Source organism: Macaca nemestrina, unplaced genomic scaffold (assembly GCF_043159975.1).
Source record: "Macaca nemestrina isolate mMacNem1 unplaced genomic scaffold, mMacNem.hap1 Scaffold_101, whole genome shotgun sequence".
NCBI classification, from domain to species: domain Eukaryota; kingdom Metazoa; phylum Chordata; class Mammalia; order Primates; family Cercopithecidae; genus Macaca; species Macaca nemestrina.
In genome coordinates this window covers 1-62,281 of record NW_027257584.1, presented here as the reverse complement: position 1 = coordinate 62,281, position 62,281 = coordinate 1, and the positions used below count along the sequence as shown (strand labels likewise).

The following is a 62,281-nucleotide window of genomic DNA, read 5'->3' as shown; positions in this document are numbered from 1 at the left end:
TAAATAAAGCAAGAAATATGTATTTATGTCTAAATATATAACTACAATACATGTGTATATAAACATACATTTATTATAAATTTATTAATATATGAAATATGTTTATTTCTGAGATAGGGTCTGGCTCTGTCACCCAGGCTGGAGTGCAGTGGCACTATCATAGCTCATTGGAGCCTTGAACAGATGGCTCAAGGGGTCCTCCCACGTCAGCCTCCTGAGTGGCTAGGATTGGATGCACAAACCACCATGCGTAGCTAATTTTATTATTTTTTGTGGAGGCAGGGTCTTCCTTTTTTGCCTAAGCTGGTCTTGAACTCCTGGGCTCAAGTGATCTTCCTGCCTCAGGCTTCCAATATGTTAGACGTGGGCCACTGCATCTGGTCTAATGCATTTTTTAATTTGCGAGTTCATATTATTTGATATTTTTAAGTACTGAATGTGTTGAACAATCAACTTGCAGAATTCCTGAACAATGGATGGTCAGCTTTCATGTCCTGGTTCAAATCACCCCAGCACACCACGGCTAGAAACCTTTCAGCCAACTTCCAATTATGTCTCCCGGGGCAAGACAATGTCACTTGGCCGATCCCCACTAAGAGGGACTCTGGAAAGACAGGAAACTATTCTGTTCTCTATAATGGAACAGACTAGGGAGAAGGCAGCTGGGAGGGCCAGCTGGGTCCTCCAACCAGCAGTGTCCACCATCGACCCACTGCCCTAGAACTACACCGTGCTGGGCATTTGGGACACTGTTATGAGCAAGAGTTTCCATTTTTCTTCTCATGGGACCTTCATGCTAGTGGCAAGAGACAATTTTTTTTTTTTTGAGACAGAGTTTTGTTCTTGTCACTCAGGCTGGAGTGCAATGGTGTCATCTCGGCTCACTGCAACCTCTGCCTCCTGGATTCAAGCAATTCTCCTGCCTCAGCCTTCAGAATAGCTGGGATTACAGGATTACACCACCACGTCTAGCTAATTTTTGTATTTTTAGTAGAGATGGGGTTTCACCATGTTGGCCAGGCTGGTCTGGAACTCCTGAGCCACTGCACCCAGTCAAGAGGGAGATTTTAAATCAATAAGTAGAATTGTGATGAATGCCAAAAAGAAGAATATGTGTGATGGGGAGGGGACCTAAGTTATTGTCTCACATTTTAACACTTTTGTAGGCAATAACTAAAAACTGAGAAGCTTAAAACAACACACACCTTTAAGCCAATTTTGGCAAGCTAGTAGTTGAGCACATTTTAGCGGATCCTGTGTTTGGGATCTCACGCCAAGCAGCTGGGAGGCATCCTCATCTGAGGCTCCACCAGGGCAGAATCCATTTCCAGGTCCACTGAGGTTACTGACAGAATTCATTTCCTCAGACCCGCTTGGCAAGGGCCCAGCTTTTTGCTTCCTTGCCTACGGGGGCCCCTCCAAAGGTCCTTTCTCAGCACAGCATCTCCTTCCTAGAGCGCCTGCAGGCGGAACCTTTCTCTCTAGTGTGCGAAGGTGATGCACCGTGACAGTGACATCGCATTGCTTTTGCCAGGCTCTATGGGTTAGAAGCCAGTCACCGGTTTTGCTCGTACCCAAGGTCAGGAAGAGTATGCAAGGGCATAGGTTATTGGGTAGTCAGTCACTTTAGGGTGTGGCTGCCACCACTGAACTTGGTGAGAATTTAAGGGTTGGTAGGAGCTGGCCAGGTACAGGGGTGAGGGTGTGTCAGGCAGGGGTGAGGGCATGGAGGGGGATGCAGAGGCCTGCATCCTGGAATGTCCTTTCACTCCCTGAGGTTTTGTTCTCCTGATCCCTGAGTACATCCCAGAACACGGTGGGGCCCTAGCAGGGGAGAGGTAGGGAAGCATGTGTTGTTCATCTGGGGAGCTTGTTAGGCAAATCAGATTAGGGGCCAGGCTTTCAGTGGTGGGTGCGAGTGTGGGAGTGATGAGTGTACAGGTGTCTGTGGGAAAAGCGATGGGGATGGGGTCAGCCCCAGCCACCATGAAGACCTTAACTGTGCATCCACCCATCCCAGCAGCCTCCCTGAGTGAGTGCCTTCAGGGTGCAGGTCCTGTTTTGCACATGGAAGTGAATCAGAGTGGGACACTGCCTTGCCTTAGAGAGGTCACACTTCTCCTTCTTCTTCGTTTTTTGTTTTTTGTTTTTTTGTTTTTTTGTGTGTGTGTTTTTTGGGTTTTTTTTTTTTTTTTTTTTTAACTTGCGACAGAGTCTCACTTGTTGCCCAGCCTGGAATGCAGTGGTGTGATGTTGGCTCACTGCAACCACTGCCTCCCAGGTTCAAGCAATTTTCCTGCCTCAGCCTCCTGGGTAGGGTAGCTGGGACGATGGGCACGCATTACCATGCCTGGCTAATTGTTGTATTTTAGTTTCACTGTATTGACCAGGCTGGTCCCAGTCTCCTGGCCTCAACCGATCTGCCCGCCACAACCTCCCAAAGTGCTGTGACTACAGGCGTAAGTCACCACACCGGGCGAGAGGTCACACTTCATGCCAAGTGGGTGGCAGCGACTCAGACAGCACCCCAGCTGGTGCTGGGAGTGAGGGGTGCTCAGTGTCCTAGGAAGGCAGAGGGCTGCATGAGAGGTTCGGGGAGGAAGGACTGGAGGAGGATTTGAGATTTTCACCTGAGCAGCTGGGTGGATGGAGGGGCTGTTTACAGAGAATCACAAGAATGTGGATGAGCAGGTTAGGGCACTAATAAAGCACTCTGTTTTGGCCCGCGGAAAATTGGAGATGCTTCCCTGTGTCCAACTGGGGCTTTGGGAAAGGTCAGGGCTCGGCATCTGACTGGGATGGATGTCTCTGGCTGGCAGCAGAGCATGTGGATGGTTTGTGAAGCCCGGAAGGGCATGAGATTTCCTGTGGCAGTGCCCACTGCAAATGGAAGGGCATTTGGCCTGAGCCCAGACATATACAAGTTGGGCAGAGCAGCTACGGAGGTACAGAAAAACCAAGGGTGTGGGGGCACATGAAGCAGGAATCTCAAATAAGATGAGGAAAGAGGTTTTAAAGACGATCAGGGCTGGGGACAGTGGTGCATGACTGTAATCCCAACACTTTGGGAGGCTGAGACGAGAGGATAGCTTGAGGCCAGGAGTTTGAGACCACCCTGGGCAACATAGGGAGACCCCATTTCTATAAATAAATAAATACCATTGGTACTTGGCATTTCGGGTGGGGAACAGCAAACACATGAAAGCTCTGAGGCAGGAAAGGGAAGTGATTAGTGCTTGCTCCTGGTTCCTTTATCAGACCTTCAAGAGATGCAGAGACATTTCAGGTACTCCTTGGCCGAGCTCCTTCAGGGAAGGCCTAAGTTCGCTTCTACTTCCCATCTATTAATTTTTTTTTTTTTTGGAGACAGAGTCTCACTCTGTCGCCCAGGCTGGAGCACATGCAGTGGCACGATCTAAGCTCACTGCAACCTCCACCTCCCGGGTTCAAACGATTCTCCTGCCTCAGCTTTCCCAGTAGCGGGACCACAGGTACACGCCACGACGATAGGCTAAGTTTTTGTATTTTTAGCAGAGATGGGGTTTCATCTTGTTGGCCAGGCTGGTTTCGAACTCCTGGCCTCAAGTGATCCACCTGCCTCGGCCCCACAAAGTACTGGGATTACAGGCGCGAGCCACCGCGCCCGGCCCTTCTTCAGTCCTAACGCCCACCATACGTGCTTCCAAATGTTTGCTGAATGACAAGGTGAACGAGTGAATGGGACTACGTGACTTCCGGTAGCAGGCAATCCTATTCCTTGGACCTCAGTTTCCCTTTTTGTAAAGCAAGCCTGTCTCTCGCTCTCTGCCCTAAAAGCCTGAGTTCTGGGCTTGAGATGAGCGCGTCCTGTAGACCAGACTGCAGGTGGACGTTGAGCTGGGTCTTCTAGAAGGCCAGGATCCGGTCAGCTCTTGGGTCCAGTCCTCCCGCGGGACCCGGTACGCCCAGTCCCAGCGCCTTCCCGCCCAACCTCCATTTGTTCCCCCAGGCCCCGCCCTCACCGTGCAGCTCGCTCTCCGTTGGCCGGGGGGCGGGCCCTGGGCGCCCGCCTCCGCTGGGGGCGGGGTGGCGGGCGGCGGGCGGGGCCGTGTGCACCTGCAGGGTGTGTGTCCCGGCCGCAGCCCCGCGCCAGCTGCAGCTCCTTGCTCCCAGCCGGATCCTGAGCGGGGAACACGCGCTGAAGCGGCGGCGGCGGCCCCGCCCCGGGACTCCATTGTTGAGGCTGCCTCCGCTCTGTAGGCTGCTCAGCCGCGCTCCAGTCGTCCCAGACGCCGCGGCGAGGAGCGGGCCCTGTGAGCGGGCGGCCTGAGGTGAGACCGGGTGACGGGGTCTGCGGACCGGGCGGGGTTCTCTACGCCGGGCGTGGCGGCTCCGAGTTGGATTCCGCAGGGTCCGAAGTCGGGATCCGAGGTCCTTGCGCCTGGGCGTTGTCTCGGCCTCGGGTGGCACCGGGGGCTTCGCGCCTGCTGCGATACCGCGTGGGCCTGCGCGGGGGTCCCGGTCGCCCTGCGGGTGGGGGCCGGTCCCCACTGCTCCCCGGCTCCCCGCGTCTGCCGCGGAGGGGACTGCATGGACCCGGGCGCTGGCTTCTGAGCCGAGATGACGTCACTGCACTCCAGCGTGGGCGACCGAGTGAAACTCCGTCTCGAAAAAAAAAAACTTGGTAAAGTGTTTTACCCAGCCTAGGTACGTGTGGTAGAGCCGAATGAAAGCTTAGAAAAAGATGACTTGAGAACTAGTCCAGCAGAGGAATCAGGTGGGATGTGTTGTTACTGAGTAAGTGAAATTTGCACCTGCTTTCTCCCAGGCCTCGTTGAGTTGTGTACAACAGAGAGCTCAGGTGTTGGGGGCAGTTGACCGGTTGAAGAATGCATTGCTATTATGGGAGGAACATTGGGCTTTGAAAAAGCAGAACTGGATCCACGTTCTTGCCTGGTAACTCTAACTATCATCTAGTTTGTAAAGGGGAATGCAGTTCACTGAAAAATTCTTATGATAGTGGGGAAAGGATTGGGGTGTCTGCATTGTTTTGTGTAATATAGGTCATATGAACGAGCATTTAGGCTGGAGGCAGGCTTTTCATCTCTATAACTTTACTTTCACAGGACAATTCCATCATGATTTGAAGATTTTTGAGTCAAAACTACATTATTCTGCTATGTGTTTCGGGGCAAATTTATACATACAATTTGCTTAAATATTTCAGATGATACAAGAATATATATGTGGGGTAAAAAGCTGAAATTTGCATTCCGCCTTCTCTAGAAGTAACCATTGTGAATAGTTAACTCTGTATTCCAGCCATTTTGTATACTATAAATACACTGTGAACATTTGAGTGTATATAGACATGTATGTTACACACAGTTTTAGAGATGGAATATTGCTGTGTTGCCCATGCTAGTCTCAAACTCCTGGGCTCAAGTGACCGTCTCGCCTCAACCTCGCAAAGTTTTGGAATTACAGGCATAAGCCACCGCGTCTGGCCTGCATGAGTATATTTACTAATTGCTAAGTTACTCTGTTCAATACGTGTCTATTGAACTCCCCCATGTGCCAAGCATTGTTCTGAATACCTTATATGCACCAATTCACTTAATTTTTAGAGCAGCTCTATTATTGTGGCCCTTTTACAGTGAGGAAACTGAACCACAGAGAGGCTGGGGACGTTGTCTAACATCACACAGCCGGTGCTGTTGGAATTGAGGTTTGAACCCAGACAGCTGGCTTCAGATCTCTTATCTGTTATCATAGATGGCACACCCAAACCTTAGGGCCGCCTCCCAAGCCTTGCCTCCGATACGGGCTCGCCTGAGCTCTGCGAGAGCCGTGTATGTGAGGTTTCTTTCCTCTTTAAGAACACAAGTCTTGGAATTGTCCCAGACCCTGGTAGGACCTCTTGAGGACCCAAAACAGGGATTCTTCAAGCCTGCTCCAAGGGCCAGATCTCTGATTTAGCTACTTGGAAGGTAGACGTGGAATACAGTAATTTTACCAGAACAAAAAGTCAGGATGGCTGGGCTGACTCGGCCTGATGCAGTGGCTCATGCCTGTAATCCCAGTACTTTGAGAGGCCGAGGCAGGTGGATCACCTGAGGTCTTGAGTTCGACAGCAGCCTGACCAACAAGTTGAAACTCCGTCTCTACTAAAAATATAAAAATTAGCTGGGCGTGGTTGCAGGTGCCTGTAATCCCAGGTACTTGGGAATTGCTTGAACACGGTTGGTAGAGGTGGCAGTGAGCTAAGATTACGCCACTGTACTCCAGCTTGGGTGACAGAGTGAGACTCCGTCTCAAAAAAAAAAAAAAAAAAAGAAGAAGAACAATGGCTAGGCTGACTCAAAGGGAAGAGGCCCCACAGCAGCCGTAGGACCTTGGCCACTTGGGTGGAAAAGAAAGAAGGAAGAGCTTCACCCATGGCGGTGACCTGGACTGCAGAAACCACACTAAACAGTCCACATCCTGGAGCCTGGCCACCCCATTTGCTTCTCTTCTCCTTGGGTAGAGGGCGTGGGGAGCTTTCTAGCCCGGAGGCTGAGCAGCGCAGCTTCTAACCAGGGTAGGTGTTTGTCTGTCCCTGGGAATACAGACAGCGTTCTCATAAACAGCCCAAATACTCCTGAACAGCTTTTTGTAGGGCGGGGCGGGGCAGAGGGTCATTTTGACTCGTAGGTACCTTTTCCACTTTCACTGCTGATAACTGTTTTACAGATTAAAGTTTTGTTTTTGATACTGAAGAGGGCTTAAGAGAGTGAGCTATTATGGCACATCTAAGTCTGTTAAAATAGAACCACGGGGTAGTGTAGGAAAATCTCTTCTAAATTATGGATCATATATGGTGAACGTTAGAAGTCATGTGTACCTAAGTTGAAAAATCAAAACATGTCTTGTATTTGGGTGACCCCGGTAAGTCTGGGTGCCACTGCGCCTTGTGTGAACACAGGATGCTGAGGTGTAGGGATCAACAGGCTTTTTCTGGACATCTTCCGTTTCTCTCTTGGAGTAAAGTGGGGCGACAGTAGGAGTGCACAGCTGTTGGGCCCCTAAATTTGTCAGCTGTTTTTCCTGTGGGATTCCATTTAATGCAATCTTGGAGGTAAAATTATTTTATTGAAGATGAAGATAGAGGCTTAAAGAAGTTAAGAAAATTGTTCAAGGTCACGTCAATTTTTTATTTTTATTTTTATTTTTATTTTTATTTTTTTGAGACTCAGTTTTGCTCTTGCCCAGGCTGGAGTGCAATGGCGTGATCTCGGTTCACCACAACCTCTACTTCCCAGGTTCAAGTGGTTCTCCTGCCTCAGTCTCCCGAGTAGCTGGGATGACAGGCATGCACCACCATGCCAGGCTGATTTTGTATTTCTAGTAGGGATGGAGTTTTTCCATGTTGGTTAGGCTGGTCTTGAACTCCCAACCTCGGTTGAACCACCCGACTCAGCCTCCCCAAGTGCTGGGATTACAGGTGTGAGCCACCACGCCTGGCCGAGGCCATGTAATTTCTTAAGTGGAAAGATGAAGTACTTGATGAACCCAGAAGTTTCACGTCAAGGCCCTTGATCTTTCCATAACACGTGGTTCCTTCCCTGGTTGGTGGGAGTGACTGAAGAACTCAAGGAAGCTGTGTTTTGTGGAAAGAGGACCTGAGGGGTGTATGGTCTTTCCAGGCTTGGAATCTGCCATGCTGGGCTTCTGAATTGTATAGCGTGGCCACATAGAGAGAAGCCCCTCATTTAAGACTTGTTTTTTGGGGGAAATAAAGGAAGGCTGCCCACATGAGACAGGCAGAGGCGACTTTCTCAGAAGTGCTGTGGCAAGGGAGTTGGCACCATCACTTGCGTGTGGCACAGACTGATATGCAAGTGAATGGCGGATGAGGAGTGGGGAAGCTTCAGGATGGAAAAGAACGGCTCCCAGTGGAGGCTGTTGTGAGGGCTGGAGGCGGCTGTGCAGAAGCGGAGTGTCCTTGGTTGATTAGGGGTATATTTGGCTTTCTCTGAATGATCCTAACTGGAAATAGGGGCCAAAATTAGGGTGGCTGTTAGTTTTGAGTCAAGTCCTGGCCACCTAGGACAGAGTCGTTTCTTAGTTTCTGGGTTGTGGAGAGAGAGCAGTCTGGCTTCCTGTCTGAAGTGCTAGCCTGGCTGGCCTCCTGGCTGTTGACTGTAGATAGGGGATTGGTTTCCTGGGTGGGCAGCTACAGGTTGTGGTCTGAGTTCTGTCTTTCTACATATGATCAGGCATGATCTGTTTGTATATTCAGTCCCTCATTTTTCTTGTCAGTAAAAATATCAAATGACAAATTGGATACATTGGGAACTTTTTAGATGTCTGTGTCCCCTGGAGGAAGTTTTCACGTTCACATTTAATCAGAATGAATATAAACAATTGGGCCATTTATCTTGAAGGTTTAAAATAGGAAATCTTCAACAATACTACCTCGGCGCCCTTGCTTGTCTGTCCATCGATAGGAAATGTGTTTTTATCCACCGCCGGCTCATCGTCCACCAGTTTGTGGTTGATCCACTTCTCTATACGTCTTGTCTTGTGTGCATCTCATTGTTTGCTAGTGTTAGCTTTCCCCTTCGTCACTGTGGTTTATTTGTGTAGTATCTGTTGGTAGGAAGTTATTTGTGGAATTTGTGAATGGAAGGGACCTTGGAGGTCTGCTAGGTCAGCCCAGTGATTTTCAAGATAAATGGAAATACAGGGAAATGTTCCAGCTTTTTTTGGTGACAAAACCAGGAATAGAAAGCAGTGTTCCTTGTACCACAATGTCATTGAAAGACAGCTCAATGTGCGCCTAAAATGCAGAGTAACTAACTTTCATTTATCTCTGCTTCTGACTCTTGTTATCAGACATTTTAAATTGACCTTAATGTGTTAGCAGAAATATGAAAAGTCCCGACTTGTTTACATATAAGGTACTTTGTCGCCTACTCATTTGGTTGTTTTTTTCAACAGGATTGAAAAGACATTGTTATAAACTGAATGTTTATGTCTCCCCCAGATTCTTGTACTGGAGCCCTAACTGCCAGTGTGATGGTATTAGGGGGTAGGACCTTTGGGAGGTGATTAGGGTTAGATGAGGTCATGAGCATGGGCCCTGGTCTGACAGGATTAGTGCCCTTAGAAGAAGAGAAACCAGGCCAGGTGTGGTGGCTCACACCTGTAATCCCAGCACTTTGGGAAGCCGAAGTGGGCAGATCACGAGGTCAGGAGATTGAGACCATCCTGAAACCGTGTTTCTACTAAAAATACAAAAATTAGTTGGGTGTGGTGGCACGTGCCTGTAATCCCAGCTACTCGGGAGGCTGAGGCAGAGAGTTGCTTGAACCAGAGGGTCGGAGGTTGCAGTGAGCTGAGATTGTGCCACAGCACTCTAGCCTGGTGACAGAGCAAGACTCTGTCTCAAAAAAAAAAAAAAAAAAAAATAGAGGAGAAAGCAGAGAGCTCCCACTGCCCTGGTGTGAGGAAACAAGAAGAAAGGTGGCTGTCTGAAAGCCAGGAAGAGGTCCCTGTCCAGGAACTGAGTTGGCCGACACTTTGATCTTGGACTTCCAGCCTCCAGAGCTGTGAGAAATAAACTAATGTTTAAACCACATAGCCTATGATGTTTTTGATGGTATTTGCCTACGGTATTATGGCCATCTGATTTGACTGATACAGAGATGGTTCCAGAATACTGTAGCCTGTATCAGAGTTGGTGATGCCATGAAAATAAACGTGGTAGTTCATTCCTTTATATAAAGATAGCGCCGTGAGCCCAGGGCCCTTGCTTGTGTCTTAGTTGTGTCTTGTTTTCTTATAATAGCTTCCTAATTTCTCTTCTCCCTCTCTAATTTATATTATATATCTGGATTAAATCATATAGGGTATGATTTTATACTTTATGTCTATACAAACTTGTAGTGATTTTATTTCATTTTATTTGATTTTTGAGACATGCCCTTGCTCTGTTGCTCAGGCTGGAATGCAGGTGTGCCCTGACAGCTCACTGTAACCCTAAATTCCTGGGCTCAAGTGATCCTCCCGCCTCAGCCTCCTGAGTAGCTGGGACTACAGGTGTGCTATCCTGCCTAGCTAATTTTTAAATTTTTTGTAAGGATAGAGTCTTGCCGTGTTGTCCAGAGTGGTTTCAAACTCCTGGCCTGAAGCAGTCCTCTCGCCTCAGCCTCTCAAAGCACCGGATTACAGGCTTGAGCCGCCACACCCGGCCAAGTGATTTTTCATTGTTAAGATCAAGGACAGGTTCCCTGGCTTGGCATTCAAGGCTCATGATCAGGTCGTGATATGCAAGTTTGGGTTTCAGTGTTTCCATTCCCGCCATGAGCCTTGCGCTCCAGCTTGTTTCCTAAGCCCTGTTCTGAAGCCCAGCCTCAGAGCTGCACTTAGAATTTATACCTTCTCATCTCTTCATCGTCTTCGCCTATGTTCTTATCTCCATCTGGGCCATCGTCTTCACCTATGTTCTTATCTCCATCTGGGACATCGTCTCCACACTTCTGCCTCTTTAAATCTTCTCCATCCTTCAAGACTTGAAATACTCGCTTCCTTTACATGATCCCCGCTCTGACATCCAAGCTAGAATTAATCCTTCTTCCTTTGAACTCTGATAGTGCTTAATGTTTTTCATCCTTTAATTATACAGCAGTCCTGTGTGTTAGATATTATTATTCTCCCAGTTTTTCATAGTTACTTTGAAAATATTTGCTATAGTCATATATTTTGAATACGTAATATGAGCGACATTCAAAAGGTCCTGGAGAGTGAAAGGCAGTCCTACTCCCATCACTGCTCTGTGACCACTATTGCCAGTTTTTGTTTGTTTGTTTTTCCAAGGCAGAGGCTTGCTCTGTCACCAGGCTGGCGTGATCTCAGCTCTCTACAACCTCCGCCTCCCAGCTTCAAGCGATTCTCCTGCGTCAACCTCCTGAGTAGCTGGGACTACAGGTGTGCTCCACCACGCCCAGATAATGTTTGTATTTTGAGTAGAGACGGTGTTTCACCATGTTGACCAGGATGGTCTGGATATCTTGGCCTAGTGATCCACCTGCCTCAGCCTCTCAAAGTGCTGGGATTACACGAGTGAGCCACTGTGCCCAGCCTGTGTGTCTTGTTTTTAAAAACACAGATGTTGGCATAAGATAAACACCGTTGTCCACCGGTAAGTATTTAGGTTGTTCCCAACCGTTTGGATTAATCAATGCTGAGTTGTACATAATTCTTGCGTATTTGCGTGAATATGTTCATAGGATGCATTGCTAGAAATGGAATTGTGGGATCCAGTGTTCTGAGAATTTTAAATGTTGATGGGTGTTGCTGGATTCCCTTCTGTTAGGGCCATACCGTTATCTCACTGTCAATGTGTAAGGGCGCCTATTTCTATTTCCTTGCCAACAGTTTCTTCTCAGCTGTTTTCTTTGACATCACACACACACAAATAGCCCCCTTGTCCCATAAAACATGGACATTTTACATTTCTACTTAAAGTGTGCTCACACTGACTGAAGCCCTGTGTTGCAGTGATGTGTGCTGCTAGGATTGTGGCTCTGTTTCGAATTTGCTAGCCAGGCTATGGCTTTCCAGGCAGGTATTTTTTGTTCATGTTGTTGCTGCCATTGGGCTGTGTGAATTTCCCTCCACTGCCCAGCCAGATTTCCTTTCCAGTGGACGGGCTTAGTGTCTCATCCAGCAGCCCTGTTTCCTGGTGACCTGGGCCGAGTGTCTCTTACAGCAGCCCTGTTTCCTGGTGACCTGGGCCGAGTGTCTCATCGGGTAGCCCTGTTTCCTAATGACCTGGACCGAGTGTCTCATCCGGCAGCCCTGTTTCCTGGTGATCTGGACCCAGTGTCTCATCCGGCAGCCCTCTTTCTTGGTGGTCTGGGCCGAGTGTCTCATCCGGCAGCTCTGTTTCCTGGTGATCTGGGCTGAATGCCTCCATGAGAAGTTGCACCCATCTTCTCCAGTAGTGCATCTTTTCACAGCAAGCAAAACATTTTTACCGCGTTTCTAGTGGGACAGGCACTAGCTCTTTTCTGGGCATCAGGAGACCTGGCTTTGTTCTGGTTCAAGCCACAGCTGGTGAGTTACCAAAGACAAGTCGCATCTGGTCCCTGGTCCTTTGCTTTATAAGTGGAATCACAGTCCGAGTGGACATCACTGCCCTGGTCTCTATGCGGTGCTGAGTGTTGTGGGGATGATGGCTAAGTGTCAGGGTGCATTTCCACCACTAGGGGATTACAGTCCAGCAAAGACACAGGAGAAAAACTAACAGCCCCGGGCAGGTACACAGAACCAGAGGAGTTTGGAAGGGTGGTTCCAAGCTCCTTGGTGTGATTGATGTGATCACAATAAACATTTTATCTCTAAGTCTTGGGCCATTGGACCAAGAGAAGAGAGAGCTGGTGTTGAGTTGTAGTGAGAGGTGCGTGGTTCGTGTGCCTGCTGAGCCTGGCTTGGACTCAATTCCATTAAGTCCCATTCCATTTTACCTTCTGTTTCCATCTTTTTCATGCTCCTGCTTGTTTCTCCAGAAAAAATTGCAATAAATTCCTTTCAAAAACTTTACAAAAGTCATAGATGCTTATTGAAAATAGTTCAAATGATATGGAAGGCAGAAAGATAGTGAGTGTTTTTCTGTTGTGTGTTTGGATGAATGTGTCTTTGGGGTAGTCACTATTAACACTGGGTGTATTTCCTTCCAGATCTTTTCCAGTGTACCTACAAATATATATGTACACTTTGTAAAAAACAAAATAGTACCTGATAAACACTGAGTCCCCCTACTCCCACTGCACAGTCTACATGGACATCTTTTCATGGTGATACGATGAGACCTGATCGACTCCTTTCGTTCGCTGGAGTGGCGGGTAATAATAGCTACAGATAACTCACCTTCAGTGGGCATTTACCATGTGACAGTGTCTGTGCTCCAGGCAGGCTACATGAAGTGGGTCTTAAGGCTTTTTACAACAATGCTATGGGTGAACACAGTAATTGTTAACATTTTGCAAATGATAGAATTGCAGTAAGGAGAAGCAAAGCTGCTTGCTCAAACTCATGACAGAATTCCCGAGAGAGAGAGAGAGAACACTTTTAAAACAATTGTTGTTATAGTCAGATGATTTATGATCATTTGAAGAAATAGTGCATTCAGTGAATACATTTCAGGGTCTGGTACAGTCTGGGAGCTGTTCCTGAAAATGCACTGGGCTAGAGATAAGGGAGAGGTCCATTGGCCCTGGGCCCCTAGTGCAAGGAGGGAGGTCCCGGGGAAAGGGGGCATGGAAAGGAGGTCTCTGAACAAACCTTGCAACATCCATTTCAGCTGAGTCCGGTCCGAGGTCTGGTTCTTGACATGTACACTTTTCAGAGATACTTGGTTTCGATTTTTATCATGGCTCACCTGAGCAGCCATGGTTTCGAACTGCCTGGAGATGTGGTCTGGCAGGCCAGTGCTATGGCCATCCTTCCCGCTCCTGCAGGAGGGGAGTCATCCTGGGACTAGAGGGCTTCGCCTGTAATCAGCTATCTCATAATAAGTGGATTTGATGCTGGTTTCGCTAAGTCAGGAAACTTCTCATTTGGAAGGAAAACTGATATTTGTTTTTGGGTTTTGCTGAGGAGCCACAGGGTTTAGAGCAGGGACTGGAAGTTTGTTGACACACACGTGAGCGCACTCAAACATCTTCCATGAAACGTGGAAATAAACACAGTGTTTCAGAGAGGTCCCTGGCTTTGGGATATAAATATTTCTGTAACAGAATGGCACTGGATGTCTCCTGTATTTTTTTCTCTGCTATTTTGGCAAGTTTTATTTGGGTGTGTGTCTCCTGTACAGCAGATATGACATCAGTTTTTGCCACCAAGTATTTACAGCCTTGGTACCTCCTATGTGGGTCACTTTGATGCCCTGGTTTCTTTGGGGAAATTGTAGGTCTCCTACCCAAAGCCCGTTGCCCATTTCAAGGTGCTCCTGGTTTCTGAACACCTGTGGCAGTGCCTTCCATGTGGGTGAAGCCAGCCGAGAAAGTACCCCTCCCCAGGGAGTGGGGACTGGTGATTGCCTGAGTGAGGAGGCCAGGTATGAGCCCTGGACTAAAACTTGTGACCGACTGCTTTTCCTTCCCCTCCTCTCCCTCCTATTTCTCCACCACCTCAACTTTTTAAAAATTTCTTATTAAAAATTAAGCAATTATTTCTGTTTCCTTTATTCTCTATTCCTTGCTAATCGTATGCAGAGTGAGCCTGGGACAGTGGAAAGGAAAGTTGTACTTAGCTTCAGATGATCCTACCAGCCCCGCATTGAGGGGCTTCCGCCAGGCGGCATTGTCATGTGGCGTTGTGGAGGTTCTCCTTTCAGTCCTCAGCGTTAACCAGCAGAGGCAGGTGCTACTTATTCCTGGCTAATGTTGAGAAAATTGAATTCAAAGTGGCTAAGGGAACTTCCCAAAGTCACATAAGAAGTAGCAGAGTAGAACCAAACACAGATTGTCTCTGAATCAGGCAGGTTGTTAGATTCCAAAATGGGCTCTTAGTTTTTGGAGGTCAAATAGCTGAACAGACACAGATATTTCTTTTTTCTTCTTCCTTTTTTTTTTTTTTTTTTTTTTTGAGCTAGGGTTTTGCTATGCTGCCCAGGCTGGTCAAGGCTCAAGTTGTCCTCCTGCCTTAGCGTTCTAAGTGCTGGGCTTACAGGTTTGTGTCACCACACCCAATCGAACAGACATTTCTTTAAAGAAGACATACAAATGGCCAAAAAATACGTGAAAAAAATGCTCAGCATCACTTATAATCAGAGAAATGCAAATCAAAACCGCAGTGAGGTATCATCTCACCTGTTAGGATGAGTATTATCAAAAAGACAAAAAGTAACAAGTGCTGGCGAGGATATGGAGACAAAGGAGCTCTTACACACTGTAGGGGGGTGTACACTAGAGCAGCTGGCTGGGCGTGGGGCACACGCTGACATCCCAGCACTTTGGGAGGCCGAGGCGGGCAGATCACCTGATATCAGGAGTTGGAAACCAGCCTGGCCAACATGGTGAAACCCCGTCTCTACTAAAAACACAAAAATTAGCTGGGAGCGGTGGATCATACCTGTAATCCCAGCACTGTTGGGCGGCTGAGGTGGGTGGGTCACTTGAGCCCAGGAGTTCAAGACCAGCCTGGCCAACGTGGTGAAACCCCATCTCTACTAAAAAATACAAAACTTCGCCAGGTGTAGTGGCGGGTGCCCGTAATCCCAGCTACTCAGGAGGCTGAGGCATGAGAACCACTGGAACCCGGGAGGCGGATGCTACAGTAAGCAAGCCGAGATTGCACCACTGTATTCCAGCCTGGGCCACAGTGAGACTGTCTCGAAGAGAAAAAAGAAAAAGAGTAAGAGTAAGTTAGGGCACCCACTATGGCAAACAGTATGGAGGTTCCTCAGAAAACTGCAAATGAAATTACAGTGTGATCCAGCAGTCCCACTACAGTGTAGATACCCAAAGAAAAGGAAATCAGTGTCGGAGGGGCATCTGCACCTCTATGCTTCCTCCAGCACTGTTCACCATAGCCAAGATATGGAATCAGCCTCGGTGTCCAACAGCAGATGATGGATAGAGAAAATGTGGTGTTTATACACAATGGAGTACTATTCAGCCATAACACGGGATGAAGTCCTGTTATTCTCAGCAACGTGGATGGAACTGGAAGATATTATGAAATAAGCCAGGGACAGGAAGTTACACAGCACATGTTCTCTTATGTGGAAGGCAAAAAAGAGTGGATCTCATTGAAGTTGAAAGTAGACAGAGGATCCTAGAGGGTGAGAAGGGTGGGGGAAGAGGAAGATAGGGAGAAATTTGTTAAAGGATACAAAATTATAGCTGGATAGGAATAAGTTCTAGTGTTCTATAACATAGGATGACTCTAGTCAACAAGAACATGTAGTTTCAGGCTGGGCGCGGTGGCTCATGCCTGTAATCCTAGCACTTTGGGAGGCTGAGGTGGGTGGATCACCTGAGGTCAGGAGTTTGAGACCAGTCTGGCCAACGTGGTGAAACCCCGTCTCTACTAAAAATACAAAAATTAGCTGGGCATAGTGGTGTGTGCCTGTAATCCCAGCTACCAGGGAGGCCGAGGCAGGAGAATAGCTTGAACCTGGGAAGGAGATGTTGCAGTGAGCTGAGATCACACCACTGCCCTCTAGCCTGGGCAACAGAGCAAGACTTTGTCTCAAAAAAAAAAAAAAAAAAAAAAAAAAAAAAAAAAAGAATATATAGTTCCAGATAATTGGAGGAAGGGTATTGAAAGTTACCAACACAAAGAAATGATAAATGTTTAAGATGGTGGATATGCTAATTATGCTGATCACATGCATTACATGTATTATAACATCACTCTGTGTACTCCATACATATGTACAGTACACAATTATGTGTCAATTAAAAAAAGCTGAACTTAGATTGGAATGGCTATGAAGTAGCTAGCTTTTTCATATTTTTGATATAGACCCTAGGCATTTATTTTAAGTAAACTACCCTTGGCTTCAGGAAATGTTTAGTATTCGAGTTTTAACCTTGCATTTTATAATATAGAGAAGTAAAACTGTAGGTTTACTTTCGATACGGTCATAGGGATTTGCAGTGATGACTTTTTTATGTAATAAGGGGGAAAATACCTCAATTACTAGGCATACATGCTCATTATTCTTACTCTTACACATTTTTAGTTGTTGTCCAGGCATTGTGATACTTATGTAAACATTATGCAATATCTTAGGTAGGAATCAGAATTTTAAGGTAAGAATACTTAGAGTTATATATTTTCAAACTTTCAAACTGGACATTTTACATTTCCATTATATAACAGTAATTAAATTTGAAAAAGACAATACCTGTCTTTAATATGGGTGATGCTCTAGGATTTTTTTTTTTTTTTTTTTTTTTTTTTTTTTTTTTTTTTGGAGAGAGCGTCTGACTTTCTCTCAGGCTGGAGTGTAGTGGTCCGATCATGGCTCACTGCAGCCTCAGCCTCATAGGCTCGAGAGATCCTCCCACCTCAGCCTCCCAAGTAGCTGGGACCACAGGTGTACAACACCATGCCCAGCTAATGTTTAAAATGTTTGCAGAGACAGGGCCTTCCTCTGTTGCTCAGGCTGGTCTGGAATCCTGGGTTCAAGTGATTCTCCTGCTTCATCCTCCCAAAGTGCTGTGATTACAGGCATGTGCCACTGCCTGGCCCCATATAAGTGGGATGATGACTTGAGCCTAGGAGTTCCAGACCAGCCTGGGTAACATGGCTCAAGACCCTGTCTCTACAAAAACTAAAAAAATGAACTGGTCACCGTGGCACCTGCCTGTGGTGCCAGCTACTCCAGGAGACTGAGGCAGGAGGATAACTTGAGCCCAGGAGTCGAGGCTGCAGTGAGCTCTGATCTTGTCATTGCATTCCAGCCTGGGTGACAGAGTGAGACCTTGTCTCTTAAAAAAAGTTACTGACTACCTGATTATTCATACGAAAAAAAACCTGAACTCTGATCTAAACCTCATACCTCGTACAAAAATTAACTCAAAATAGATCATGGATTAAAACGTGAAATACAAAATAAAGATGAAAGGAGGAGATAGAGACTGGGAGAAACTATTTGCAAACCACATGTCTGATAAAGGACTCATATCTATAATATATAAAGAACTATCCAAATTCAGCAGTGAAACCAAATCATCTAGTTTGAAAATGAATAGCAGACCTGAAGAGACATTTCAGATAACATATAAGCACATGAAAAGATGTGCAACATCATGAGCCATCAGAAAAATGCACACTAAAGCCACGTCACTATACACCTATCAGAATGCCTAAAATAAAAAGTAGTAACAAGACCAATGCTGGTGAGGATGCAGGGAAACCGGATCACTCACACTTGGCTGGTGGGAATGGAAGATGGTAGGGCCATTCTGGAAAACAGCTTGACAGTTTCTTAAAAAGCTAAATGTGCAATTGCCGTAGGAGGCAGCATTCACATTCATGGGCTGCTATCCCAGAGAAATGAGGACTTATGTTCACACAAAAGCCTGTATGTATCTTCATAGCAGCAGCATTTATAAAGGCTAGAAGCTGGAAACAGCCCGAAGACTGCTCAGCAGGTGAATGGTTAAACAAACTGGTGCACCCAGGCCCCAGATACCACTCTGCAGTAGTTAATGACATCCTTGTTCATCAGTCTTTCAAACTAGAAACCACCATCATGCTTAATCCCCTTTTTTCCATCCTGGGTCTGAGTGGACTTCATTTTGCATTTCTTTCCAATACATTTTCCCTCTGTCCTTTCTGGTTGTGCCTCATGCCGGATTTGAACTGTTGTAAGAGCCACCGAATTGTTTCTCTGTCTCATCATGGAATCCTTTCTACACTTCATGCCCCACATTGCCATTGGAACAATCTTTCCAAAACATGAACAAACTAACTTAAAAGAAATATCCCAGGTAGCCTTCCAAATAAGTATAAGCTTTCTGTTAGAAGTTTGACTTCTTGTCTATAGGGAACCCCAGGACTGTAGAGAGACGGATTTGCTGTCTGCATTTTCAGATCAGGCAGAAATCCCTGGAGGGGCCCATGTGGAATAGTGGCACAAATACCGGTTCTAGAATCAGAAGCCCTCATATCCTGGTTCTAACACTAGCTGGATGTTCTTGGGAAAATTTTGGTTTCAAACCTCAGTATGAGGAAGCATACCCAAGGGATCACACAAGGCTGCTGGGAGAAGCGGATGAGGGGCATGGTGAACATGCTGTGTAATCCGTGAAGCACGTCGTATGTGTGAGAAGTGGAGCTGTGTGGATAACGGTTCTGGAATCATTGTATGAAAGCACGATGGAAAGCACATTCGTAGTTCTGCCTGATGATAGCACTGGGCACCTGTGGTGTACATGCCTGCAACATGGGTGAGGCCCGGGTCAGTACCGCTCACAGTTTGGTTTTCATGCAGTTAGAAAGGCCTGAGAGGACCCTTCCCCCTCCAGCTGTAGGAAGGAGGCGGCTGTCTCCTGCCTCTATTTGGTGGGATTGTCTGTGGCTCCTTGGGGACAGGAATGCAGGGAGTGGGGGAAGAAAGCCGGCCTGACTGCTCACTAGTCAGCCTTCCCCCAGGGAGGAGTGGAGGGGCCATTTCGTGGTAACTTGCCAAGTCTTTTTTAACCCCTCTGCTCTTAGAAATGATCAGCGTGACCAAGTAAAAGCCCCGTTAGAGACAGATGGGCTGTGTGTCCCGTGCCTTTGTGGCTTTGTGGCCTCAGAGCTGCCAGAACTCGATAGCTTTCTGGGGAATGCTGGGTCAGCCAAGGGGCTGAAAAGAGTGAGAGGAAGAAAATTCCCCCTCGCTGCTCTGGTCTGGGAGTGATTACTGAGGAGAGCGGCATGGAGGGCCCAGCCGTGGGGTCCCTCTCAAGCACGCCCTCACCGCAGTGGGAATGCGGATCTCAACTTCCCTAGGCCTCCGTGATTTTCATCTGTCACATACTCACGTCCAGCAGGGATGTCTATGGTGATGAGATGAGGGAGCATCCTAGCACATGTGGCACTTAGTAGGCTTGCGGTGAGTGGACTCTGGCGCCAGTGGGACAGGAGACTGGGCGCTGCGTGTGGACGCGCTCACATGCTGGTGTCATGGGTGGACAGAGGAGAGAGGGACGCTCTGCAGTTCTCCTTTTGGTCTGTCACCCCTCCTTTTGTGAACAGAATCCGTGAGTGTATTCTGTTGCCGCAGTCAACTTAGTAGGCTGATTGCTCAATTTTCTGCTTCCACTTTTGATTTCTTAAGAATGGGAAAAGGAATATTTCCGTTACTTTTCTGGTTGATGGCATACATTCCTTGATATCACCTTAATGCTTTTTAATTTCGATGTATTTTGGATGCTGGAGCTTGCCTGACATCTGTGTTTTTATGCCTCACCCTGTCGCGTAACTGTTGGCCACACCAGGACCAGAGACAAGTGACCAGACCGATTGGTAGCAGGGCTAGGACTGGAATTCTCCAGCCTTTTGATGCCCAGCAGGCTCTGTTTTCTGTATTGCACTGCTCTTCCCTGTTTCAACCCCTGTTAGGACAGTGGATGTGAAATGTAGCTGGGCGCTTTTGGGGGTGTGATAGAAGTATGGCAGATGCCTCAGACTGGCATTTTTCTCTGACTCTGAATTCTCATGGCTCAGAGTCAGTCTCTAGGCTACTGACTGGGAAGATACAGGAAGCTGTTCTGTGTGGCAAACTATGCCAGGGCATTTTTTTCACCCGGCAATTTGTTTGGTTTGGACTGGAATAAATCTCTGATGTTGGTTTCTTTGCCAATATTATTAGGGAGTGGAGCCTGACTTGTTAACTTAGCCCAATTCATAGTGCTTAGAATCTCAGTGAGTGTGTGTTGAACTGAGTGGAAGTGTGAGAGCATCTTGGACAGTGGTTTGCAAACGTAGCTGCATCTGGATGGCTGTGAAAAAAGCATGCTTGCTTACTCCCGACCAGTTGAAATAGAATCTGCAGGAATGGAGCCTGGGCAGCTCTAGTGCTGTTAAAAACCCCCAGGTGGTTCTGATATACCGTAAAGGTTGAGATCCACTGATCCACAGTGAATTGGAGGCCTGGATCATAGACATGCCTTACGCTTTCACCAGCTTAGAATGGCTCTTGTGCTTTAGAACTGTGAAAAAAAAAAAATTGTTACCCAGACAAATGTGGAAACAGCCTAAATGCCACATCCTCTTACTACCTGTCATGAAGTATATTTAGCAGTTATTCACTCTATTCTGATCTCTACCCATTCCACCTTTTCTTCATGGAACAATAATTTGACAGTTGGTTATGCAGAACCAGAGTAAGTCTAGTTTGATTGGCGGGAAACGATTTTGGGTATGAAGTACCCTTTAGGCATTTATTGAACTCTTGTTTGTACCACCGCTGTGCTGGACAGTTTATAAATATTACTTCTTTAAACAAGGCCTATTGAGTCAGGCTGCCTGGGTTTTGCTAAGTAGTTGTGTCATTTGGGGTAAGTTTTTAAGCTTATATAAACCTGACTTTCATCTATGAAATGGGATGACAAGGGGTCATTATCATCTCACAGGATCGTGCAAATGTGTGTGTAAAGTGCTTAGTTTCGTGCCTAACACATAATAACTAGTTAATAAAGTTATTACACCATCGTCGTCATATTTAAATGTAAATATTAAGAGCTAATAAATTTGTAAAAGGTACTATACCTTTACCCCTTGACTACTTTAGTTTTAAGTGGTTGGGTTAATTTATCCCTTAAATATTGGCCTCTTGAATACCTTGAATTTCAATTGAACGTAGCCAGAGGATTTCATAATTGGACCATTGCCTCTGGAAGTTGAAGCTTTGTTTGTTCGTTTGGTTTCACTTCCTACACTAAGCATGTGGCTGTGCACACCTTTACGGTAACTTCTGGTACTGGGGAATCAAAGCTTCATTCGCTTCTTTGGAGGAGATGATCTTATGCTGTATGAAGCACTCAGACTTTGTTAACTGTGTACCATCCAGACAAGACCAGGTGCTTCCCATGGCAGCCTGTCCTTTTCTTAGCTCTCTCATCAATCTAGCCTGTTCCTTCTATTCCTCTTTATACTAGAACTTCTCTTTGAACAAGGAATGTTGTTTTGTCACTGCTAGGTCTCCAGCAATTAGTAATGCCTAGCACACACTAGGTGCCTCCTGAATGTTAATAGGTGATAATCTAGCAGAACACAAGATAAATCCACAGGTTGAGATTTAAGTTGTGTGGTATGAACGCTGCATTGTCAAACTTATTAAATCAATTTTGTTAATACAAGTTTAACATATTTTAGTAAGTGACTTAATTCAGGAATCATTTACTGAGTGTCTTCTAGGCCAGACACTGGGGACAGAAAGGTAATAATATATGATCCCTGCCTCATGCACAGGAAGTCTAGTGCGATGGACAGACACGTGCCAATGGCTGCCATGGAATATGGTGAACATTAAGATAAAGGGGCACCCTGTGTGCTCTTGGAGCACAGAGCAGGGTTTGTGTTCTGGGAACATGGGCTCCATGTGAAAACACAATTTAAATTTTCTTTTTTCTTATTCCTTTTTTTTTTTTTTTTTTTTTTTTTTTTTTTTGAGACAGAGTCTTGCTCTGTGGTCCAGGCTGGAGTACAGTGATGTGATCTCGGCTCACTGCAACGTGCTTCCCCCAGGTTCAAGCGATTCTCGTGCCTCAGCCTCCCGAGTAGCTGGGATAACAGGTGTGCGCCACCACGCCCGGCTAATTTTTGCATTTATAGTAGGAATGGAGTTTCACCATGCTGGCCAGGCTGGTCTTGGACTCCTGACATCAGGTGATCCTCCCACCTCAGCCTTCCAAAGTTCTGGAATTATAGGCATGTATGTATTCATCCTTTTAAATATCTGCGGGTAGAACTTAACTTTAAATGGGTACTAATTAAACTATTGAATGACTTTAGTATGGATTGAATGACTTTGCTTGGGCCTCGTTTTTAATTTCCTGCATTAGAGAAAAAAAAAATGCACGTTGAATATCCCTCGTCCAAACTGCTTGGAACCAGAAGTGTCTCAGATTTCTTTATATTTTTGGATTTTTGAATATTTGTATTATACTTGCTGGTTGAGCCTCCTGAATTCAAAAATCCAGAGTCTGAGCTGTTCCAATGAACATTTCGTTGAGCGTCACGTCGGCACTCAAAAGTTGTGGATTTCAGAGTTTCTGGTTAGGGAGACTCATCCTGTATGGGTGCTGGGTTGTTGCAGGAGTTCCGGACCAGAGGTTGGGGGACTAGGCTTTGGTTTTCGCTTTGTTACTAAACAGGCTGTTTTCTTCCATAAGCTCAGCTTTAGATCCCCCGGTTGTCAAAGAACGGAATGGGCCATCTGATGTTTAAGGCCTCTGTTAGTTCTGACTTGGAGACACCTGGCTTCAGTTCATCTTCCTTAGGAGTGGACAAAGAATATGGGAATTTTGAAATTGTTAGTCAACATCTACAGGGTCGTTGCAGCCTGGTTTTGGGTAAAGGTCATCTTTAGTGAGCCCAGGGAGAAACAGTGGTTTAGCTGTCAGCTGAGAGGGGTAAGCGGTCCTATTAATTTTCCTCTGTGTTAGTGAAAGCATTGTGTTAAGGGTCACAGCGTTAGTGGAGCAGGCTGGAAAGAGGAGGGGAACTCACTGTTACAGGTTATATTGAATGTCTTTAGTCACTAAATGCTTTTTATGATATGTTTTTCGGGATTTCAGTGTGGTATGATTTCTCTGTGTTAAGCACAGGAAATTTAACATCAGCAAAAAAGAATGCTCTTTCTTTTTTTTTTTTTTCTTTGAGATGGACTTTCGTTCTTGTCACCCAGGCTGGAGTGCAGTGGCGTGATCTCAGCTCACTGCAACCTCGACCTCCTGAGTTCAAGGGATTTTCCTGCCTCAGCCTCCTGAGTAGCTGGAATTACAGGTGCCTGCCAGCATGCCCGGCTAATTTTTGTATTTTTAGTACAGATGGGGCTTTGCCATATTGGCCAGGCTGTTCTTGAACTTCTGACCTCAGGTGATCTTCCTGCCTCGGCTTCCCAAATTGCTGGGATTACAGGCATGCGCCGCCATGTCTTGCCTTGAATGTTCTTTCTATGGGAATCTACGAAAGCCAGCTTTTGAGTCTAGTGGCAGAAAACCTCTTCTCCATTGTTGAGCTGTGCTGTGAGCTTGTAGGGCTTCAAGTCCAGCTGAAAAAGCTGTAGTTTTTTAGGTCAGTTGGCTGTCTTGGAGAACTTAATGAGCACTGGGCTGGAGTGATACTGTCAGAGTTCATGAGCTGTTTGAGACTCTCAAAGCCTAGATACTGGGGTTGCCCAAATACGTCAGCTGGACTCACTATTTGTCTCGGGAGTCGGGGAATGGAAAATGCTGTGGTCTTAACTCTTCTCTTAATTTGACAGTGCTGTTATTAATGCTAAGAATGATTTCATACGTTTGCATTTTGCTTTGTAATTCACAGAGAATTTTAAAATCCGTTATCTGATTTTATTCCCTCAGCAGTTCTGTGAAAAAGGTAGAACACTTTCATATCTTCTGTTTTCCCGTGATTCTCTTGTGGCTCACAGAGGCTAAGAGCCTTCACCAAGGTCATAGGGTGAATGAGTTGCAGAGCTGGGAGTAGAGGCTCAGGCTTCTAGTGACCCTGTTTCTTCCTTGATAGCTCGCTCTGGTGGCGCTATGTTCAGGTAACTGCGCATGCTCGGTTTGGTCTTTCGTAAATCCCTGATCCATTTCGGGGGAGGTTCTTGGGAGGCTTCTATTCATTTTGGAGCATTTAAGTATCTTGTCCTCTCTCCCTCTTCCCAGATGCATGGGCATTTCTGCAGGCCCCCAGGCTGGCCCTTGTGCGTGGGGACGTCTCCTGCCTCCACGTTGCTTGAACGCCGCCTTCTGAAGGGGCTCTTCCCCGCATGGAACCCCCTCGTGCTGCCTCCACACTGCAGGCTGTTCGGTAAATGTTCCTAAGTCAGCATCGTTGTTTTCTAGAAATGGGACGGGGTATGGATGCCAAGTTCTTTTCTGTGTGAAGTCTTCGATTGTATCATCTTGCCTTCCCCGTGTGTGCTCCTTGAGGTTGTCGCTGTGCTGCGGTCATCTGTGTTCCCTAGGGTGCCTCCCTTGGAGTCCTGGCCGTATTAGACATGCAGTCAGTGTTCACGGCCTAAATGAGAGAAAGGCCAACAGAGCCATTAAATCTGGAAAATGACAAGTGAGGGAAAGGAATTTTTATTGAAGGCATGTGAAAAAGAAATCTCTTTAGAAAAGTTGACCTGTTTCTCAACTGGAGTTGAATTTCAGCTCAGAAAAGCAGCTGTGTGCCGAGGGCTTTGGGATTTCAGTTTGTGACAGATGAATTGAACTTGTTGTTGTATGAATGTGTTATCCTTTTGTGGTTTTATTAGGCCTTTCTCCCAAACGGAATCGATTTTTCTATAAAACTCACACTTCCTTTTTGAGAAGTGTAACACTAATTGTATGGGATGGTCTCCCAAAAGATAACCAGCCAGGAACCAAACACACTGCCTGAGACTCACGGCCCCTGGTTTCTGCCTGTGCAGCTGCAGGGCAGAGAGGCACGCTCGAACCGAAATCAAGACGCATGTCTGCATCTTCTCTTTCTTGACTGCTGTTTCGTCTCTGAGCTGGCCTGCCTTCAACGTCTAGGAGCTTGGTGGGTGTAGACACATTACGGTATGGAGGAGGGATATGGCGTTGCCACAGCCAGGAGACTCGCTGAAGTCTCTGTTCTCTTCCTGCTCACTGCTCTGACTTTGTATAAGTCACATTTGTAGGGCTGTGCACAGTGGCTTACACCTGTAATCCCAGCACTTTGGGAGGCCGACCTGGGAGGATCTCTTGAGCCCAGAGTTTGGAACCAGTCTGGGCAACATGGTGAAAGCCCATCCCTACAAAAAATAAAAATTAAAAAATTAGCCAGGTGTGGTGGCTCATGCCTGTAATCCCAGCTACTGGAGAGGCTGAGGTGCGAGAATCACTTGAGCCTGGGAAGTCGAGGCTGCAGTGAACCATCATCACGCCACTGCACTCCAGCCTGGTCAGAGCAAGACCTTGTCTCAAAACAGACAAAAACAAACAAACAAAAACCCATGTGTAATAGTGGCAGTAGTTAACTTTTGAAAGTTTGAAGAAAAGTTTCTAAATCACCTGTGACCATGGACAATTTACTTAGCCTTTCTATGCCTCAGTTTCCTCATCTATGAAAAATGAGAGAATATGGTACTGATCTTACAGGATTTCAACGAGAACCAAATGAGATCAAACTCAGAGCCTGGCACCTCGTGAGTGCACACTCAATGTTATTATTTCAACATTTTAGAGGAAAAAGAATGCTAATGGGTCATTATGGCTAAACATAGTCTATCACTGACGTTACTCATGGTATTGGAAGGAACTTGAATTCCATATAGTGTGATGGAGAAAGTATTTTGGGCATTGGCAGTATTTATTCAAAGAACAAAGTACGTGTCTGTCCTAGTCTTGATTTGCATTTTTGTGTGTCTGTGCTCTTTATAGACAATTAAGACATGGAAGCCTGTTTATGGCAAGCTGGCAAATTCAGCAAAACATGGAAAAACCTGTTAGCACAGTTTGCACGTGTGCGGGCACAGAGCAGCCAAATAAACACACACGTTTTCCTGTATTTTAAAACTCTCTGGAAAAAAGAAAAAAGACATTAAACCATTGCCCAGATGGCTTCTAGAGCTAGAACTTTTTCCTTGAAGTACATGAGTATGGCTGTCAGACATCTGAAACCCGAAGCCATCTTAAAACATCATTTTGATGCTACCCCCTGCCTGCCCTTTTTTTCCATTTGTAAGGGACAAGGATCCAGGAAGGAAAGTATCAGCTTACAAAGGCTTTCGTTACAATTAATTGTTCATGTTCTTTCTTTTGGTATCTTATTCTCTGTTTACATTTTATTTTTATTTATTTATTTTTTTTTTGAGACAGATCCTTCCTCTGTCACCCAGGCTGGAGTGCAGTGGCGTGATCTCGGCTCACTCCAACCTCTGCCTCCCAGGTTCAAGTGATTCTTGTGCCTTAGCTTCCTGAGTAACTGGGATTACAGGCGTGTGCCACCACGTCCAGCTAATTTTTATGTTTTTAGTAGAGACAGGGTTTCTCCGTGTTGGTCAGGCTAATCTTGAACTCCTGAACTCAGGTGATCTGCCTGTCTCAGTCTCCCAAAGAGCTGAGAATACAGGTGTTAGCCACCGCGCCTGGCCGCTGTTTCCATTTTGTAACGCTAACATCACCCCAGTGTAGGGTGGCTAGGGGTATTCTTCTTTCCTATTTCCTGGTGTATTTTCCTCTACAGTATTGATCACTCTTTAACATACTTTTTGATAGTCTGTCTCTACCTACAAAAATATGTGTTCCCTGTTATATCACCAGTGCCTGGCACATATATAGTCAATATTTGTTGAATGAATGAATGAATGGGCTGAAAGAACCTTATTCTTCTTTCTTCTGTCCCTTCACACCAAACGCTTTTGGAAAATGCTATGTGAACAGGGATCGTAAGCAGGAGAGGTTACACACATGGCTGTGGGATAGCCCATGATCCTCAGATACTTGTCTGGAAGGAGGTGGAGTACTTGAGTAGAAATGATACAAGATAATTTCTTCAGAAAATCAGCCAAGTGTCACAGCTTTTCACAGTGATGTTCGCGTATGTGTGTACCCTGGCTCTGCACCTGCCTGTCATGCGCGTCCGTGTGAAGAGACCACCAAACAGGCTTTGTGTGAACAATAAAGCTTTTTAATCACCTGGGTGCAGGCGGGCTGAGTCCGAGAAAGAGAATCAGGGAAGGGAGATAAGGGTGGGGCCGTGTGATAGGATTTGGGTAGGTAAACGAAAATTACAGTCAAAGGGGGGTTGTTCTCTGGTGGGCAGGAGTGGGGGGTTACAAGGTGCTCAGCGGGGAAGCTTTTTGAGCCAGGATGAGCCAGGAAAAGGAATTTCACAAGATAATATAATCGCTTAAGGCAAGAACCGGTCATTTTCACTTCTTTTGTGGTAGAATGTCATCAGTTAAGGTGGGACAGGGCATTTGCACTTCTTTTGTGATTCTTCAGTTACTTCAGGTCATCTGGGTGTATACATGCAAGTCACAGGAGATGCGATGGCTTGGCTTGGGCTCAGAAGCATGACATTGCTGTCTTCCCGACATTCCCTACCTTTTCCCTCCTGTGCGGTTCTCTCACAAAGTGAATGGCCTCAGCCACAGCTTCTCTGCAGCTGCATCAGACTATGGCGACAGGCATGGTGGCTCCTGCAGGGCCTGCTGTTCCCACGGAGCCCAGTCTTGCTTGCCGCTGCAACCTGGTCACCATTTTGCACTGAAAGTATGTAATTCTACGGAATGAGAGCCCACATGCTGGGAATGGAGGCATCTTTATCACGGTGCTCTGCATATTTTAATCTTGGGTGGAAAGTATGGAAAAGTATGTGATACCTGTGGTTTGATGTCAGAAGGACATTGTGAACTTGACGTGGACTGAGGATGTTCAGGTGCAACAGACACCCCGGCTTCATTAAATGAGACTTCCCCATCTCCCTGCCAGGCACGCACAGGTGTATGGCCACATCTTATGTGTTATCCTTATCTAGAGTGCGCCTTGTCGTCATGCTTAAAGTTCCATGATGATATTCTGCCTCTTAGAGTAGGTCCCAAACCACATTCAACACAGAAATGCACTCTTGCTATTCTACATAGAAAGTGCTTTCATATGGCCGGGCGCGGTGGCTCAAGCCTGTAATCCCAGCACTTTGGGAGGCCGAGACGGGCGGATCACGAGGTCAGGAGATCGAGACCATCCTGGCTAACACGGTGAAACCCCGTCTCTACTAAAAAATACAAAAAACTAGCCGGGCGAGGTGGCTGGCGCCTGTAGTCCCAGCTACTCGGGAGGCTGAGGCAGGAGAATAGCGTAAACCCGGGAGGCGGAGCTTGCAGTGAGCTGAGATCCGGCCATTGCACTCCAGTCTGGGCCACAGAGCGAGACTCTGTCTCAAAAAAAAAAAAAAAGAAAAAAAGAAAGTGCTTTCATATACCAAGTGGGAGAGCAGTCCTAAAATCTGGGCTGGAATCACAGAAGGAAGGCATTGGAAAGCAACAGATTCCCTAGTCCAAAGCTGATTTTTGATGAACCTAGAAACAGGACCAAGAGAAGTGAATTTGCCTAAGGCCCTGACAGTGTCTCACGGTAGCATTTGAACCTAACAGTTTCTTGACCTATTTCTTTAAATGATTAGTCATGCTTCCTCTGATTCCTATATAAACGTATTCCTCATTCATTCTTCTGTTTCAGTGAATTATTGCAGTGCTACCACGTAACAGTATTTGAGTCAAAATGTGGCAGTGTTTATCCTTTTCCAAGGTTTTTAGTTGCACAGTTTGTCAAAGTTGTGCTTACAGTTTCTTGTTGGTTGCAAGGTGTCCTTTCAGAAGCCAATTGTGTGGTGTATTTACGTTGATTGTTGGAGCTAGTTTGGTTAGAACCTACTTCGAGTGTCTGGTGTGGGCCTGGGGGACAGTGACAACTGCCTGCTTCATGGGCAGAGATGAAGTAATTGCTTCCTGGGAACTACCATCCTCCTGGCCACACTCTCCAGCCCATTTCATTTGTGTTGGTTTCCTTGGCATCTGCATGGTTCTGGCTTCATGTGAGTCTCATTTATTTTAGCATATGACTTCAGGCTGTGGGGAAGAATGGCCATTTTAGCACAGAGATGCACACAAAGGAACAACTGGCTAAATGTGTGTGAAGACATTCTTGGGGGGGGGGGTTTATTTCTTTTATTCTGTAACAGGCAGTCTGGGAAGCATTCTGGACATGTGGCCTGCACTGTCACAGTTCCTCCCTGCAGGATCGCAGATGTTTGGAGATTGTAGTGATAACTGTTATCATTGAGAATGTCATTCTCACAGGCTCTAATAAGTCAGGATTTATTCAGTGTTAATTTGTTAAAGACAACTGTGTTTCTAGCCAAATCCACGTGAGACGTATCTCCCGGCAGTGTTGCTGGGGGTATTCCCATGGCTTAGTCTTAGGGAAGCACACGCCTTTGAATACTGCTGAAGCTGTGAGTACCCAAAGCGCACCGGAGTACTTTGCCATACGGGGTGTTAGTCACTGATACACGTCTCAGTCAGACCTGATGGATTCTTGACCCCTTCCCTTTTTAATTTTTTAATTTTTATTTATTTATTATTTTTTTTAAGAGCACAACCCCTCAGGTGGCCACCATGAATCTCTGGTGTTTTCAGTTGGCTGAAGCCTATTTGTCATCTGTGGTTCAAACATACTCGAAGCCTGATGATGCTTGCCTCGGTTGTTCTTCTGCTGTGTGACCTCCGTGCCCGCAGTGTTCAAGACTGTCAGAGCTGGGAGCCACCTTCACAACTACCAGGATTTCCGGAACCTCCTTTATCTACTCCTGGGGATGGAAGAGATGTCATCAGAGGTGAAGGCCTATTAGGTTTACACGCCATTGATAACGAATGAGGTTTTCTTTTATATAAGGGGAGCTTCTTATAACGTGCTTTACTAGGGTAAAGAAGCTTTTGAGGTTTGCTTTCTCTGGAAAGATAATTTGTGATCCTGCAGTTGTTTTCAACAAAAATATAATTTGCATACCAGTGCATGTTGTATTACTGAGCACTGGCTGACAAATGGTTCTTAACTCGTCATTCACTCCGCCACTGTTTCTTGAATGGCATATGTGTGCCAGCTGTAGTAGGAACTTGCTAGGCTCTAGGACTAACCCTTATGAAATAGGGGTCCTGGGGGAAGCAAATGCATATAACTATAAAGGTTTGAGGGGATATCAGAGGGGGTGCCTATAGGTGCAAAACTTCGTTCATTCATTGCCCCATCTAGGAGGTTTTGTGTCTTAGCAGCGTGTTTCATAGCAACACATCCCTCTGTCAAAATATTCATCATATTATTTTGAAATTCTCTGCTTAGGTATGTGTTTTTCCGACTAAGTTTAGAACTGGTTAAGGACAGGCTATGGCGTATGTATTATATATATCTACACACACACACATATTTATATATATACACATTACCATTTTAAATATACAATATATATTTATATATGTACACACATATATATTTCTCCCTCTCTATATATACATACACACCATACACATACACACACACACACACACACACACACACACACACACACACACACACACTTCTACTGCCAAGCACAGAAAGTCAAAACTCTGCAAGAGTTCTTTTAGTGTTCATGAAAAAATAGATGTGTTAGTTGAGAGCGTCCTTAAGTTGCCAGGGGAAAGACAGGATGGATTCACAAAGGGAGATAGTGTGTTTTTTTTTTCTTTGTTTAACTCTTGAATTCCAAATAATTCTGACTTATGGAAAAGTTGCAAAAATAGTATAGAGAATTCCCATATACTCTTCCCTCAGATTCCCCAAACATTTCACCCCATTTATACTTTCTCTCTCTGTGGATATAATTTTTTTTTTTTCTGAAATGTTTGAGAGTGGAAGGTAGAATGCAGAGCAGGGTGAAAGGCGGAAGGAGAGAGGTGGGTTGGGAGGCTTTTTTTTTTTTTTTTAACCTTCTAAGATGGAGTTTCGCTCTTGTCATCCAAGCTGGAGTGCAATGGCACAATCTCGGCTCACTCTAACCTCTGCCTTCTGAGTTCAAGTGATTCTCCTGCTTCAGTCTCCCGGATAGCTGGGATTATAGGCGCCCACACCATGCTCGGCTAATTTTTTATATTTTTAGTAGAGGGGTTTCACCATGTTGGTCAGGCTGGTCTTGAGCTCCTGACCTCTGATGATCCACCTGCCTTGGCCTACCAAAGTGCTGGGATTATAGGCATGAGCCAGTGTGCCTGGCGATTGGGAGGCTTTTGCAGTAACCCAGAGCGCTATGATGAGGGCTGGACCTGGTTGGAAATGATGAGGAAGGTGGGAAGTGGTTAGGTCTGGCATATATTTTGAAAGGAGAGTTTAAATGGGTTGGATGACAAGAGAGAGAAAAAGAAGTTTTAAGGATGATGTCAAGGATTTTGGCCTGAGTAACTGGAAGACTAGAGATGCTGTTATTGGGATCGGGAAGACTATGGGAGGAGTGGGTTATAGCAGGGGGAATCAGAAATGTGTTTTCGGCATGCTAAATTTGAGGTCCAAAAAGAGATGTCAAGAAGTGTTGGCCGGACGCGGCTCACGCCTGTAATTCCAGCACTTTAGGTGGCTGAGGTAGGCAGATCACCTGAGGTCAAGAGTTCGAGATCAGCCTGGTAATTATTAAAATCGATCATTGATGTTTACTAATTAATCATATTATTGCTCTTAATACTGCAGGGGGTGTACACCTACCTGTGATGTTGTTCCTAATATCCAGGGACAGAGAACATGATGTTAGTTTTAATATCGCAGTAGGTGTGCACTCACCCTGTGACACTGATCCTAATATCCAGGTGGTAGAGTATGACATGACTCCCAACATAGCAATGAATGGACAGCCACCCGGTGATATTCCTCCTAATATTCATGGAAGAAGCACATGATATTACTCCCAATATCGCAGGGAGGGTACAGCTCTTCTGTGATATGGTTCCTAGTATCCGGATGGGGAGAGGATGATAATAGTTCCAGTATCGCAGGCTGTGTTCACCCGCCCTGTGATATTGTTATGAGTACCCTGGAAGGGATATGACTCCCCATAGAGCAGGAGGCGTACATCCAGCCTGGGATATTGTTCCTATTATCCATGGAGAGGAGAGGCTGATATTACTCCCAATATGGTAGGGGGTGTACATCCACCCTGTGATATTCTTCTTAATATTCCAAGGCTGAGAGGTTGATATTACTCCCAGTATCGCAGACACCTTACACCCCCGTGTGATACTCTTCCTGATATCCAGAAGGGGAGAAGGGGAGAAGATGGTATCCCCATATCGCAGGAGGTGAACACCCACTCTGATATCTTTCCTAGTATGCACGGGGAGAGGGGATAATATTATTCCCAATATTGCAGAAGATGTACACGGCCCCCCATGATATTGTCCTTAATATTCCAAGGCACAGAAGACGATGTTACTCCCAATATCGCAGAAAGTGTCCACCCCCCAGTGATGTTGTTCCCATGATCCAGGAGGGAAGAGGATGATGTGACTTTCCACCCTTGCACCCTGCAATGCTCTCACCCTGCAACACCGACACCAGCTCAACCTGACATGGGCGCAGAGGTGCTGGCTGGGGGTGTTCATTGCTTCTCTTTTCTCCCTTGGCAGACTCAGTAGAGGAAGCTGTGACCGAGCAGCCGCAGGAACAAGGTGGGTTTTGTCAGTGGCTCAGGCTTCCTCTGGTTATGCGTTGGGCCTTGGGGTAATGCCGGAGGAGGGGACAGAGCTGAGTACAGTGGGCATTGGATGCGACAGTCACCCCTCTGTGGTGCGGGCTGGGGGCTTGGGGGACGTCGCCTGAGGTGGGCCTGAACCTCCCGTCTACTCTGGCACTGGAGGCTGTGGGGTCCCACACTTCTTCCAATGAACATGCTGACCCCCGCCTGGTCCCCGACCGAGGTGGGGCATCCTTTCCACTGCTGGGGCCCACATGTAGCTGTGGGTTCCTTTTTCATGACCTGGAGAAGCTGCAGCTTGCCCTGTGCTCTGCCTCAGAGATGGGAGGCCACACAGCCCTCAGCGGATAGCAGAATTCAGAGCCTTAGGTTGCAGGGGCCTCAACTGAGGTCCCTGAAGGGTCTGCTCCTTCCTGAGGGGCTGATTCAGGGAGGCTCTCCCGTCTCCCCTCTGAGGCTCTGTCGCTTCCCCTCACACAGGGTCCGCATGTGGACAGCCTGGTGATGTGAATGCACCAAGGGCCCTTGGAAGTTCTCTGGGAATGGGATCCATCCCAGTACATTCGGGATGCAGGCACAAGGTCCCACAGGAGGCCCGGGAAGCCAGTGGGGAATGGAAGGCTGTTGTATGTTTGCCTCGGGGAGGGGGTGGTTCCACCCTCTGCCAAAGTCTCTGGAGCAAAGGCAGGTGGCTCTCCAGCTGCCCCGGAGGCCAGGGTAGTGGCTGGGAGGGGCTGTGGGCCTCTGCCGGGTGGGGGAGATTTCTTAGCTCATCTAGTGTAGTCAAGTCACATTTGCCTCTAAATCATATTTATTTATTTTTTTAATGCCAAGGCTTTACAGATGAATAAGGAGGCAGTTTGTATTGAAAATATTTTTTGCAAGTGAGCTTGAAACAGAGGGTCTGTTTAAATCTAGGTTTTTTCCTTCCCAGTAATGCCTCCTTTCATCCCAGGTTTTCCAACAGGAAATGCGCTTGTTTGCTCACCTCTGGGAGGGGGCTTTGGCTAGGAATCCACCAAAGCCAGCAGGCACCAGTGGGCTGCTTGAGCAGGCTGGCCTTTGTTAGGAACCGAGGGCTTCAGGTTTTCAGACCATCCAAGGTGAAGGTGGCCACAGGGGCCTGGAAGCTTTCCCATCCTTCCTGCAGGGATGGTCCATTTCCCTGCACGGAGCTGGGTACATGGGTACAACACCCCTGTCCTGTGCCGTCGGTGGCTTTACCAATTTTGCATAGCAGCTTTTGAGCTGATCAATAGCTCTGATTGGCTGTTGAGGATTTCATGGATTCCTGTACCCCACCGGGGGGCCCAATATGCTGACAAAAGTTACATTTGTAGTTGTAGTGCTGCATATACATGGGTCCAGTTAGAAGGCTTTGATTCTATCTAAAGGGAAAGGCATCTCTGAGGGATCACTGAGCTGACATAGTCTCCTAAAACCATGCTGTGAGGTGGCGACAAAGCAGGACAGGAGGGTGATTTTGTAGGAGAGTCGGGCCACGGGCCTGCGTGTTCTCTGTGTCCCCGGAGATCGTACGTGCTCCAGACCCTGGGTTTGCATTGCGCATAATTCTCAAGGGCTCATGGCAAGCTGTGCCAGGGACACAGAGGACGGGGATGCAGGGATCCTGCCCCAAGTGGACCAAGGACTCACTGTTGGACTCTAATCTGTCTAGGTGTTTTTGTGACTTGCAGAAATACCTCCACCTTGCCTGGGCCTGGAGCCACAGGAGACCCTGCCGAAGGTGAAGAATGTTTTGGAACAATGCAAGACCTGCCCAGGCTGCCCCCAGGAGCCAGCGTCCTGGGGTCTCTGTGTAGCATCCAGCAACGTGAGCTTGCAGGACCCCGAGGAGCCCTCCTTCTGCTTGGAAGCTGAGGACAACTGGGAGGATCCAGAGACCCTGAGCTCACTGCTGCTGTTCCTGAACAGCTCTGGATTCAAGGCCAGCTTCTGTGGCCTGTACAACCTGGCGCTGCCATGGCTGAGCAGCATGTTCAGCAGCTTTAGCGACGAGTAGGAGCTGACTAGGCGCCTGGCACAGGCCTGAGGGGCGGCCAGGAAAAGTGGCCTCCTCATGGCCCTGGCCAGGCTCTGCTTCCTCCTGGGGCGGCTGTGCAGCAGGAGGCTCAAGCTGTCCCAGGCCCGGGTGTACTTGGAGGAAACACTGGGGGCCCTGGAGGGCAGCTTCGGGGACCTGTTCCTGGTGGTGGCTGTGTACGCCAACCTGGCCGGCATTTACTGGAAGCAGAACCCGGAGAAGTGTACACAGGTGGTTCCCAGAGCCATGGCCCTGCCCCTGGGGACGCCTGACCACATCTGCAGCACCGAGGCGGACGGGGAGCTCCTGCAGCTGGTGCTGCAGTGGGCGGTGGGTGGCCAGAGCCAGCAGGCCTAGGCCCGGGCCTGCTTCCTGCTGGCCAGGCACCACGTGCACCTCAAGCAGCCTGAGGAGGCCCTGCCCTTCCTAGAGCAGCTGTTGTTTTTGCACAGGGACTCGGGAGCCCCAGACGCTGCGTGGCTCTCAGACTGCTGCCTACTCCTGGCTGACATCTACAGCCGCGAGTGCCTGCCCCACCTGGTGCTGAGCTGTGTCAAGGTGGCCTCATTGAGGACACAGGACTCGCTGGCTGGTTCGCTGAGGAATGTGAACCTGGTGCTCCAGAACGCCCTCCAGCCCCAGAGCCTCCCCACCCAGACTTCCCACTACCTCAGGCGAGCGCTGGCCTCCCTAACCCCGGGCACAGGCCAGGCGCTGCGCGGCCTTCTCCACACCAGCCTGGCCCAACTGTACAGCCACCATGGCTACCATGGCCCAGCCATCACCTTCATGACGCAGGCGGTGGAAGCCAGTGCTGTTGCCGGAGTCCGTGCCATCGTGGACTTCCTGGTGGCCCTGGCCTGGCTGCATGTGCTTCATAGGCAGAGCCTGGTGGCCCTGAACATCCTGCAGTCTGTCCAGGATGCAGTGGTGGTCAGCGAGGACCAGGAGGCTGTGATTGCCAACATTGGTGGCCGTGGCTCTGAAGAGGACGGGCCAGACGAGGCAGGCAGCCGAGGGCTACTACCACGCACTACCGGTGGCTTGGGACGTGGGCCAGCGGAGGAACCAGGCAGTGTTGCTGGCCAACTTTGGGACCAGCTGGCCCAGCACTACCTCCTGGAGGCTGTACGTCTGTTCTCGAGGCTTCCCTGTGGGGAGTGTGGCCGGGACTTCACCCATATACTCCTGGGCTACCTCTTCACCTGCCAGGGCCCGGCCCAGCAGTGCAAGGGCTACTATGAGTGGGCCCTTCTGGTCGCCGTGGAGAGGGACCACGTGGAGAGTGAGTGCCCCAGTTCCTCCTGTGCGCCTTCTGGGGCCACTTGGGTCAGGGCACACCTGGGGTTTGTGATTCGGAAACAAGTGGTGGTTTTTCCACCATCGAAAGCGCTGAGTTATGGCCAGCAGCAGATGTTGGCAAACTCCCTGGAGACAGGCCGTTCCCATGTAGGGCCAGCCCCTCTGTACCCTACTGAGGCAGGCAGCTCTTCCTGGTTTGCCCAGGGACCATCCTGCCTTGAGCACGGAAATTCCTGCGTGCTGGGAATCCCTAGACATAACCCTGGGATCAAGGCATGTTGTGCTGAGCTAGGACTTGGGGCCCCTCCATGATCCAGGCCCTGAACGCCAGTTCTTGTGCTTGTGTTTGCTTGGTATCTCGGCAGCCCTGTGCACCGGTCATCCCACTTCACAGAGGACACAGGGGCGGGTGATTGCCCAAAGCCACAGAGCAGTTCACGCAAAAGCAGCTCGTGCTGAGTGTGCCAGGCCCCACCCACAAATGGGGCTTGTGGGGTCCTCGGGAGGGAGGTGCTGAGTGTGGGAATGTGAGCTTCAGGCCAGAGAAGCCACAAAAGGGTGAGTGGCGTGATCGCGGGGCAGCACTTGGCCCCGGGTTAGGGAAGCCTCTTTAGTCTGGGACCAGAGGGTTGAGAGGATTTAGTCAAGTAATAGGTGTGGATGAGGGGCTGATGGTGTAGCCCGTGTGAAGGCCCAGGGGTGAGTGAGTGGGGGTGAGTCAGCGAGGATGGGTGGGGTGTGAGTGGTGGTGAGTGAGCGGGAGTGTGAGTGGGGATGAGTGTGGTGTGAGTGGGGGTGAGTGAACGGAAGTGGGAGCAGAGATGAGTGGGGTGTGAGTGGGGTGTGAGTGGGGGTGAGTGAGCAGGGATTATGCAGGGAGGTGCAGAGTTGGGAGTGGGTGGGTTGGGTGCTGGATGGTGAGAAGCTCTTCTGGAGAGCTAAGCAGGGCCTGGGGCCTCAGGCTGTGGCTTGGCCTTTTCCCCAAGAGCACTGGGGAGCCACGGAGTGCTATCGAACAGTCAGTGCAGACCGAGCAGTGAACGGACAGTAGCTGGGCAGGGCTGTCCGAAATCTAGGCCTCAGAGAATAGCTGAGGAAGTTGAGTGCAGGGAAATGGCTGAGACAAGGGATACTGCTGAGGCCCCTCTGCCTTGCAGCGCTTTGTCATGGCATAGTGAGACCACTCAGAGGTGCCTCTTGTGGCCTGGACCAGAGCTCCAGGGGCTGTGCCCAAATCTGAATCTGCTCATTTCCCAGCACAGGCCTGGCACCCACTCCTGGCCCTAGGAGTGATGAGATTTTGGAAAGGACCGTGTGAAGGGGCCCCGGTCCCACACATCTGCCCAAGGAAGATTGGGGGATTCAGACCCAGGCTTCTTCCCCAGGGACATTCTCTGAATGGAAGGAGACCCTCCAGGAACCCAGCTCCCCAGCCCCCACTGCAGCCTCCGGTGGCTTCTGGCACAATAGCCTGTGGTATGTCCTCCTACGAGGCCCTCCCCTGGGTGCTGGGGGATTCAGACTTGGAAATGCAGGCCAGGGAACGGGGATCATGCTTCCCTGTCTCCCCACCCTGCGCTGAACGATCGAGGAGACCGAGGGCGGGGCTGATACCCCACATGCTTCCTTGGGGTCATTTTTGAGTCACTTTCGGTAGTTTGTGTCCTTCTAGGAGTTTGGCTGTTGTGTCTAGATGGTCTGGCTTCTTGGTGTACAATTGTTCATCGTGTTTTCATGGAATCCTTTTATTTCTGTCGGGTCGGCAATCATGTTTCCTCTTTCATTTCTGATTTTAGAAACTTGGGTTTGTAATTGTTTATTTATTTTTATTAGAGATGGGGTCTCATCGTGTTCTCCCAGGGGGGTCTTGAATGCTGGCCTCAGCGATCCTTCCCCCTCGGCCTCACAAAGTGCTGGGATGACAGGCGTGAGCCATGGTGCTCAGTCTCTAATTTTAGTCGTTTGTGCCCCATCTTTGTTTTCTTGGTCAGTCTGGTGAAAGATTTGTCACTTTTGTTGTTATTTTCAAAAAACCCACTTTTAGTTCTGTTGATTATCTCTTTTGTTTTTCCATTCTCTGTATTTTTACTTCCCATTTCCACTCTCACATTTATTATGTTCTTCCTTTTATTCACTTTGGGTTTAGTTCATTTTCTAGTTTCTCAAGGTGGAAAGTTAGGCTTTTGATTTAAGATTTTTTTTCTTTCTTTGAATGTAGACCTTTACAGTTATAAATTTCCCTTTCAGCACTGCCTTAGCTACATCTTGGTGTTTTTGATACACTGTGCTATTTTTTTTTTTTTTTTTAAGTTTTGCTCTATTGCCCAGGCTGGGGTGCAGTGGTGCAATCTTGGCTCACTGCAACTTCTACCCAGGTTCAAGTCATTCTCATGCCTCAGCCTCCTGAGTAGCTGGAATTACAGATGTGCACCACCACACCCGGCTAATTTTTGTATTTTTTTTTTTTATAGAGACAGTGTTTCACCATGTTTCCCAGGCTGATCTCAAACTCCTGGACTCAAGCGATCCTCCCGCCTCGGCCTCCCACAGTGCTGGGATGAGAGGTGTGAGCCACCGTGCTGGCCCGGGCTGTGCATTTGTTTGTATTCTTTTCAAATTAATTTTCAGTTTCCCTGATAGTCTCTTCTTTGACTCACTGGTTGTTTAGGAGTGTGTAGTTTTCCCATAATTTTGAATTTCCCACGTTTCCTTCACTGTCGATTTCCAGTTTCGTGCCAGTACAGCTGAAGAACACCTGTGCTTTGGTCTCAGTCCTTCTCCCTTCACTGAGGCTCATTTTGTGTCCTGGCACATGGTCTGTCATGGGGAATGTCCCATGGGCGCTCAAGAGGACTGTGTATTCAGCTGTTATTGGGGGGCGTGTGTGACAGATGTCCATTCGGCGTACCTGGTTTCCTTTGTTAATCTTCGGAATGTTTCTGACACTAGAAAATCAGAAGCTTTCCACCGTTCCCAGCGCCCTGGCTTTGGGAGAGGCCAGCGAGCCTGTGGGTTTGGAGCCTTGTTGCATGAGAGAAGCATGTGTGGAAATGCCAGGGGCCGGCTTTGAACCCCATTCCCCCAACATGATGCCGTGTGTGGCAGACGTGATGCTTGGCTTTGCTCTCTCAGGGTTCCATCTGCGACAGGGGCTACTTGTGTCCCTGGTCTCATCATCTCAGGCTGAAGGTGGCCCTGGTCCTGGCCAGAGGGGCTTTGTGAAGCAGAAATAGTTGGCCTGGTGCAGGGGCCGAGCCTGGCCAGAACCTCGGCCCTGGGAGTTGTAAAGAAGGCCGGCCTGTACCATGAGCATGTGCACCAAGCTGTGCCCCTGTCACGGTGTGCTCGGCGCCTGCCCTTGCACAGGTGCATGGCCTGTCTGAGCCCAGGCTCCCTGCCTATGGGGCCCAGGTTCACAGAGGTGTGAAAGAGACAAGCACAGAGCAGGGGCCTCTGAACCCAGCCAGCCTCGCTTCGATGCTGGGAGGCTGACGTCTTCCATTTTGTCTTCTGCCCAGGCCAGCTGCGGGCCGTCCAGCGGCTGTGCTACTTCTACAGCGTCGTCATGCCCAGCGAGACCCAGTGTGTCATCTATCACGAGTTCCAGCTCTCCCTTGCCCGCAAGGTGGCCGACCAGGTGCTGGAGAGGGCAGCTCCTGGACACCACCAGTCAGCTCTACCTGTCCCTGGGCACCTAGTGGTGAGGACTGGCTTTACAGTGGTGGGGGTGTGGAGGGGTGCAAGGGGGTTGGGGTGGCAGGGAGGGGGGCACAGGGAAGCTGGCCCAGGGCCTCCTCAGCCCCTTTCCTTTGGATCATTTGGTTCCTTGGCATCAGATGCTTTGAGTTGGTGGGTCTGGGGTCGTCCCAGGGCTGCTGCTGGCTTGTGAGTCCCAGCTTGAGTCTCCCTTATTGGGTCAAAGGTCATCTCAACCCCAGCAGAGGCAGTACGTGCACGTGCACTCTGGGCTGTTCTTCCTACTATGGTGGCCTTTGTCATCTGACCTCTGCCTGCCCCGAGTCTTCACTCCTGGCCTTCATCTGTCCCCTTAAATGTGACCACAGCAGCCACCTGTGGCTTCTCTCCCACAGAAGACAGAGCCAATTGTGTCACCTGCTTCCCCGGGGCAGGGTTTCAAGGTCTCACGTCCCATATGTGGCCCACTCGGCTTCCCCCGAACATGCTGACCTGGTGGGGTAACCATGGCCCTGGCCACCCCACCCACAGGGCCTGGTGACATTGCTGCAGTCACAGCCCCTCAAGTGTTGGACTTACTGAGAGAGCAGGGAAGGGGCCAGATTCCATGGGGACCCGGGAGACTGGCTCCAGTCTTGGCCTCAGGTTCACAGAAGGAAAATGGGTCAGTGTGCTAGAGCCATGCTTTTCAAAGTGTAGTCCCTGGACCAGCAGAGCAGCATCCATGTCACCTAGGAGCCTGTGGCAAGTGGGAGTTCTAGGGCCTGCCCCAGGCCTGTGGAGCCAGAAGCTCTGGGGGCAGGGCCAGCAAGCTATAAGGACAGGCCTCCGGGTGACTGTGATGCCTGCACACCTTGAGAACCATCGGCCTAGATAGCCTCTGAACACTAACGGCTCCTGGTGCGTTTGGAGAAGACACAGGCCATGTCTGGGAGGCAGGGGAGATGGACTAGCACACTCTTCCTGCCACAGGGCAGCATGATGCTCGATTCCCTCAGAAGGATGTCCTTCATCTTTTCCATGCCGTGTGTGTTCACCCTGGCCCTCCCAGCAGCCTGGGAAGGGCAGAACACTGCACACACAAGAGGGCCGTTCCCAGTCCCCACATTCCAGATTCATCTGTCACCAGACCCACGAGAGGAGGCAGACTGGTTCCAGGAGGATGAGAGCCCTTGTTCTGACACCTGTGTCTGATTCCAGTGATTCCAGGGCCTACAAATCCTCTCTGGACTACACCAGACGAAGTCTGGGAATTTTCATTGACCTCCAGAGAAAGAGAAGGAGGCACATGCCTGGCTGCAAGCAGGGAAGATCTATTACATCCTGCGACAGAGCGAGCTGGTGGACCTGTACATCCAGGTGAGTGGCAAGGGATGCAGGACGACCCCTGTGCTGTTCACTCTCTGTCCATCCACCCATCCATTCATCCTTCCAGCATCTATTTACCTGTTCATCCTTCCATCCATCCATCCGTCATCCATCCATCTGTCCTTTCATCCATCCATCATTCATCCATCCTTTTATCATCCATCTATTCACCCGTCTATCCATCCATTCACCTGTCCATCCACCCATCCATTCATCCTTCCGTCATCTATCTATTTACCTGTTCATCCTTCCATCCATCCATCCACCATTCATCCATCCATTCTTCCATCATCTTCCCATACACCTGTGGGTCCTTCCATTCACCCATCCATCATCCATCCATCCATCATCCATCCTTCCGTCCATCCATCCATCATCTATCCATCCATCCCTTCATCCATCCATCCCTCCATCATCCATCCATCTGTTCATCCATCCATCCATCATCCATCTACCTGTTCATCCTTCCATCCATCCATCATCCATCCATCCATCCATCCATTCTTCCATCATCTTCCCATACACCTGTGGGTCCATCCATCCATCCTTCCATCATCCATCCATTCATCTGTTCGTCTTTCCACCCATCCATCATCCATCCATCCATCATCCATCATCCATCCATCTTTTTATCCATCCATTCACCTGTTCATCCATCCTTCCATCCATCTTTCCATCATCGATCCAACTGTTCATCCTTCTATCCATCCATCCATCCATCATTCATTAATCTATTCACTTCTTCATCCATCCATTCACCTGTTCGTCCATCCATTCATCCATCCTTCCATCCTTCCATCCATCCATCCTTTCATCCATCTTTCCATCCATCTTTCCATTATCCATCCATTCAGCTGTTCATCCTTCTATCCATCCAACCATCTTCCATCCATCCATGATCCATCCATTCACCTGTCCATCTATTCATTCATCATTCATCTTTTTATCATCCATCCATTCACCCGTCCATCCATCCATTCATTCACCCGTCCATCCATCCATTCACGTGTTCATCCATGCCTCCATCCATCCTTCCATCATCCATCCATTCACCTCTTCATTCTTCCATCCACCCATCCTTTCATCATCCATCCACTCGCCTGCTCATCCTTCCATCCATCCATCCATCATCCATCCATCCATTCTTCCATCATCCATGCATTCATCTGTTCGTCCTTCCATCAATCCATCCATCCATTTATCCATCCATCCATCCATCATCCATGATCCAACTGTCCATTCATCCATCCATCATTCATCCATCCTTTTATCATCCATCCATTCACCCATGTATCCATCCATTCACTTTTTCATCCATCCATCCATCCGTCCATTCTTCCATCATCCATGCATTCATCTGTTCATCCTTCCATCAGTCCATCTTTCCATTTATCCATCCATGCATCCATCATCCATTCGTGTCCATTATTCCATCCATCATTCATCCATCCTTTTATCATCCATCCATTCACCCGTGTATCCATCCATTCACTTTTTCATCTGTACATCCATCCATCCATTCATCCTTCCATCATCTATCCATCCTTCCATCATCCATCCATCCTTCCATCCATCCATCCATCCATCCATCCATCCATCCATCCATCCATTCATTATGCATGCATCCATCATCCATACTTCATCATCCATCCACTTGCCTCCTGTTCATCCTTCCATCCATCCATCCATCATTCATCCATCTATCCATTCATCCATCCATCATTCATCCATCCTTTTATCATCCACCCATTCACCCGTCTATCCATCCATTCATCTGTTCATCCATCCATCCGTCCATTCATCCTTCCATCATCCGTCCATTCACTTGTTCATCCTTCCATCCATCAATCATCCATCCATCCATCCATCCATCATCTATCATCCATCATCCACCCATTTATCCATCCATCCATCATCCATCCATACTTCCATCATCCATCCATTCACCTGTTCATCCTTCCATCCATCCATCGTCCATCCATTCATCCACCCATCCATTCATCCACCCATCCATCATCCATCCACCCATCCATTCACCCATCCATTCATCCATCCATCCATCATCCATCCATCCATCATCCATCCTTTCACCCATCCATCCATTCACCTGTTCGTCCATTCATCCATCCATCATTCATCCATCTACCCACCAATCTACCTATTAATCCATTCCTCCATACATCTATCTGTCCATTTGTTTATCCATACATTCGTCTATCCACCATCTATCCATCCACATGTACATACATCATCTACCCTCCACCCATCCATACATTATCTACACACGCAAACATACATACAGACATACACACATCATTCCACCCACCCATCCATCCATCCATCCATCCATCCATCCATCCATCCATCCATCCATCCATCCAAGTATTCATCTATCCACACACCCTTCCATCCATCCATGTGTCTACATCTCATCCATTCATCCATCCATCCACTCATTCCTAAGCCACTGCTGAGCACCTGTTGTGTGCCTTTTCCCTCCCTCCAACTGGTTCCCTCACATCCTCCCCCGGTGGCCAGCATCTTCTCCCTGAGGGCAGAGGCGCGGCCCCTCACAGTGCACAGCACCTGCTGGTATACAGCACATGCTCATATAATGTGACCACTCAATTAACACACAGAAGAACTTGCTCCAAGCGACATGTGGCACATCTCCTTATAAAATGAATCTATCATAGTGGCTGTTTTCAGAGGCTTTCCCAAACACAGTGTGATCTGGAACAAATTGTGAAGCCCACGAGCCTGATGAAGCTTTCATTATTGAGCACCTGCTATATACCTCCTTGAGCTGAGGAGAGGGATGAAGAGCTCATGGCCAAGAGGGGACCAGGCCCACCCACAAACACTGCTGATGTGGCAGGGATGTGGCAACGCAGAAAGGAGCCAGGGGCTGGGCTCCCAGCAATCTGGGGGCCACGGAGACTGGTTTGAGTGCAGGGGGAGTGGGCTAGGGCTAGCCCTGTTGGTAGGATTCATAGGTGTCGGGCTCCTGGGCTGCAGCTGCTCAGTCAACTCCTGGCACTCAGGAGCATCAGTTCATTGTCCTAATGCCAGTGGTGGGGGCAGCCCTAATGCACAAGGTCTGAAAAATGCTCAAGTGTACCTGTAGTGTGTGAGAGGAAGGAGCCTGGCAAAGGTGCGCGTAGCCACCTCGCTAGGTGTGGGTCTTGAGGGAACTTCTGTCTCCTTTCAGGTGGCACAGAATGTGGACCTGTACACAGGCAACCTCAACCTGGGGCTGGAGCTGTTTGAGGCAGCTGGAGACATCTTCTTCAATGGGGCCTGGGAGCGGGAGGAAGGCCTGTCCTTCTACCGGGTGAGCTGGCCTGTGGGCTGATGTGGGTGGGCCTCAGTGGGGCACCTGGAGGGCTGAGGCACAGGTGTGGCAGGGTAGAGGCCTCCCAAATGGAGGCAGGGCCACCCATGCACATGATTAGTTTCCAAGTGGTCTCACCGGGAATGATATTGACCATGCCCCTGCCTGGGACAAACGCTCGGGGCCTGGACGTGACAATGGCTCTACCCTTGTACCTGATGACCTCAAGCAACCATGAGTGGGAAGTCCTGTCCCCATCTTCCAGATGAGGAAACTGAGGCTCAGAGAGGCACAGGGACATGCCAAAGGACACACAGCATATCAGTGGGAGACCCAGGTCTGCATGCACCCCGAAGTGGGACGGCTTCTCCTTTCCTCTGAGCTCACGGTGTGGCTCAGCCCTGGGCACAGATCAATGTGGTGTTTTTAGAGCAGAGAGGAGTGCTGGCTCCCCCCAGTCAGACCCCCGGTGCCCAGGTGGGAGAGGCTGGTCTGAGGCTATCGGGTGTAGCTGGATGGGCCTCAGGTGACTCTTCAGCCCCCAACTTGGATGTCTGAACTGTGTGTTATCCCAGAGCACAGAGCTGTGTCGAGGTGCAGGGGTAGCTGGGGTGTGGGAAGCTCCAAGCACATGTTTGAGCTCTGAGGAGGGCGCTGGGCAAGGTGGGTGCTGCGGGAAACCTGACCCCACCTGCCTGTGTGGTATTACCGGGCCCTGCCCCTGGCAGTGACTACGGGCAACCGCAAGGTGGAGCTGCAGCTACAGCTGTGCAACAAGCTGGTGTCACTGCTGGCCACACTGGAGGAGCCCCAGGAGGACTTGGAGTTTGCCTACATGGCCCTAGCACTCAGCATCACTGTGGGTGCGTCCCCTGAGCCCCCGCCCTGCCAGGACCCACACTTTGCCAGAGCCCAGCCTCCAGGTCTGCAGGCCAGGAGCTGAAACAGCTACTGGATTTTCCTGGTCTCCTGTCCAGGCAGGCAGCTCTGCCCAACTGGCTTCCCCGTCCGGCTGTGGGGCACAGCCCGAGGTCTCTCATGCAGTGCAGAGCTCCCTGTCTAACTGAGCTCTGCTTCCTCTGCCTGTTCCCGCTGCTGACCACAAGGGCCGCCCAGTGTGCCCTCTGCCTTCCAGACATCCCAGGCATCTCGTTGGTCCCTGTATGTGTCAGGCTGAGTGGCACATTCCCTTTCTCTTGTGCCCTTCCCACCCTCATCAACCACACGGCTCTCTGGCTGATAAAATCCCAGTTCCCCTTCCAGCAGTCTGCCCCTTAAGGCCGTGCATCCCCTGGTGCTGTGCCAGGGTCGTCTGTCCCCCTGCAGAGACAGGGAACCCTAGGCAGGCCACATGCCCCAGCGCCTTGTGCCCCGTGGCCCAGTACACAGTAGGTGTGCAGCTGACTCCCCAAGGTAGAGGGCTCTGATCATGACACACCCAGGAGGAGTCGGATGTCACGTCTGTGGGTTGCCTGGAGCCGGGGAGCCCGGGAGCACCTGCACTGCATGGCTTTTGGGCTCCCCTGGTTAAAACCAGTGAGCAAAGGCAGGTGGCTATGTGTAGGCACAGACCTGGGCCATCCAAGTCCGACTTTGCCAAAGCCTCTCAGTAGACAGGGGCAGGCCTTATTAGCTCTGCTTTGCAGATGGAAAAGTGAGTCTGGGAACCTGGAAGGGAATGGCCAGAGCTGCCCAGGTGACCACAGGTGCCTGGACACAAGCCACGTGTGCTGCCTGGGGGTCTGCATACTTCCTCCTGAGGGGCATGTTCCCTCCCTGCCCCAGAGAGCCACATCCTCACACCTGCCCCTTTGGCCTCCACCCCAGGGGACCGGCCGAACGAGCGTGTGGCCTACCACCGGCTGGCCGCCCTGCACCACTGGCTGGGCCATGGCAAGCTGGGGGAGCACTTCTACCTCAAGGCCGTTTAGCTCTGCAACTCGCCGCTGGAGTTCGACGAGGAGACCCTCTACTACGTGAAGGTGTACCTGGTGCTCGGTGACATCATCTTCTACGACCTGAAGGTGGGTGGGGAGGGGCAGGGCTCGGGGTGTTCCTGGCCCCCTTGGAGTGGGATCTCCATCCGGACCCCAGAGGCCTGGGATCCAACCTTTCTTAGGAATGGCCCAGTGGCCTCCCTGGAGCTCTACACCCAGCTGGAGGAGCCGGCAAGGTTAGCAGGTAAAACCTAGCTCCCCAGATGGCCAGGCCCCACCCTCAAGAACTCAGTCTCAGCCAGGGAGGCTGACACATGAGTGGGCAATGGTGGCCTCTGGGTGAAGAAGGGGGATTGTAGTCAGGGGGCCCTCCTGGAGGAGGTGACACCAAAGCTGAGTCTTGACAGTCAAGTGTCAAGGTGCATTTAACAAAGAAAACAGGGTCGGGAGAGTGACATTTCAGAGGACGCCATCATCCTCACATTGAATCCACGTTGCAAGATCCAACCCAAATCTTGGCGCCTCCTCTAGGAAGCCTGCCCAGGGTGCCAGCCTGCACTGAGCAACTCCTTCCTGGAGTCCCGAGACACCTTGAATCTTCACATCACCCAGGAAGGGTGGGGTGGGACCAGTGTCTTACCATTGGGTTCACAGACAGGGAAACCCCAGCTCAGGGCAGGTGCAGTGGGGCGGGGCCCCAGCCAGCCAGGCTGAGGCCTTGTTAGGTCGGGTGTGTCTCGAGGGGAGGTGTTGTGCTCCCTCTGCCCCCAGCCCTGCAGGGGTGGAGAGCTGGGATTGGCAGACTGAGACCTGTGGTGTCTCCACCCATCTGCCCAGCGGGCACCGCTCCTCCTTAGCATCACACCAGCCTCGTGTCAGTGCTCCTTACGGGCTGAGGGGCCAGGGCACTCCAGTCCAGGGTCCGAGATCTTGGGGGCCTTAGAACAACATGAGGAGCTGGGGCAGCCCTAAGACCCTGCCCCGTATACCCCACTGCAGGCCTGTGGCTGCCCGGGAGGTCCCCGCCCAGTACTGGCGACACCTGGTGGTCAGACGTGGTTTCTGTGGCCTCCCAAGTCCCAGCCAGATAGGGAGGTGCCAAGTGTCAGGCCCAGGGGGACGCTGTTCACCGCTCAGGGGCACGCCTGGGACCCAGGGGGACGGGCCTCCCAGAAGAGGCCTTTATCTCTCTTGGTCAAGCCTGCCGCCCACTCTGCCTGTCCAGGAGAAAGGAAAGCGCCAAGTAGCACAGCCCTCCTTCCCATGCACAGCCCTCCTTCCCATGCACAGCCCTGCTTCCCATGCACAGCCCTGCTTCCCATGCACAGTCCTCCTTCCTATGCACAGCCCTCTGGGCCTCATCGTGACTATGCTGTCAGCACAGGCCAGCTTCCCACAGGGAGGTCCCCTTGGAATTATCCAATGGCGGCTGTCTTTCCAAGGCTACACCCTCCTCCATGTATAGGAGGCTCTGGACCCAGGGCCCAGAGGAGTGGGAGAAGAAGCCAGGCTGGATGGGACCTGGAAGGCTGGCAGAGAAGCAGGAGTAAATGGGCATCTTTGCCAATGGCCTCTAAAATGGGGTCCCCTTTACTCTACACATGAGAGTGAGCCCTGGAATAGGGTGGATTAGGTGTTTACTGGCTCAGGCTGTCACTCACTACAGGCACATGGAAATGCACACGCAAATGCACACAGGCACAGGCACACGCACACACAGGAGCGCACACACGTGCACACAGAGGCATGCACACAGGCACACACACAGGGACATGCACGCACAGGAACACAAACACGCACATTCACATGCACAGGCACACACACAGACATATGCATTGGCTGGCTCCTTCCTGTTTAGTTGGGAAGCCCCCACCCCTTCAGGAAGCCTTTGCCTTCCACACCCGGCTGAGTCTGGGGCCTCCTGGGCTTCCCTCTGCCACAGCGCGGGCCACCCTGTGTGGTCAGTGTTCACTCCCAGGTCCCTCAGACTGGAAGCAAGGACGTGAGGCCAACCATGCACCCAGCACAGAGTCCAGTGTTCGGCTGGGCCGGGGGGCATTGGATGAGCGGTGGCGGTGACTCGGGGCCTTCTCACGCCCCTGCTTCGTGTGTGGGGCGGGGCAGTGAGGGAATGGACTGCTGCATCTTGGACTCTGTCATTGGCCCTGGGAGCCATCTTGAGATGGTAAAGAGGGACAGGCCAGGCATGGGTCTTAGAGAGGTCCCTTGGGTGACCGCCATGTGGAGGAGGTGCCTGGGGAGAAGCCGGGTGGGGGATGGGAGGGTGAAGGAGGAGGTCTGGGAGGCGGCATCCCAACCCAGGGATGGTGAGTTTGAGCCAAAGACGCATTGAAAATGGGAGTGGATGTCTGGGGAGTCACACTCCGTCAATATTTCAGGGAACATTGCCAGACAGGACACCTGTGAGATGGTTTTGTACCTGGCCTGGCCCGTGGAGGGCCTGGAAATGGTCAGCATGGACAGGGGCCAGAGGGGAGCCTGGGTCACTCAACGCAGTGCCCCTGCTGTGGCTTGGAGCCACGGGTCCTGCATGGAACTCTCAGAGCAGGCAGGAACTGCCCTGACCTCAGTCCATGGGGAAAGCAGCCACTGCCTGCAGAGAGGGTGGCACTGGGGCAGGAGGCTTGGGGTGAGTGGGGCGTAGGGACAGTCAGGAAGGCTTCCAGGGGTGTCAGGGTCGTCCCCACCTCCTGCAGCTGAGACCACAGCAGTGTCAAAGGCTTCGGGGCTCATGGGGTGAGCCAGCATCGGATGGACATGTGGAATGACCTGGACACAGGAACGGCCTCTGGGAAGACGGGCTCCGAGTCCCCCTTTTGCTGACCATGACCTGTCCCCTTCAGGATCCGTTTGATGCAGCTGGGTACTACCAGCCGGCACTGGCAGCCGCCGTGGACCTGGGCAACAAGAAGGCACAGCTGAAGATCTACACGCGGCCGGCCACCATCTCCCACAACTTCCTCCTGGACTGCGAGAAGTGGCTCTTCTTCTACCAGAAGGCCAGGACCTTCGCCACAGAGCTCAGCGTCCACAGGGTCAACCTACCTCCTCTGCCACTCTGCGGGTGGGCCCCCTGGTTGGCCTCCAGCCACCCTCGCTGAGGACAGTATCCGAGGGAGTGGGTTTTGTGCAAGGAGGATGATCTCCTGCCTCTCCTGGTGTCTCCCGTAGCTCATTTTCTGGGTAATGGAAGCATAAAAGCAGGGTTCAAATAGCAATAAATGATTTTTTTTCTTTTTTTGCAAAAACATACCGAAGTCCCCATGGCATCCTTCCCTGTGTGCTTCCTGGGCTGTGTCTAGGGGACAGCTCCTTCCCTGGTGGCAGCCCTCTGATCTTGGGGATGAGAAGGACCGTAAGTCCAACAGACCTGGGCCAGGTCACCATGAGCCTCGGTTTCCTCGGCGGCCAGAGGGGAGATGGTGATTGAACTCTGGGCAGCTCCCTGCTCTCCCTGCTCAGAGTTCTTGCTGTAGGTCTCATGCCACCCTTGCCTTTAACCTTCAGGCCACTGTGCCCGGATGTGGGGGCTGTTAGTGTCCCTGTTCGCCATTGAAGAAATAGAGGCACAGAGAGGTTAGGAGTCTGGCCCACCGTCACACAGCAGGTAGAGGCGGACACGCAGAGCCCAGTACACTGACCACCACACCACCCTGCCAGCCTGGAGCCAGGAAGGTGTCCCCCATTAGGACCCAAGGTCAGCTCCTGGAGCTCTCTCGTGGTGTCAGGAGAGCCGCAGGCCAGTGAGGGTGGCCCTGGGGATCCCTCACTCAGTGTCCTTTGCTCCCAGACTTGGTTGGGCCGAGCCTGGCCAGTCTCACCTCTGGCCACTGGTCAGCCCTGCGGGAAGTGAGATGCAAGGATCTCCGCCTGTGTAGACGCTTCTACCCAGTATTGAAAGCCTTATCTGGGCTGCCCCCCAGCTCTCCCCACCCACCCTCTCCCCTTCTGGCCCCCGGCCCTCATCCCAGTCCCAGGAATCCCAGGTTTCCCTTCTTGGAATCTCTTGGCCCCAGGGAATACAGTTCACACTGTCTCTTTGTCAGTTTACGCAAGGAAACTGACGTTCAGAGACTGTGGGTGTCCCACGTGATTCTCACATACACTGCACTCTCCCAGACCCCTCTTTTAAACACTTTAAATGAGGTGACTTTCACATCGCATGCAATTAACTATTTCAATGCAAATAATGTGGTGGCATTTGTACATTCACAGTCCTGTGCAACCACTCACGCCATCTAGTTTCAAAATGTATTCCCCTCCCCAGAAGAAACCTCCCATCCTCACTAAGCAGTTACCCCTCCTTGGTATCCCCCAAGCCCCTCGTTTAATGGAAGGGGAAGCTGAGGCCCGGAGAGAGACTTGTCATTGGGCGGAGCTCTGATAATAAGGAATCAGGCACCCATCTGCTGCTTCAGCCCTGGGTTGGTTTTCCACCCAGCAGAGGTGACAGAGCCAGGAGGTTCTGGGAGCACCACAGGTGTCACTGGTTCAGCCCTGGGTTGGTTTTCCACTCAGCAGAAGTGACAGAGCCAGGAGGTTCTAGGACCCCATGCTTGCAGCCAGAGCCCTGCCCCGAGCCTCCCCACCAGGGGGCAGCAGAGAACTTTCCAGAACCGGCCGCGGGGCTGGCGGGAAGCAGCGGGTCAGAGCTGCTGACAAACCTCACGTGGACCCCAGATCGCTGTCTCTGTGGGTTGGGTTTGGGAATTGGAGGGGAGGCCGCATGATTGGAAACGTGAAGACAGCACGGCCTGGCTGGAGCAGCCGGAAGCGCCGTCACGTTGACTGAGGACACAGACCTCCTGTCCGCTGGGCCCGGCCTGCAGCCATTCTTCTCGGGGTGGGGCCCGTAGGTCCGGGTTGCTCTTGGTCCCTGACCTGCTTCAGAGTCCGGCGGGCTTTGGACCTCTGCCTCCCCATCTATGCCCACCCTGGCTGGTGCCATGAGGGGCCTGGATCCTGGGATCCTGTTCCTCTTGGGCAGCAGAGTCTGGGGGACCAGAGGAGATGATGGGTCTTCAAGCCCCACATTCAAACCCCAGCCCACCACTGACAGTCTGGGGGTTCGGGATGAGGGAGTTGATGTCTCTGAGCCCCAGTTTTGTCACCACTGAAATGAGGCCGATATAATGGGGCAGAGTGCCAGCCCCCGGGCTAACAGAGGCCTGTTTCCTACTGACAATACCTCTTACTCCTAGGAAGAGCTCCAACCACCACACACTAGGGAACACTCAACCCAGGCCAACTTGTCAGAGGCACGAGAACCAGAGCGACTCCATCTTGAATGGGGGCTGGGTAAAGGGAGGCTGAGACCTGCTGGGCCGCATTCCCAGGAGGCTGGGCATTCTTAGTCACAGGATGAGATAGGAGGTCGGTACAAGATACAGGTCATAAAGACCTTACTGATAAAGCGGGTTGCAGTAAAGTCAGCCAAAGCCTACCAAACCCAAGATGGCCACGAGAGTGACCTCTGATTGTCCTCACGGCTCATTATGTGCTAATTATAACGAATTAGCTACTACAAGACACTCCCACCAGCACCGCGACAGTTTACAGATGCCATGGCAACATCTGGAGGTTTCCCTACATGGTCTCAGAAGAAGGGAGGGCAGAAACTCTCATTTCTGGGAATTGCCCATCCCTTTCCTAGAACACTCATGAATAGTCCAACCCTTGTTTAGCGTATGATCAAGAAATAACCATGAAAATGGGCAACCAGCGACCTTTGGTGCCTTTCTGCCTATGGAGCAGCCATTCTTTATTTTTATTTATTTTTTTTTTTGAGATGGAGTCTCGCTCTGTTGGCCGAAATGGAATGCAGTGGCGTGATCTTGGCTCACTACAACCTCCACCTCCTGGGTTCAAGCGATTCTCCTGCCTCAGCCTTCCTAGTAGCTGGGATTACAGACACCTGCCACCACGCCCAGTTAATCTTTTGTATTTTAGTGGCGACACGGTTTTGCCATGTTGGACCAGGCTGGTCTCCAACTTACCACGTCAGGTGATCCACCTGCCTCAGCATCCCAAAGTTATAGGATTGCAGGAGGGAGCCGCTGCGCCCGGCCAGAGTAGCCTTGCTTTTATTCCTTTTCTTTCCTAATAAACTTGCTTTCACTTTATGGAGTCGCCCCGAATTCTTTCTTCTGTGAGATCCAAGAAACCTCTCTTGGGGTCTGGATCGGAACCACTTTCCAGTAACAAACTTGCTTCACCTCTCAGACCCTTCGTCTCTTCATCTGTACCCAAAGACAAAGCCTTCCCCGAGGTTCCAAAAGTGTGGGGAGAACTCATGGGAAACGAGGGGCACAGAATTGATGTGCAGAACCAATATCACAGACTCGGTGTCAAGCCACTGTCATACTGGAAGTAATATCATGCTCTCCCCCAAGTTATGAGAAACAATATCACAGGGGGGTGTGTACCTTCTCTGGTGGTGGGAGCAGTATCACCATCTCTACCTTTAGATGACAGAAACGATGTCACAGGGTGGGTGTACACCCCGTGAGTTTTTGGAAGCAATGTCATTCTCTCTTCTAGGTTTTACGATTCACATCACAGGTGGGATGTACACCCCTTGTTATATTGGATGGAGTCTCATCCTCTTTCAACCTGTATCTTTAGAACAATATCCCATGGGGGTTGTATATCTCTTCAATATTGGTAGTAATACCATCTTCTCCTTTCCTGGATATAAGAAACAATATCACAGGAGGGTGTACACCCCTTGCAATGTTGGTAGTAATCTCACCTCTCCCCTGTGGTTATTAAGGACAAAATCCCAGGGTGGCTGTACAGTTCCTACGTTATTGGGAGTAATAACATCCATTCACCCCCTGGATATCAGGAACCATATCACAGAAGAGTTGTCCACCCCCTTCGATATTGTCATCCATGTCATCTTCTTCCCGCCTGGATATTAGGAACGATACCCCAGGGTTGGGGGCGGTGTACACCCACTGCGATATCGAAAGTAAAATCAGCCTCTTTCCCGCTGGATATTAGGAACTATATCACAGGTGTGTGTGCACCTTCTGGGATATTGGGAGTACTATCAGCCTCCACCCCGCTGCATATCAGGAACAGCATACAGGGGGCAGGGTGGTTACACCGCCTGCGATATTAAGAGCAATACTCTTCTCTTTCCCCTGTGCATTAGGAACTACATCACGGGTCTGTACACCTTCAGCGACATTGGAATTCATGTTATCCTCTCCCCCATTGAATGTCAAAAACGATATCACAGAAGGGTGTACACCCCCTGCAATATGGCCAGTAACATCACCGTCTCTACCTTTGGATACTAGGAACAACGTCACAGAGGGTGTGCACACTCTCCTGCAATTTTGGGCATAATGTTATCCTCTCTTCCCCTGGATATTAGAAACGATATCCCTGGTGGAGGGAGGTGGAGTACATTAAGAACAACATCACTGGGTGGCTGTACTCCCCCTGCAATATTGGCTGTAGTATCATCCTCTCTTGCCTCAGATATTAAGAACAATATCACAGGAGGGGTGTACAGCCGCAGCCCCTGCGTTATTGGGAGTAATAGCGTCTTCTCCCACTCTAGATATAAGGAACAATATCCCAGGGTTTGTGTACATCCCTTGCGATATTGGGCATATTGTCATCGTCACCCAACGTGAATACTGGGTGTAGTGTCTCAGGGGGGTGTACACCTTCTTCGATATTGGGAGTAATATCATTCACTCCCCTCAGCATCGTAGGCTAAATATCGAAGGAGTTTTACAACTCCTGCGATATGGGCAGTAATATCATCCTATCCCCACCTGGATGTTAGGAACTATATCACAGGTGGCTGTACACATCTTGGCATATTGGGAGTCTTATCATCCTCTCCCATCTTGGATATTATGAAAAATATTAGAAACGAGGTGTACACCCGCTGAGATATTGAGAGTAATATTATGCTCTCTTCTTCGGGATATTAGGAACAATATCACAGGAGGTGTGTACAACCCCTGCGATAATGGGAGTAATAGCATTCTCTCCCCTTGAATATAAGAAACAATATCACAGGAGGATGTGCCACCCCTGTGATACTGGGCATCATATCATGTTATTTGGAACAATAGCACAGTGGGTGTGTAAAATCCCCGCGATGTTGCCACTAGTATTATCTTCCCCATCCCAGGATATAAGGAACAGTATCACAAAGGGATGCACAACCCTGTGATATTGGGGATACCATCTTCCTCTCCCCGGCTGGAGGTGAGGGAATATATCTCAGTGGAGGTCCACGCCCCTTGCGATATTGGGAGTACTATCATCCTCTCGCACTTTGGATAGAAGGAACAAGATGACCGAAAGGATGTACACACACTGCGGTAGTTTCCATTATGTCATCCTCTACCCCCTGGTTATTAGGAATAACATCACAGAGGAACGTATACTTTGTGCGATATTGGGAGAAATATCATTTGCTCCACACCGGATATCAGGAATAAGACTATTAATTATTAATAGTAATAAATATAATAATAATTAATATTATAATCGACATTAACAATGACAATAAAGATACTAAACATTAACACTGATTAAAAATGTTAATGATTAGGATAAATAATAATAACATTATTAATAATAAAATAATGATATCAACATTAATGTTACTTAAATCACTACTAACTGATGCTGGCAAAAAAGCAATCATTAATATTAAAAATTAATTTTAAAAAATGACATAATTATTAAAAATTAATTTTTGACGTCCATCATAATCTACTTAAACTAATTATCAATATTATGGGAAAATATTAATTGACAGTATTATTGATAATTATTACAATCGCCTTGATGTTTAATAATTAATTATATCAATGTTACCTGAGCAATACAATGAAGGTGCACACCCATCTGTGAAAGAGTTTACTATTTCCACAGGAGGAGACGATAATACTCACATTATGCAAAACAGGCTCTGAGACCACAATGACTCCCAATAGCCAAGGGGGCGAGAGGGGGTGGCTATTGGTCCCCACCTCGCGGGGGGTGGCTCACCCCCCTGCGGGGTGGCTCCCAATAGCCAAGGGGGCGAGAGGGGGTGGCTATTGGTCCCCACCTCGCGGGGGGTGGCTCACCCCCCTGCGGGGTGGCTCCCAATAGCCAAGGGGGCGAGAGGGGGTGGCTATTGGTCCCCACCTCGCGGGGGGTGGCTCACCCCCCTGCGGGGTGGCTCCAATAGCCAAGGGGGCGAGAGGGGGTGGCTATTGGTCCCCCACCTCGCGGGGGGTGGCTCACCCCCCTGCGGGGTGGCTCCCAATAGCCAAGGGGGCGAGAGGGGGTGGCTATTGGTCCCCACCTCGCGGGGGGTGGCTCACCCCCCTGCGGGGTGGCTCCCAATAGCCAAGGGGGGCGAGAGGGGGTGGCTATTGGTCCCCACCTCGCGGGGGGTGGCTCACCCCCCTGCGGGGTGGCTCCCAATAGCCAAGGGGGCGAGAGGGGGTGGCTATTGGTCCCCACCTCGCGGGGGGTGGCTCACCCCCTGCGGGGTGGCCTCCCAATAGCCAAGGGGGCGAGAGGGGGTGGCTATTGGTCCCCACCTCGCGGGGGGTGGCTCACCCCCCTGCGGGGTGGCTCCCAATAGCCAAGGGGGCGAGAGGGGGTGGCTATTGGTCCCCACCTCGCGGGGGGTGGCTCACCCCCCTGCGGGGTGGCTCCCAATAGCCAAGGGGGCGAGAGGGGGTGGCTATTGGTCCCCACCTCGCGGGGGGTGGCTCACCCCCCTGCGGGGTGGCTCCCAATAGCCAAGGGGGCGAGAGGGGGTGGCTATTGGTCCCACCTCGCGGGGGGTGGCTCACCCCCCTGCGGGGTGGCTCCCAATAGCCAAGGGGGCGAGAGGGGGTGGCTATTGGTCCCCACCTCGCGGGGGGTGGCTCACCCCCCTGCGGGGTGGCTCCCAATTAGCCAAGGGGGCGAGAGGGGGTGGCTATTGGTCCCCACCTCGCGGGGGGTGGCTCACCCCCCTGCGGGGTGGCTCCCAATAGCCAAGGGGGCGAGAGGGGGTGGCTATTGGTCCCCACCTCGCGGGGGGTGGCTCACCCCCCTGCGGGGTGGCTCCCAATAGCCAAGGGGGCGAGAGGGGGTGGCTATTGGTCCCCACCTCGCGGGGGGTGGCTCACCCCCCTGCGGGGTGGCTCCCAATAGCCAAGGGGGCGAGAGGGGGTGGCTATTGGTCCCCACCTCGCGGGGGGTGGCTCACCCCCCTGCGGGGTGGCTCCCAATAGCCAAGGGGGCGAGAGGGGGGTGGCTATTGGTCCCCACCTCGCGGGGGGTGGCTCACCCCCCTGCGGGGTGGCTCCCAATAGCCAAGGGGGCGATGAGGGGGTGGCTATTGGTCCCCCACCTCGCGGGGGGTGGCTCACCCCCCTGCGGGGTGGCTCCCAATAGCCAAGGGGGCGAGAGGGGGTGGCTATTGGTCCCCACCTCGCGGGGGGTGGCTCACCCCCCTGCGGGGTGGCTCCCAATAGCCAAGGGGGCGAGAGGGGGTGGCTATTGGTCCCCACCTCGCGGGGGGTGGCTCACCCCCCTGCGGGGTGGCTCCCAATAGCCAAGGGGGCGAGAGGGGGTGGCTATTGGTCCCCACCTCGCGGGGGGTGGCTCACCCCCCTGCGGGTGGCTCCCAATAGCCAAGGGGGCGAGAGGGGGTGGCTATTGGTCCCCACCTCGCGGGGGGTGGCTCACCCCCCTGCGGGGTGGCTCCCAATAGCCAAGGGGGCGAGAGGGGGGTGGCTATTGGTCCCCACCTCGCGGGGGGTGGCTCACCCCCCTGCGGGGTGGCTCCCAATAGCCAAGGGGGCGAGAGGGGGGTGGCTATTGGTCCCCACCTCGCGGGGGGTGGCTCACCCCCCTGCGGGGTGGCTCCCAATAGCCAAGGGGGCGAGAGGGGGTGGCTATTGTCCCCACCTCGCGGGGGGTGGCTCACCCCCCTGCGGGGTGGCTCCCAATAGCCAAGGGGGCGAGAGGGGGTGGCTATTGGTCCCCACCTCGCGGGGGGTGGCTCACCCCCCTGCGGGGTGGCTCCCAATAGCCAAGGGGGCGAGAGGGGGTGGCTATTGGTCCCCACCTCGCGGGGGGTGGCTCACCCCCCTGCGGGGTGGCTCCCAATAGCCAAGGGGGCGAGAGGGGGTGGCTATTGGTCCCCACCTCGCGGGGGGTGGCTCACCCCCCTGCGGGGTGGCTCCCAATAGCCAAGGGGGCGAGAGGGGGGTGGCTATTGGTCCCCACCTCGCGGGGGGTGGCTCACCCCCCCTGCGGGGTGGCTCCCAATAGCCAAGGGGGCGAGAGGGGGTGGCTATTGGTCCCCACCTCGCGGGGGGTGGCTCACCCCCCTGCGGGGTGGCTCCCAATAGCCAAGGGGGCGAGAGGGGGTGGCTATTGGTCCCCACCTCGCGGGGGGTGGCTCACCCCCCTGCGGGGTGGCTCCCAATAGCCAAGGGGGCGAGAGGGGGTGGCTATTGGTCCCCCACCTCGCGGGGGGTGGCTCACCCCCCTGCGGGGTGGCTCCCAATAGCCAAGGGGGCGAGAGGGGGTGGCTATTGGTCCCCACCTCGCGGGGGGTGGCTCACCCCCCTGCGGGGTGGCTCCCAATAGCCAAGGGGGCGAGAGGGGGTGGCTATTGGTCCCCACCTCGCGGGGGGTGGCTCACCCCCCTGCGGGGTGGCTCCCAATAGCCAAGGGGGCGAGAGGGGGTGGCTATTGGTCCCCACCTCGCGGGGGGTGGCTCACCCCCCTGCGGGGTGGCTCCCAATAGCCAAGGGGGCGAGAGGGGGTGGCTATTGGTCCCCACCTCGCGGGGGGTGGCTCACCCCCCTGCGGGGTGGCTCCCAATAGCCAAGGGGGCGAGAGGGGGTGGCTATTGGTCCCCACCTCGCGGGGGGTGGCTCACCCCCCTGCGGGGTGGCTCCCAATAGCCAAGGGGGCGAGAGGGGGTGGCTATTGGTCCCCACCTCGCGGGGGTGGCTCACCCCCCTGCGGGGTGGCTCCCAATAGCCAAGGGGGCGAGAGGGGGTGGCTATTGGTCCCCACCTCGCGGGGGGTGGCTCACCCCCCTGCGGGGGTGGCTCCCAATAGCCAAGGGGGCGAGAGGGGGTGGCTATTGGTCCCCACCTCGCGGGGGGTGGCTCACCCCCCTGCGGGGTGGCTCCCAATAGCCAAGGGGGCGAGAGGGGTGGCTATTGGTCCCCACCTCGCGGGGGGTGGCTCACCCCCCTGCGGGGTGGCTCCCAATAGCCAAGGGGGCGAGAGGGGGTCGGCTATTGGTCCCCACCTCGCGGGGGTGGCTCACCCCCCTGCGGGGTGGCTCCCAATAGCCAAGGGGGCGAGAGGGGGTGGCTATTGGTCCCCACCTCGCGGGGGGGTGGCTCACCCCCCTGCGGGGTGGCTCCCAATAGCCAAGGGGGCGAGAGGGGGTGGCTATTGGTCCCCACCTCGCGGGGGGTGGCTCACCCCCCTGCGGGGTGGCTCCCAATAGCCAAGGGGGCGAGAGGGGGTGGCTATTGGTCCCCACCTCGCGGGGGGTGGCTCACCCCCCTGCGGGGTGGCTCCCAATAGCCAAGGGGGCGAGAGGGGGTGGCTATTGGTCCCCACCTCGCGGGGGGTGGCTCACCCCCCTGCGGGGTGGCTCCCAATAGCCAAGGGGGCGAGAGGGGGTGGCTATTGGTCCCCACCTCGCGGGGGGTGGCTCACCCCCTGCGGGGTGGCTCCCAATAGCCAAGGGGGCGAGAGGGGGTGGCTATTGGTCCCCACCTCGCGGGGGGTGGCTCACCCCCCTGCGGGGTGGCTCCCAATAGCCAAGGGGGCGAGAGGGGGTGGCTATTGGTCCCCACCTCGCGGGGGGTGGCTCACCCCCCTGCGGGGTGGCTCCCAATAGCCAAGGGGGCGAGAGGGGGTGGCTATTGGTCCCCACCTCGCGGGGGGTGGCTCACCCCCCTGCGGGGTGGCTCCCAATAGCCAAGGGGGCGAGAGGGGGTGGCTATTGGTCCCCACCTCGCGGGGGGTGGCTCACCCCCCTGCGGGGTGGCTCCCAATAGCCAAGGGGGCGAGAGGGGGTGGCTATTGGTCCCCACCTCGCGGGGGTGGCTCACCCCCCTGCGGGGTGGCTCCCAATAGCCAAGGGGGCGAGAGGGGGTGGCTATTGGTCCCCACCTCGCGGGGGTGGCTCACCCCCCTGCGGGGTGGCTCCCAATAGCCAAGGGGGCGAGAGGGGGGTGGCTATTGGTCCCCACCTCGCGGGGGGTGGCTCACCCCCCTGCGGGGTGGCTCCCAATAGCCAAGGGGGCGAGAGGGGGTGGCTATTGGTCCCCACCTCGCGGGGGGTGGCTCACCCCCCTGCGGGGTGGCTCCCAATAGCCAAGGGGGCGAGAGGGGGTGGCTATTGGTCCCCACCTCGCGGGGGGTGGCTCACCCCCCTGCGGGGTGGCTCCCAATAGCCAAGGGGGCGAGAGGGGGTGGCTATTGGTCCCCACCTCGCGGGGGGTGGCTCACCCCCCTGCGGGGTGGCTCCCAATAGCCAAGGGGGCGAGAGGGGGTGGCTATTGGTCCCCACCTCGCGGGGGTGGCTCACCCCCCTGCGGGGTGGCTCCCAATAGCCAAGGGGGCGAGAGGGGGTGGCTATTGGTCCCCACCTCGCGGGGGGTGGCTCACCCCCCTGCGGGGTGGCTCCCAATAGCCAAGGGGGCGAGAGGGGGTGGCTATTGGTCCCCACCTCGCGGGGGGTGGCTCACCCCCTGCGGGGTGGCTCCCAATAGCCAAGGGGGCGAGAGGGGTGGCTATTGGTCCCACCTCGCGGGGGGTGGCTCACCCCCCTGCGGGGTGGCTCCCAATAGCCAAGGGGGCGAGAGGGGGTGGCTATTGGTCCCCACCTCGCGGGGGGTGGCTCACCCCCCTGCGGGGTGGCTCCCAATAGCCAAGGGGGCGAGAGGGGGTGGCTATTGGTCCCCACCTCGCGGGGGGGTGGCTCACCCCCCTGCGGGGTGGCTCCCAATAGCCAAGGGGGCGAGAGGGGGTGGCTATTGGTCCCCACCTCGCGGGGGGTGGCTCACCCCCCTGCGGGGTGGCTCCCAATAGCCAAGGGGCGAGAGGGGGTGGCTATTGGTCCCCCACCTCGCGGGGGGTGGCTCACCCCCCTGCGGGGTGGCTCCAATAGCCAAGGGGGCGAGAGGGGGTGGCTATTGGTCCCCACCTCGCGGGGGGTGGCTCACCCCCCTGCGGGGTGGCTCCCAATAGCCAAGGGGGCGAGAGGGGGTGGCTATTGGTCCCCACCTCGCGGGGGGTGGCTCACCCCCCTGCGGGGTGGCTCCCAATAGCCAAGGGGGCGAGAGGGGGTGGCTATTGGTCCCCACCTCGCGGGGGGTGGCTCACCCCCCTGCGGGGTGGCTCCCAATAGCCAAGGGGGGCGAGAGGGGGTGGCTATTGGTCCCCACCTCGCGGGGGGTGGCTCACCCCCCTGCGGGGTGGCTCCCAATAGCCAAGGGGGCGAGAGGGGGTGGCTATTGGTCCCCACCTCGCGGGGGGTGGCTCACCCCCCTGCGGGGTGGCTCCCAATAGCCAAGGGGGCGAGAGGGGGTGGCTATTGGTCCCCACCTCGCGGGGGGGTGGCTCACCCCCCTGCGGGGTGGGCTCCCAATAGCCAAGGGGGGCGAGAGGGGGTGGCTATTGGTCCCCACCTCGCGGGGGGTGGCTCACCCCCCTGCGGGGTGGCTCCCAATAGCCCAAGGGGGCGAGAGGGGGTGGCTATTGGTCCCCACCTCGCGGGGGGTGGCTCACCCCCCTGCGGGGTGGCTCCCAATAGCCAAGGGGGCGAGAGGGGGTGGCTATTGGTCCCCACCTCGCGGGGGGTGGCTCACCCCCCTGCGGGGTGGCTCCCAATAGCCAAGGGGCGAGAGGGGGTGGCTATTGGTCCCCACCTCGCGGGGGGTTGGCTCACCCCCCTGCGGGGTGGCTCCCAATAGCCAAGGGGGCCGAGAGGGGGTGGCTATTGGTCCCCACCTCGCGGGGGTGGCTCACCCCCCTGCGGGGGTGGACTCCCAATAGCCAAGGGGGCGAGAGGGGGTGGCTATTGGTCCCCACCTCGCGGGGGGGGCTCACCCCCCTGCGAGGGTGGCTCCCAATAGCCAAGCGGGGGCGAGAGGGGGTGGCTATTGGTCCCCACCTCGCGGGGGGTGGCTCACCCCCCTGCGGGGTGGCTCCCAATAGCCAAGGGGGCGAGAGGGGGTGGCTATTGGTCCCCACCTCGCGGGGGGTGGCTCACCCCCCTGCGGGGTGGCTCCCATAGCCAAGGGGGGCGAGAGGGGTGGCTATTGGTCCCCACCTCGCGGGGGTGGCTCACCCCCCTGCGGGGTGGCTCCCAATAGCCAAGGGGGCGAGAGGGGGTGGCTATTGGTCCCCACCTCGCGGGGGGTGGCTCACCCCCTGCGGGGTGGCTCCCAATTGCCAGGGGGCGAGGGGGGGCTTGTCCCCCGGGGGGGTGGCTCCCCCTGCGGGGTGGCCCATGCCAGGGGGGGAGAGGGGGTGGCTATTGGTCACCACCTCGCGGGGGTGGCTCACCCCCTGCGGGGTGGCTCCCAATAGCCAAGGGGGCGAGAGGGGGTGGGCTATTGGTCCCCACCCTCGCGGGGGGTA

General features: G+C 51.9%; 1 pseudogene; it reads left to right on the top strand.

The window, feature by feature from the left end:
- Nucleotides 1–29,234: 29,234 nt before the first annotated feature.
- On the top strand, nucleotides 29,235–49,883 carry LOC139361203 (SH3 domain and tetratricopeptide repeat-containing protein 1-like; annotated as a pseudogene).
- The last annotated feature ends 12,398 nt before the right edge of the window (nucleotides 49,884–62,281 follow it).